Below are 66,965 nucleotides of genomic sequence, written 5' to 3'. Positions count from 1 at the left end.
GTGCTATGAAAATTATAACCAAAATCCTCACCAATAGGATTAGGCCAGTTATGAGCAAAATTGTTTCTAAGAACTAACATGCTTTCATAGAAGGGAGGTTCATTTTTGACTCGACCATTATTTGTAATGAAATTATTCATTCCTTTAAAGCTCGGAAAGGTGTTAAAGGTTGGACGGCTCTCAAACTTGATTTTCATAAAGCTTATGATAGGGTTAGTTGGCCTTTTATTGCTAAAATACTAAAATGTGTTGGTTTTGCAGATAAGGTAGTGAATTGGGTTATGACTTGCATAAGTTCTGTTGCTTTCCAAGTTCTTATTAACGGTGCTCCAAGTAAAGTTTTCACTCCAAAGAATGGGATACACCAAGGAGACCCAGTGTCCCTTTTTATTTTCATTCTTTGTCGTGAAGCTTTATCTTGACTCGAAACATTTGCAGGGTTTTACGGTTGCTAAAGGAGCCCCTATGATAACTCATTCTTTATATGTTGATGACAACATTATTTTCTTAAAAGCCAATTACAAGAATGCTTGCAATCTCAGGATGATCTTAGACAAGTTTAGCCGATAGTCTGGTCAGGTTATAAGTGATGCTAAGTCAACCTTACTGACTTCTAGCAACTTGGGAAGGAGCTTCACTATGAGAATGGCTAGAGCGCTTAAATTTCAGGTTGCTTATACGCCAGGTAAGTACTTAGGGATCCCATTACAATGGGGTAGGGTTTCTGAAAAGACCTTTCATGATTTGTTAGAAAAACTAAGCAATAGAATGGTTGGATGGAAATCTAGGTCACTGAACATAACTGGTAGGTCAGTTCTCATAAAGTCTGTGCTTGATCCTGTTTCGAACTATGTTATGTCTATGCTTAAACTTCCTAAAGGTCTTGTTAGTAAGATTGACAGATTTAGGAGGAATTTTCTGTGGGGTGGAGATAAGGACTCTAGGAAAATGCATAATGTTAACTGGCTTACAGTTTGTAGTTCCATTGTTCAAGGTGGTTTAGGTCTAAGAGATCTGGGTCTTAATAATTTAGCTTTACTCGCTAAAATGGCTTGGAGGATCAGTGAAGATCCTAGCTCTGATGTGGCTAATCTTTTGAAGGCTAAGTACTTCAGATATGGTGACTTTTGGTCAAGTAAGACTAAGAGTGGTTGTTCTTCCAGTTGGAGAAGTTTAGTTCAAGTAAAAGAAGTTATTAAAAGTATCTTAAGATGGTGTATTGGTGATGACAGTCATGTGGATTTCTGGAATGATCCTTGGATCAGTGAACTCCCATTGTCCGCTATCACCAATATGGAGGGTGATAATATTACTTCTCTTAATGTTAAAGATGTTATCAATCTGAATACAAGACAATGGGATCTGTCAGCTGTGGATAGTATTGTCTCTGAGGAGGTTAAAAGGAGAATATATTTTGTTCCAATTCCCTCCAGTGGTGATAGGTGTGATAAAAGGGTGTGGGCCTATGGGAAGGATGGAAACGTAAGTGTTAAAGAGGCTTACAAATATCTTCTTTCTGGGAGGGTTGGTACTGAGAATACCAATGCTGACTGGAAGTTTTTGTGGAGTATTAATTACCCACAGAAAATCAAATTCTTTTTGTGGAAATTAGGCCACAATAAATTTAATCTTAATGAGTCTCTTTACAGGAAAGTTATTGCTTCTAGTCCTGGTTGTTCCTTCTGTAATTGTGATTTCGAAACTGTTTATCATTTTTTTTCAATTGCCCTTTAGTTTCCCCTATTTGGAAGAAGTTATATGATATGACAGGGTTAAGGTTTGATTTGGATGTCAGGTACCTCCGTATTTAAAATTCTTGTTGTATTTAAATGGATAATGTTGGCAGTATTAGTTGGTGCTATATTATCCCTTTTGAAAAGGCGAGGGTACCCAAATATACCTCAAGCTAAAAAATTTCCTATCTATAAGTCCTTTCTCCGAAAGTGATTGTCTATGGACAGAATCGAGACAATACAACTAATCGGTTCATACTTCGTGTGATTGTTTATGGATACGAGATCGAGACAATACAACAACGAAGTATGTTTACATGATATAAAGGTTTGGACTTAACCAAACACAATAGGATTGCTTATCAAGTAAATAGGAATTAACGTTTGTGTAATTTACTTTAATTATAATAAGACAATTATAATGCGGAAAATTAAAAAAGGAAATGACAAAACAATATTTTGTTAATGAGGAAACCGCAAATACAGAAAAACCCCGACACCTAGTCCAGAATTGAATACTCTCAAAATTAAGCCGCTACACAAAATTACACCTAACTTCGTGTAGTTGAGACCAAGTAACTAACGCTATAGTTCACCTAGTTCCGTCTGTATTCCCATGCCTACGACTTGTGAATAAGTCACGTACTTGGAAAAACCCCTTTGGTTCGTACTTCAAACAGTAAAGGAACAAGAAATCTATTTGGTATCAACTCTATTCAACCAAGTGATATGAGTCAGACAAAGGCTCTTCCGTTTATCTCAACATAAACTCCTTTGTCGGGTCTAGATCTATCTTATGTTCAATCACTCAAAGGTAATCGGTTAAGATTAAGCCAACAACACTTTTAATCCGAAGAATCGTGTTGATGCCGACCTACTCAATTAATCAATCAAATCTACCACAAGGATAAACCGATTATTAATTGGATCCTCTTTTCCCAAACAAGTATTGTGCACACCAAAGATTATAAAACCCAAGTCAGATCTTCAATATCTTCTTTGTCTTCAAATATTCTTAAATCTTCAATAAAAACCTGCACACAATCACTTGAATCTCTTGTGATCAATCACGCACAGAACGGCGTATGTTAACAATAGATTATCACAAGATCGTCTTTAGAACTAACAACAGTCTAAAGATCCCTGTCGAAACTCTGAACTAATTTGAGTGAATCTTATATCAGAAGAGAAGATTCTCAAGAATAAACAAACTAGGTGCAATCAGATTTCAACCACCGTTAGTCAATCAAATCAATCGAAAACAAAGATAAACCGCAATTATCTAGTTTCCCACCAACGAGTCGTGCTAGAACTTCTCAATCCCAAAGAAGACTTTAAAACGAGCGGCCGTAAAAGATTTCACCTAATTAGATTACTCTCCTCTCCGATAGGCGGCTACACCAGTAACAAAGACAAAAGAGGAAGTCTGTTGTTACGAAGGATTAGTTTGCTAGAAAGGAAACCTTCGTGTATTTATAGACAAGGAAGTTTGGACACCAAGGAATTTCCAAAACCGAAAATATTCTCAAGATATTCATAAATGCACAGATTCGGTTTTCATAATTCCTGGAAATGCTCTGTCCAAAAATAACAATCGAAATCTCTCGGAAAATCTAATTAGTAAATGCACATTACTAATTCCATAATTTCCCTACAAAGTTAAATTAATAACCTTAATTAAAAGATTCTTAACTTACTTATGTTTCGATCATGGGATTCTCTTCCCTTAGCCTTTATGTAATATCTTTGAACAATTATAGAAATAAACATTCACAACACGTGTTCAAAGTTTGTCGATATCTTTACTTTGTAAGTTCTCTTTCACACAACCTTGAAACCGATTTTCCACACTTCCAAACAAGTTTAGAATTGGTTCATCTGATTTTCAAGAACTATGTGATTGATCAAACCAACATTCAATCACGATCATGGGTTTACGGTTCTACCAAAACAAGTTTCGGTTTTACCTCCATGTGAGTACTACGCATAGTCACACTAGCTTTCCAAAGATTCGGTTGACTAGGTACTAGGATCGGTTCCCCACATATATATGATATTTAACTTATATGTGTTGCACATGTCCATAGGATCGGTTCCCCTTTATGCTATAAACCTTGTTGCACCCCATACAAGGATCAGTTCCCTATTGGTGTACAACACCCCTTAGGATCGGTTCCCTTTCCCTCTAGGATCGGTTCCCTTTCCCTTTAGGATCGGTTCCTTTTCCCTTACAAGGATCGGTTCCCTTTCCCATAGTAGGATCGGTTCCCTTTCCTAAAGGCAAACACAATCCGATCATACCACAGGTGATTACTTAAGACTGGTTTTACTAATAAAAGTTATACTAATACAAAAGTCAGGACTTTGTGAATAGTTCTACCAATAACACAACAAGTTGTGAGAGGTTATACTCTATCACACATATTGGTTGTTCATAGGATATGCAATGAATAAAAAAACCAATAACTCCTGGCAATTTCCTTTTCGGTCCACAAACAAGTTTATGAACTTACTTCCTTAGAACACATGTAAACATTGTTCCCTAGGATGAAATCCTCACCTCATACCCATACATAATCACAGTAGCATTCAAATGATTATGGTGATGTATTGTCTACAAAGTTTAATGGTTAAGCAATAAACCTTGTATTGTATTCCTTAATAATATGTCTATCTAGAGTTCAAATATGCTTTGCAGTTATGTTTTCAATATGCACGACTTGAAAGATACGTTAGGGAATGAAACTGTTCAAGTCAAATATCACTAATCTCAAGTGGAAGGATGATTGTTGTCGTTGTAGATCCTTGATTCTTCATATCTTCAAGACTTCTCAATACTTGTAATGTCTCATATCCTAATGCTTTCAAGCTAACCTATACGAAGTTTAACTCTAGTACATAATCAAGCGACTCTTAACATGAGTTTTGATTCACTAAAATATGACAACCAAACTTGACATACCAACGCTTGGTGGGTTCAACCAAGCAATGCCCTAACAATCCCCCTCTTTGTCAATTTTAGTGACAAAACTCTTACATCATATGGATAAACAAATTACAAGAATTCATTACACTCCGCTTGATTCCCGATTCAACAACATAGTAAAACTGCTTACATTCAATCCTTGAAAATGTTGTTGTTGACATTATAATAACAAAGCCAATACTCCCCCTAAGGAAGATAGGTAGATATTCAATCCGCACGTCTTTGTTATCCCAATCAATATGACATGTTACTCCCCCCTTAGTCTGTGCTTTCACTCTTTCGTTTAAATAAAACATTCAAGCACCAATATTCTTTTCCTTAGTGACACCGATTAATATAAAATCAATGCCAGTATCACTTGGTTACTCCATATATTTCTCCCCCTTTTTGTCCCAAAAATGACAAAGAAACGAAAAAATAAAGGACAACACGAAAAGAATCTTACATATCTCAGATAGACTTGCAAACCTGTAGAGTTAGGCGCGAGGGTTCCACGCATCACGTTCTGATAGCCGAAACTACAAGTAGTCTTATTTTGATATGTTACCAAGGAAACAATTTCCCCCCAAAAAAATTTCCCATTTAGTTTAGCAAACCAAAAACAACTAATCACATTAGTCCCTTTACTAAACCGATTGTTCAAAAACAACCGCTTAATTCGATAAGACCAAAATAAAGATAAACTCCATTTTTCTCATCAGGTTCTAATTATCCATAAACTTAGACCTTTCAATTTCAAACAAACCAAATACTATGTTAGTTAACTAGCATTTCTTTGTTTAAGCATTCGATTAGACTTGAATAACCAAAACCTCACTTCGATAAGACAAAGTAAGATCAGAATTAACTTAGTTTCTTATCCGGAATCGAATTGGACTAAACAAATCATCCGTACACATATTATTTCGTTAAGCCATAAATAATTCATACAAACCAAAATAAATCAACTTGCATAATTATATACCTCAACCGGAGCAATTGAAATAACATAGACATTAAAAGCACCGCAATTGCACCATAATTTTGTAAGCCTAAACCATTGATACTATACAAAAGTAAGATACCAAAGGTTTTTCTTAACCGGAACCAATTGAATCACACACACATCAATTATACCGAAATTTTGTAAGCCTAAACCACTGAAACTATACGAAAGCAAGATAACAACAGTTTTTCTTAACCGGAACCAATTGAATCACACACACACATCAATTGTACCGAAATTTTGTAAGCCTAAACGATTGATACCACACAATAAAGCAAGATAACAATAGTTTTTCTTAACAGGAACCAATTGAAACACACATCCACACACACATCATGGAATAAATATCAATTGAACCTAAATTTCGTTAAGCAAAAGCAACAAGTATATATAATATAAACTCAGGCTTTTCTTAAACAGGAAAACAGTTAACTAACAAGATTGTTACCTCAAATTTCGCATCCACTTCTCCAATATGATAACATCTTCGTCCAGGGAGAATTGATATCGAAATATCACCACGTTGTCATCCTTATGCGTAAACAAAAGAATAACAACACACCTCAACCTTTACCAGAGAAAGGTTGAAAACCGGTTTTAACTATTGCAAGCAAAAGTTGAAAACCGTCGAAACACATATGCTTTTATGCTAAACCAAAACCGATTCAACATATTGTGACTTTTTCACATATTGTTTCCAGTAGAACCCCTCATAATCCTTTGCTAAAGCCTACCTACTAGGGCTAGAAAGTAATCCCGCTAAATCAAAAAGTCACCCAAACCATGAGGGTTCACAATATATGAGATCGAATATTAAGGTAGTAAAACCGAAAACATACATCTCACAAACATACATAGCAATAAGATAAAAGCAATTAAGCACAGGCTATGTAAACTGAAAACTATCACAAGAAAAATTACTAATCAAATAATTTTATTCATAATAGTTTTATTCATAATAGACCAATACAATCAATGAAAGAAATAAAAAACTGATGTCTGTTAACCTAGATTAAGTAATTATACTCATTCATCCTTGTTATCTTCTGTTTCCATGATTTCATCAAGGTTTTCTTCAAACATTGCAAGATTGTTGGAGTGAAAACTAATCATTTGAAGATCACGAAAATCTCTGTAAGATGCCCAGCAAACAGTGTGGAAAATACTTTCCTTTCGAGAAACAGAGGATAACTCCTTCAAAAGTTCCTTCCTTCGAATTAGTTCAAGAACTCCTTCTCATAAACTTGTTGCCCTTACTTCAGTATGAGAGGGCATGATTTGAAAAGAGCATAAATCAGAGCAGATTTCAAATCTTCCTTTGTTAGAGGAGTCCAAGACACTTTCCACTTCCTTGATACAATATTCTCCCACAAATTCGTTGTAATACCTCTTATTCTCAGTGAAGAGAATTATATGAATTTTTCTAGTTAGTAGAACATGAAATCTACAGGAATATATCAAATCAGATATAACATTTTTTAAATCATTCATTGTTCAAGATCCATGAAGATTTCGAAATAGAATAGGGTCATTTAAAAGATCTTACCCTTTATTAAAAAGGAAACCTTTATATATATACAAAGATTTTTCGGAAATCTTCCTCAAAAGGAAACAATCATGGATACCCATTTTATAAACATATTCCTATAACACAAGAGAGTTCGGGTAAATTATTCACATGCTATAGTGCATTATTTTTGACAGGTCTTTCTCTTCCATTTCTTGAGATATGATATGTCGTCATAATCTAAAAAGGGTTTAGAGACAGATTCTTTTAAAGAATGAGAGACAAATCTTCTCTGTTTAGCCTTATTTTTCTTATGCTCCCTTTTAAGTGATTTTGGTATATGCTGGGTAGACCAAAGATCAGAATGATAGTCCTTTACTCTGTTTGATAAGAGATGAGGATCAAGATTTATTTTTCCCAATTATCTTGAGACAAATTGAAGAGAACTTTGCATTTTACGAATCTTGCAGGATATCTGAAAATGATTTTTACTTCCACAAGAATAACAACATCTAGTATTATGGGAGTTGTAATGTTTGTAGTTACCTGTTTGTGCAAGATCGTTGGAATTTCCTTTATATTTTTTTTTTACTTTCCTTAGCTTTGATTTATTTTCTTCTTAATCACTCTCCTTCTTCTGTAGTGACTGATCATCAACTGGTTGTTTTTTCCTGCAAATTTATGAACATCTGTCTTGAGTATTTTCTTTTGGAGACACTTCTGTTTGAGTACACGCAGATTTGACAAACTTAGTTTCTTTGTTAGAAACAATAGTATTATTCCCTTCAAATCCTAAACCTCATGTGTCTCCATGATTTCTTCCGGACTCCAATAAAGAAGATAAGTTATTTGAACTTGCATTCATTTTTCTCAACATTGAAATTTCCTCTTTTAGTGAAATGTTTTCATTGAGAGAAATGCTGAGAGATTCCTCTAAACAACTTATATTGAGAAGAAGTTCTTCTTCCTTTTCCTTAAAGTACTCTTGTTGAGAGTTCCATTTTATTTTAGAGTCATCAATCTCTTTCTTCAAAAGACAGATATTTTCTTGAGATCTTTCCAGATCTTTTTCACAAGTCTCTACATGATGATGTTCATCAATCACCTTTTTCTCGTAGTTACAGGCTTGTTGTGTGAATTCTTCTTTTAGTGATTCATACTATTTATAGAGATTTTCAAACTTCAGTGTTCAATCTCGTTCTCTTTCAAGAGTTGAGAGAAGTTCATTTGAGCAGAAAAGAAATTGATTACTCAATTCTTTTAGTTCATAAGTATTCACACTTGATCTTTCATCAGAGATCTCAATAATAGAGCTCAGAAATGCCTCACTAGAGGACTCATCATTTGAACAATCTAAGATTGAGAGACACTCTCCTTTAGAGCACACATCTTGTGATACTTAATTAAGCCTTTCTTTAGTTTTCGCTCTCTCTTAACTTTGCCTTGGCCCATTTTTTATAGGTTGGATCGCACCAAACACAGATTGTTAGATCTTTTTGTGTTTGACTGCTCTGATACCAATTGAAAAGGCGAGGGTACCCAAGTATACCTCAAGTTAAAACTTTTCCTACCTATAAGTCCTTTCTTCGAAAGTGATTTTCTATGGACAAAGTCGAGACAATACAACTAATCGGTTCATACTTCATGTGATCGTTTATGGATACGAGATCGAGACAATACAACAACGAAGTATGTTTACTTAATATAAAGGTTCAGACTTAACCAAATACAATAGGATTGCTTATCAAGTAAATAGGAATTAACGTTTGTGTAATTTACTTTAATTATATTAAAACAATTATAATGCGGAAAATAAAAGTAAATGACAAAGCAAGATTTTGTTAACGAGAAAACCACAAATACAGAAAAACCCCAGGACCTAGTCCAGAATTGAATACTCTCAAAATTAAGCCGCTACACAAAATTACACCTAACTTCGTGTAGTTGAGACCAAGTAACTAACGCTATAGTTCACCTAGTTCCATATGTATTCCCACACCTACGACTTGTGAATAAGTCACGTACTTGGAAAACTCCCTTTGGTTCGTACTTCAAACAGTAAAGGAACAAGAAATCTATTTGGTATCAACTCTATTCAACCAAGTGATATGAGTCAGACAAAGGCTCTTCCGTTATCTCAACATAAACTCCTTTGTCGGGTCTAGATCTATCTTATGTTCAATCACCCAAAGGTAATCGGTTAATATTAAGCCAACAACACTTTTAATCCGAAGAATCGTGTTGATGCCGACCTACTCAATTAATCAATCAAATCTACCACAAGGATAAACCGATTATTAATTGGATCCTCTTTTCCCAAACAAGTATTGTGCACACCAAAGATTATAAAACCCAATTCAGATTTTCAATATCTCCTTTGTCTTCAAATCTTCTTAAATCTTCAATAAACACCTGCACACAATCACTTGAATCTCTTGTGATCAATCACGCACAGAACGACGTCTGTTAACAATGGATTATCACAAGATCGTCTTTAGAACTAACAACGGTCTAAAGATCCCTGTCGAAACTCTGAACTAATTTGAGTGAATCTTATATCAAAAGAGAAGATTCTCAAGAATAAACAAACTAGGTGAAATCAGATTTCAACCACCGTTAGTCAATCAAATCAATCGAAAACAAAGATAAACCGCAATTATCTAGTTTCCCACCAACGAGTCGTGCTAGAACTTCTCAATCCCAAAGAATACTTTAAAACGAGCGGCCGTAAGAGATTTCACCTAATTATATTACTCTCTTCTCCGATAGGCGGCTACACCAGTAACAAAGACAAAAGAGGAAGTCTGTTGTTACGAATGATTAGTTTGCTAGAAAGGCAAACTTCGTGTATTTATAGACAAGGAAGTTTGGACACCAAGGAATTTCCAAAACCTAAAATACTCTCAAGATATTCATAAATGCATAAATTCAGTTTTCATAATTCCTGGAAATGCTCTGTCCAAAAATAACAATCGAAATCTCTCAGAAAATGTAATTAGTAAATGCACATTACTAATTCCATAATTTCCCTACAAAGTTAAATTAATAACCTTAATTAAAAGATTCTTAACTTACTTATGTTTCGATCATGGGATTCTCTTCCCTTAGCCTTTAAGGAATATCTTTGAACAATTATAGAAATAAACATTCACAATACGTGTTTAAAGTTTGTCGACATCTTTACTTTGTAAGTTCTCTTTCACACTTACAACCTTGAAACCTATTTTCCACACTTCCAAACAAGTTTATAATTGGTTCATCTGACTTTCAAGAACTATGTGATTGATCAAACCAACATTCAATCACAATCATGGGTTTACGGTTCTACCAAAACAAGTTTCGGTTTTACCTCCATGTGAGTACTACGCATAGTCACACTAGCTTTCCAAAGATTCGGTTGACTAGGTACTAGGATCGGTTCCCCACATATATATGGTATTTAACTTATGTGTGTTGCACATGTCCATAGGATCGGTTCCCCTTTCTGTTATAAACCTTGTTGCACCCCATACAAAGATCGGTTCCCTATTGATGTACTGCACCCCTTAGGATCGGTTCCCTTTCCCTTAAAAGGATTGGTTCCCTTTACCTTACTAGGTACGGTTCCCTTTCCCCAAGGCAGAAACAATCCAATCATACCACAGGTGATTACTTAAGACTGGTTTTACTAACAAAAGTTATATTAATACAAAAGTCAGGACTTTGTGAATAGTTCTACCAAGAACACAACAAGTTGTGAGAGGTTATACTCTATCACACATATTGGTTGTTCATAGGATATGCAATGAATAACAAGACCAATAACTCCTGGAAATTTCCTTTTCGGTCCACAAACAAGTTTATGAACTTACTTCCTTAGAACACATGTAAACATTGTTCCCTAGGATGAAATACTCACCTCATACCCATACATAATCACAATATCATTCAAATGATTATGGCGATGTCTTATCTACAAAGTTTAATGGTTAATCAATAAACCTCGTATTGTATTCCTTAATACCATGTCTATGTAGAGTTCAAATATGCTTCGCAGTTATGTTTTCAATACGAACGACTTGAAAGATACGTTAGGGAATGAAACAGTTCAAGTCAAATATCACAGACCTCAAGTAGAAGGATGATTGTTGTCGTTGCAGCTCCTTGCTTCTTCACATCTTCAAGACTTCGCAATACTTGTAATGTCTCATATCCTAATGCTTTCAAGCTAACCTATACAAAGTTTAACTCTAGTACATAATCAAGCGACTCTTAACATGAGTTTTGATTCACTAAAATATGACAACCAAACTTGACATACCAACGCTTAGTGGGTTCAACCGAGCAATTCTCTGACACCTTTTGTGTTATGGAGCATTTGGAATAGTAGAAACATGTTGAATCATGATAATGAAAGTTTTGTTGCTCTTAGAACTTTAGCCATGGATATTAGGAAATCCATAGAGTATTATTTCACTATCATACATAAAGAATAGAGATCTAAATGTTGGCGTGAAATTTTAGTCAAGTGGAAGTTTCCTAAACCAGGTTATCATAAGTTGAATACAGATGGAGCCTCTACTAACTCTCTACATGCAGGAATTGGTGGGGTGTTTAGGGATAATGCTGGGAATTTTGTGGCAGGCTATGCAAAATATATTTTTCAGAATGGGAGCAATGTTGCTGAAATCTGTTCGGCAAGAGAAGGTTTGCAGCTCGCTGTCCAGCTGGGAATACAGAAACTTGAAGTTAAGTGTGACTCTGCTTATACCATTCAGTTGTGCAAGGGAGAAATTGATCCACCGTGGTACCTCAAAGGACTTTTCCAAGACATTACAGATATAAGGGAGAAATTTGAAGATCTTGTTTTTGTTCATCAATATAGAGAATCAAATTTTGTCGCTGACACTTTGTCGAAAAAGGCTTCAGAAAGATTTTTAGAGGAGCAGTGGATTAGTAATCCACCTGATATAATAAGCAATAATCTTGTTGCTGACATTCAGGGTGTGTCTTACCCGCGAATGGTCAGAGTTGTTTAGTTGTTTTTGTTTCAGACACTTTAGGAAAAAAAAAATGGTCACAAACGATAAATTCGTTTCATCGGAAATAAAGGGTATAAGTGTTAGTAACAAAGTCTTGTTACCCCTGTTATGATCTCATAAAAATCTGTTTTTTCCGATAATTTGGATTTCCCAAAAATTTTCATGACCAACTTTATGAAATTCTGAAGAAAAAAAAATGCATATTGGTGAAGCATCTATTTATTTTTGGATCAATAAAATTCACATAAATTGGGAGTATGTGTTGTACATTAATTTGATCATACGATCTTATTAATTAATGACCAAAAGTTCATTTCTCCAAATGCAATGTTGATGATGAATTTCTTTTGAATCACTAAATCTCCTCTAATATTCAATCTCCACCATTCCTTATGAGGTGTAGAATAAATTTTTCCTGGTTGGTCCTTAAAGTGATTGTAAAAAGCATAAACCAGTCTCTATCAACGGTTCCCGGAGTAACCTAATACTGATACTGAGTAAAATCTTATCATGAGAATGTGTCCATGAACACACACGTGTATTAATATTTCGTCAACCCTGAAGATGACGAAATTGGAAATTTATTGTAATTTTTTTTATTATATTATATTTCTTTTCTTTTATCTTTGTATATTTCTTTTCTTTTATCTTTTGATTTTTTTTTAATAACTAGTCTTGTAATTAATGGATTCCAAAAGCAATCCATGAGATGTTATTGACTCCAAAAGTAGTCTAACATGCAAATTATAATTTTTCGTAGCAATCCAAATTATTGTGGGTTCCAGCAGTAATCCATAAATATAGACTCCTTAAGCGGTCTATGAAATTTTTTGGATTTCAAGAGTATCCATAAATTCTGGATTCCCAAAGTGGCGCATAATTACTAAATGCTTTTGTTAATGGTTTTATTATTTTTCTCTCGTCGATCTATACTAAAGGATATGGTTCCAGAAGTAATCTATCCAGTATTGATACAAATGATAAATATATCCGTCTCAAAAACAACGGAAAAACAAACACAAAATATAACCTTGTTAGGGTTTTTGGGAAATGTTAAAATATCATTTCGGTTTCGAAAAATATGATAGACGACTCTGGAAGAGCGTGTATCTTTCTGGTGGTGTAAAAGTTACTACTATTGAAGCCTTATATTATTCCAGATTCCTGAAAAATCTGTGGAATTTTGAAAATATTCGGTGTAACTACCACTAAGCATTTTATGGAGCATTTATTACTACGTTTATTTTGTGCCAGTAGCACGTTGTAAAGAAGCTTAAAGCTCTCTTTTATGTAATGCGCCATAGAGAATTCGAACGATCGATTCTCATATTAGGATTAACCTGAAGTTTAATGGCCTTGGACTATTCATACTTAGGCATGGTCGGCTTGGACACCAAAGTTCTACCAAGATGAGTAGATGATACAAATTACTCATGGATATCATATACAGAACCTGAAGTTTCTGTCGTAGAATAATGTAAATTTTTGTTGTTTGTTTCTTTAGAATTTTTGGTTATAAAATCATCATTAACAAAAGCATCGTGATGTTGAATTACCGATATTCTTGCAAAAGGCTCATGGTGCCGTTTATAAGGCTCATTTATCCTCAAAGGTTCATGAAATTTCCAAGAATGAGATGATAATGCCACCAGCCATTGGCACGACAATCTGTCACCAGAAGTTGGCGCTAGTAAGGTTGATTACCTTTGAGGTTCTCATACTCTAATCACGAGGAGAAAATTTCATCACATATTACCATGATTTTTTTTTTTTTTTGGAAAAATATATGTTTAATTTAGTGGTGAAATATCCAATCTCAAACTCATGGACCAATACGATATTTATTTATTGGTTGAGTTGATGCACTTTTGTGCTTGCAAGATTTGAAAAAAATCATTTCTTCAACTATCATTGCAAAGCAGATGGAGACACAAGTTGACTATGGTGTAAAAGACATAATCATAGTACTTGTAAAAGTGTTAAAATACTTTAGGAACACAACATAATTGGAATTGAGTTGTGTCAATGGTAGTTTTTCAATAAAATACCAAATTGCTTCTCACAAAAGATAATTTAGAGTTTAAACTCAAAATATATGTCACATTCTTTGCTACAAGAGAATAATTTTTACATCATTAAACGTTTCCAACATAATGATTGATTAAACCCAATTAAGAGGAATTGCTCGTTCAAGTTTTGGTAGACGTACTAATATAAGAGCTTATAACTATTGTATATAATAAATAATGATCAGGGTGTACACTGATAAAGTATAAAGTATACACTGTCAACTTTTAATGACATATATGAGCATGGGTGATTTAAAGAACAATCTGAAGAAAAAAAAAGTTTTTCGGATGACCTACTTGGATCCAAGGTCACTCTCCCACAAAAGACTTCACATGAATACAACTTGATATGATGAAACTTCCCGCCGTCAGGGGGAGGAAAGCAGTCGTTATAAGAACGTCGTGAATTGGTTTCATCATAATTCTTGCACCAATTCGATATAAGGTGGAGAAGTTATTCATGTCACTATGATATCCTTGAAGCATTTTATTCTTACAAGAAGAATAATCAAATATCATAGGTTGTTGCAAGTATTTTGGCATTAGTTAATGTGCCTGCAGGGTATGCCATGACTTAGCAATAATTGAGTCATCTACAACTCATCTGAATTGTTGATGAATAAAATAAATATATTCCTTGATAAAGGAATCCAATCACGCTGAATAAAAATAGTGCTCCTGGAGAGGCTATTGATAATGTTCTCAATTAGACTATCTAACTACAATCTTTAATTACCGACCCAAATATATCTCCTAAAAAGGAATTCATCCTTAAGTGGACAAGTGGTATCGATATTAAAGAATGATTTTTATATGCATACATAATCGTAGTTATTGTCGAACATATATTCAGAGTAGCTACTGAAATCATCAAATAGTGATTATAGACAAAATCCTTTTTCGCAGAGAAACTACTGTGAAGTATCGAAAATATGTACGGTTGGCTAATATGGGTGAAATGAATCCATATTTGGTTGTCCTCTCACTAATAAACATTTTTGGACATAAATACAAATTGTGAACCCGAAAGGTTACATGTTTGATGTTTAATTAGTTTACATAAAGTGTGACGAGAGGAACAAGGACGCTAATTGCATAGCGTATAACTTTATATGTTATACTTGAAATTGTTTGATAGTGAATTTGTTTGCCAAACTTAAATAGCACTAACATGGAGGCACTGTATATGTTGGTTTTTGTGGTACCTCTAACATTTGATCATTGCTTTGATGGTTTATCCAAAGTTTCGTAAGTAATGAACTACATATAATTAGTTTCCATTTGCCAAGCTTGTTAGACGATACAAAATCCTTTTTGCAGCAGCAACAATTATCATCTATTATTGTTTGAAAGAAATTTATGAAAAATAAAAGATATATCAGATCTTAGAAATCAACCGTTGGGAATTGGACAAAGACAATTCATCTTTATATTTGAAATTAAGTTATGGAAACATAAAGCTGGTCTCCATTACCAACAAAAAAAATTCTTCAGTTGAAGATGGCTGCTAATTAGCTACTTGTGGTACTGTATCATCAAATCAATCAACTGAGATATCTTCTTTCTGCTGGAGGATATATTGGACTTTACGAGTTGTACTCTTTTTCCTTAGTCAAGGTTTTTGTCCCACTGGATTTTCCTTCTCAAGGTTTTAACGATGCAACATATATATGTCCAACTCCTTTTTCTTAATCTATCTACAATTGTACTCTTTTTCCTTAGTCAAGGTTTTTTCTTCTTCTAGGTTTTTCTTGACAAGGTTTTGATGAGACAACGAACTTGAAGAAATTTACTTAAAGAGATATCCGAAGACATTATTGAAGACATACTTATATCTTATTTTGAACAAAAACGGCCAATAATTCTACTTGAAGATCAACATAATATAACTAGTCTTTATATACTTCTATGGGTGCACATCATCAGGGGGAGAACATCAGTATTGTGTGATGGACATTTATGCGTGTTGTACTATTTTTCCTTCACTTGGTTTTGTCCCAATGGGTTTTCCTAGCAGGATTTTAATGAGGAAATATTTGACGCGTCCAACACCATGATATGATTTGTACTATTTTTCCTCCGTCTAGGTTTTGTCCTTTTTGGGTTTTCCTGGCAAGGTTTTAACGAGGCAATATCATAATAGAGTGGTGTCATCCAAGGGGGAGTGTTGGTGGATTTTCACCACTCTTACACCACTACCTTTTCATCTCCCCTTCCACATATTCACATCCTTCACTTCTTGGTAACTCCCACATTTAGTGTAATAACTTAGGTTTAATACCTTAGTTATGAGAATGCATTCCGTTACTTCCTAATGTTAATGATATATTTATTATCCTCTCTTGTATTAGCCTATAAATTGAGGCTCATTTCTTTGTAATGTATACTAATATATAGCAATGAGAAATTCTCTCTTCTTCTCTCTATATTTATTTTGCGCCATAGTTCATCTTTTGATTTAGTTTACAACACATTTTATATTTTGGCAGCCATATGTGACGGCACAACAAATTCCAAGTCTAGGAAAATATAGTTTATGATATAACGACTGAAAACGTGCTAGCTTAGGAAGCTGCTGTGCCATGTCATGCAGGGTAGCATTGGCCATCGATTTTTAACGAATCATCAAATTCCAAGTCTGGAGTTTATGCTTGTTTGGGAACGTCTAGCAAATTTTGAAAATTTAACGAATAATAACCTAAATTTTTAATTCTCATCTCTTGGATAGTTGAATTCTAAGAAAGTAATGCATAGATATGTGGGTTATAGAGCCACCTCTTGGCCGACCTTCAGAATCTCACGTATGCTAAGTAATTCATTTTCAGTGTTCAAGTGTGGATTTTCAGTCAAATCAGCACAACTAACTGATGACCCGTCAGTTAACGAGTTCGACTCACGCAAGTATGCGCAAATACTGAAGGAATGTACTTCCACTAATGATCCAAATAAAGGGAAGAGTCTGCATTGTAATATTATCAAGAAAATAAATTGCTTAGATTTGTTTGCTTGGAATATTATTTTGAATATGTATGTGAAATCAGAGTTAATGAGTGATGCACATAGACTGTTTGATGTAATGTTCAAAAGAAACACAATTACATATGTTACTTTAATTCAAGGGTATATGCAACCTGTCCAATGTGTTGAGGCATTTCAGCTGTTTATAAGATTGCATAGAGAAGGACATGAACTTAACCCGTTTGTGTTCACTAGTATTTTGAAGTTGTTTGTGAGTATGGAATGTGCAGAACTTTGTTTGCGAGTTCAAGCCTGGGTTTTTAAGCTTGGACATGATAGTAATTAGTTTGTTGGGACTACACAGATTGATGCTTACTCTATATGTGGGAATGTGGATGATGCAAGAGAAGTTTTTGATAAGATACTTAAAAAAGATATGGTTTCTTGGAGCGTTATGATAGCTTGTTATTCTGATAATGGTTACTTTGAGGAAGCTTTGGAACTTTTCTTCTGTATGAGGAGGATGGGGTTGAAGCCGAACAATTTTACTTTTGAGAGTTCCCTCAAGGCTTGTATGGGTTTGGGGTCTGCCAGGATTGGTAAATGTATACATGGATGTGCTTTAAAAAGTCAGTTTGTGCTTGATCCTTACGTTAGTAATGCTTTGCTTGATTTGTACACCAAGTGTGAAAATTTTAGTGATGCCCTAAAAATATCTAAAGAAACACCTCAAAAGGATGTGATTCTTTGGAGTTTCATGATATCAAGATATTCTTAGAGTGGTCAAAGAGAAGAGGCTGTAGATCTCTTTAATCATATGAGGAAAGCTTTTGTGGTTCCATATCAATTCACGCTTGCTAGTGTTTTACAAGCCTGTGCAACGGTGGAGTGTATAAAATTAGGGGAAAAAACCCATTGCCATGTTCTCAAAGTCGGGCTTGATAAATATATCTTTGTGTCAAATGCTATCATGGATGTTTATGCTAAATTTCAATTAATGGTAGATTCAGAGAACATCTTCTTCAATTCTGCGCAGAGAAATGATGTTACATGGAACACAATGATTATTGGGTAGGCACAATGGGGGAACGGGGAAGAGGCGTTGAGACTCTTCTTAAGGATGATAGATTCCCAAGTAAATCCAACCCAAGTTACATATTCAGGTGTTCTTCGAGCTTGTGCAAGCTTGGCAGCATTAAAGCCAGGAACTCAGATTCACGGCTTAATTCGTAAAACTGTTTTTGACAGGGATACAATTGTTGGGAATGGTTTGATAGATATGTATGCAAAGTGTGGTAGTATCAAAGAGGAACGTCTAGTATTTGACACAATGGACAAGTTGGATGCTGTGTCATGGAATTCAATGATGTCAGCATATTTTTTACATGGTTCAGGTGAAGATGCTCTGAAACGTTTTGTGAAAACGAAGGAAAAGAAAGTTCAACCCAACAAGATAACCTTTGTTGGTGTCCTATCAGCATGTAGTAACACGGGGCTAGTGGATAAGGGATGGTATTATTTTAAGTCCATGTATACTGACTATGGCGTCAAACCATGTATTGAGCATTACACATGTATGGTATGGATCTTAGGACGTTCTGGACAACTTAATGAGGCTGTGAAGTTCATTTTACAAGATTCCATTTGAACCTAGCTAGCGTCATGGTGTGGAGAGCTCTTCTTGGTGCTTGTGTCGTTCACAACAATATTGAGCTTGGTAAAGTTACTGCTGAACGTGTGCTTCAGATGGACCCCCACGACGGTGCCACTCACGTATTATTATCAAATATGTATGCAGTTGTTAAGAACCGAGATGGTGTAAAGTCCACCAGGAAAAACATGAAAAGGAAAGGTGTGAAAAAGGAACCTGACCTAAGTTGGATTGAGAGCCAAGGTAAAGTGCACTGCTTCGGAGTAGGAGATACATCACATCCTGATCTGCGGTTGATCAATGGGATATTGGAATGGTTAAATGTAAAGATCAAGAAGGCAGGTTATGTGGCTGACCGAAACATTGTTTTGCTAGACGTAGAAGATGGTGAAAAGGATCGGCTTTTATGGGTACTCAATGAAGACTAGCCCTTGCTTTTGCGCTGGTTATTATTCCGCATGGAAGCGCTATACAGATTATAAAAAATCTTCGAATATGTGCTGATTGTCATGCTATCAAGGGTTGTCCAATGAAAAATTTTCGTGAGAGATATAAACGGCTTTCATCATTTTGAAAATGGGGTTTGCTCTTGCAAAGATTATTGGTGATGTTTGTGCACATGAATTCTAAAGGAAGTACAACTTTTGTTATACAAACTTATAGGGAATAGCCAAACATGTAGTTGGCGGGAAACAGACACAATCAATCTCTTGAACCTGGTCCAAGAACTGCCTTGCGACCCGGATATATCCCGGGGACCCGTAACCCGCTCCGTGTTAATAAGTCATAAAATTTCCTAATATTGTGTAGAATCAATTTTGTTTGAAATTTGCAGACTTCTTTTTCCTTCCAAATTTCAGCAGGCTACAGACGTTTCGTTTCGTGGTATGGTTTCTTCATCTTTAAAACAATTTCGTTTATCAAAGCTTCGGTTTTCTTTGTGTATATACTTCCTCTTTTGTGTATCCTAACTAAAACTTTCTGGTTAACTATAGAGATGTTCATGTATAGTTGTTTGCAGAGGTTATCAATATCACAATCATGATTCGTGAACTAATGTTTGTTGATATTCATTCTAGGTTATAGTTTACCTGACCTATTTTGCATTTTTGTTCGCTGCTCAACCACTGTTTGATAAAACACCTTAAAGAAGTTTCTTGAAATTGATTGTCGTTTAGGATTCTAAAGAGATTTTGATCAGTGGGTTTTGTTTATATGCGGTTTTATATAAATGGGTCCTCATAATAATTGCTTTATTTAGAAGCTCACGAAACTATTTTCTGAGAACAACCAGTAATACGGACATACTCAGCTAAGCTCAACAGCATTAGCACCCCTATTCACATACACACACTGACATACATATAAAGATGATAGGATGGACTTACTGTCTTTAAAAAGATTACAGCCCCACTTGATAGTACCACTAAATTTAGATGTTAGAGCCTTGATGGCAACTTGAATAAACATAGGATTTAGTCCTTGGAATTCCAGATATTTTATTAGACTCTTTAGTATCAGTTGGCAATTAGCATACCCAAATCTTAATCTTGAAGAGTGTAGAGAAAAGAGTTAAATTAAGTGGTGTGGAACCATATGACTCGGTGAATTTAATGATGTTTTCTCATCTCTTGGATAGTTGAATTCTAAGGAAGTAATGATCAGATATGTGGGTTACAGAGCTGCCTCTTGGACGACCTGCAGAATCTCACTTATGCTAAGTAATTCATTTGCAGTGTTCAAGTGTGGATTTTCAGTCCAATCAGCACAACTAACTGATGACCGTGACACTTACATTCACCCGTCAATTAACGAGTTCGATTCTCGTAAGTATGCGCAAATACTGAAGGGATGTACATCCCTCAATGATCCAAATAAAGGGAAGAGTCTGCATTGTAATATCATCAAGAAAGGAAATTGCTTAGATTTGTTTGCTTGGAATATTCTTTTGAATATGTATGTGAAATCGGAGTTAATAAGTGATGCACAGACACTGTTTGATGTAATGTTTGAAAGAAACACGATTACATATGTTACTTTAATTCAAGGGTATATGCAATCTTTCCAATGTGTTGAGGCATTTCAGCTGTTTATAAGATTGCATAGAGAAGGACATGAACTTAACCCGTTTGTGTTCACTAGTATTTTGAAGTTGTTTGTGAGTATGGAATTTGCGGAACTTTGTTTGCGGGTTCATGCTTGTGTTCTTAAGCTCGGACATGATAGTAATCCCTTTGTTGGGACTGCACTGATTGATGCTTATTCTATAAGTGGGAATGTGGATGATGCAAGGGAAGTTTTTGATGGGATACATGAAAAGGATATGGTTTCTTGGAGCGGAATGATAGCTTGTTATTCTGATAATGGTTACTTTGAGGAAGCTTTGGAACTTTTCTGTTGTATGAGGAGGATGGGGTTGAAGCCGAACAATTTTACTTTTGATAGTTCCCTTAAGGCTTGTGTGGGTTTGGGGTCAGCCAGGATCGGTAAATGTATACATGGATGTGCTTTAAAAAGTCAGTTTGAGCTTGATCCTTACGTCAGTACTGCTTTGCTTGATTTGTACACCAAGTGTGAAAATTTTAGTGATGCCCTAAAGATCTTTAAAGAGACACCTCAAAAGGATGTGATACTTTGGAGTTTCATGATATCAAGATATTCTCAGAGTGGTCGAAGCGAAGAGGCTGCAGATCTCTTTAGTCAGATGAGGAAAGCTTTTGTGGTTCCAAATCAATTCACGCTTGCTAGTGTTTTACAAGCTTGTGCAACGATGGAGTGTATAAAATTAGGGGAGCAAACCCATTGCCATGTTCTCAAAGTCGGGCTTATTACAGATATCTTTGTGTCAAATGCTCTCATGGATGTGTATGCTAAATGTCAAAGAATGGTAGATTCAGAGAACATCTTCTTCAATTCTGCACAGAGAAATGATGTTACATGGAACACAATGATTGTTGGGTATGCACAGTGGGGGAATGGGGAAGAGGCATTGAGACTCTTCTTAAGGATGATAGATGCGCAAGTAAAGCCAACCCAAGTTACGTATTCAGGTGTTCTCCGAGCTTGTGCAAGCTTGGCAGCATTAAAGCCAGGAACTCAGATTCACGGCTTGATTCGTAAAACTGTTTTTGACAGGGATACGATTGTTGGGAATGGTTTGATAGATATGTATGCAAAGTGTGGAAGTATTAAAGAGGCCCGTTTAGTATTTGACACAATGGACAAGATGGATGCTGTCTCATGGAATTCAATGATGTCAGCATATTCTTTACATGGTTCAGGTGAAGATGCTCTGAAGCTTTTCGCGAAAATGAAGGAAGAGAAAGTTCAACCCAACAAGATAACCTTTGTTGGTGTCCTATCAGCATGTAGTAACACAGGACTAGTGGATAAGGGATGGCTTTATTTCAAGTCCATGTATACTGACTATGGCATCAAACCATGTATTGAGCATTACACATGTATGGTATGGCTTTTAGGACGTTCTGGCCAACTTAATGAGGCTGTGAAGTTCATTGACGAGATGCCATTTGAACCTAGCGTCATGGTGTGGAGAGCTCTTCTTGGTGCTTGTGTCGTTCACAACAATATTGAGCTTGGTAGAGTTACTGCTGAACGTGTGCTTCAGATGGACCCCCACGACGATGCCACTCACGTATTATTATCAAATATGTATGCAGTTGCTAAGAACTGGGATGGTGTAACATCTACCAGGAAAAACATGAAAAGGAAAGGTGTGAAGAAGGAACCTGGCCTAAGTTGGATTGAGAGCCAAGGTAAAGTGCACTGCTTCGGGGTAGGAGATACATCGCATCCTGATTTGCGGTTGATCAATGGGATATTGGAATGGTTAAATGTAAAGATCAAGAAGGCAGGTTATGTGGCTGACCGAAACATTGTTTTGCTAGATGTAGAAGATGGTGAAAAGGATCGGCTTTTATGGGTACACAGTGAGAGACTAGCCCTTGCTTTTGCGCTGGTTAGTATTCCGCATGGAAGCGCTATACGGATTATAAAAAATCTTCGAATATGTGCTGATTGTCATGCTGCGATCAAGCTTATATCAAGGGTTGTCCAACGGGAAATTGTCGTGAGAGATATAAACCGCTTTCATCATTTTGAGAATGGTGTTTGCTCTTGCAAAGATTATTGGTGATGTTTGTGCACTAGAATCAATTTTGTTTGAAATTTGCAGACTTCTTTTTCCTTCCAAATTTCAGCAGGCTACAGACGTTTCGTTTCGTGGTATGGTTTCTTCATCTTTAAAACAATTTCGTTTATCAAAGCTTCGGTTTTCTTTTTGTATATACTTCCTCTTTTGTGTATCCTAACTAAAACATTCTGGTTAACTATAGAGATGTTCATGTATAGTTGTTTGCAGAGGTTATCAAAATCACAATCATGATTCGTGAACTAATGTTTGTTGATATTCATTCTAGGTTATAGTTTACCTGACCTATTTTACATTTTTGTTCGCTGCTCAACCACTGTTTGATAAAACACCTTAAAGAAGTTTATTGAAATTGATTGTTGTTTAGGATTCTAAAGAGATTTTGATCAGTGGGTTTTGTTTATATGCTGTTTTATAGGATCGACTTACTGTCTTTGAAAAGATTACAGCCCCACTTGATAGTACCACTAAATTTAGATGTTAGAGCCTTGATGGCAACTTGAATAAACATAGGATCTAGTCCTTGTCCAGATATTTTATTAGACTCTTTAGTATCCGTTGGGAATTAGCATACCCAAATCTTAATCTTGAAGAGTGTAGAGAAAAGAGTTGAATTAAGTGGTGTGGAACCATATGACTCGGTGAATTCAATGATGTTTTTTCATTTATTGGTTAAATCTTGTAGGGCATCTCCCAGTTTTAATTTGCAAAGCGTTTTCTGTGTTTATCAGAGTAGAACTGGAGGATTAGTGATTTGGAGGTCAGGTAGTTCAATTGTGCTGTTAGGGGAAGGTCCTACAAGCTTTCTTGTGTGCAATCAACGAAGTAAACATAATCTAGGTACAAATACTGACTTAAAGATATTACTTCTGATGGTGTCCGTAGTGTAGGAGTGAGTGACATGGTTCTTATAATAAATGATCCTGTTACTAATTCGGTGAAAACCACAGAGAATCCATCACAAAAAGAACTTATGGATTTAGGTGAACTGAACTGTCTGTTGGATGAATTCAGTCATTCATATTAAGAGTCAGACATGCATACTTTTCTTCTTTTGCATGTTTTTCTCTTTAATATGAAGAACAATTCTTACAATTCAGTTCTAGAACAATTCTTATATCTTAAGTTCTTAACCAGCTATCCTCTGGGAACTAAACGCAGGCAAAAGGACTTTGCAGTTTATATGTGAACTAAGTAAGGCTGAATTAGGTTTTTGATTACTGATGTACTTATTTAAGAGTTGGTGTCGGGTTCAACATTATCAGGTCCAATATAGTAGTTATCTTGTACTCCCTCCGTCCCACTAATAAGTGACCTAGTTACTTTTAGATTTTGTCCCACCATTAAGTGACCTCTATCACTAAACAAGAAGATATTTCTAAAATTATCCTTTAATTGATTATAAGAAATATGCATAATTTGATAGTCATGTTTATATTCGTTACGTAGGCGTTTTAAAATGCTTTTCAATGGTACGAAGTTTGCGAACATCCGTGGTGTAGTTTGAGAAATAAACCATTTCAAAATTTCACTATTTATTATCCATAAGGGTATAACTGTAAAAAATGCTTAAAAATACTTTTCTCGTTACTTGCCTTAAAAATTGTGCAAACTTGAACTAGGTCACTTAATAGTGGGACGGAGGGAGTACTTTATTGTGATTCTTCATCCATTCTATATGCATGTAGTAGTTGCAGTGTCTGTATTATTTCCTCTCCCATGGTGTTTTTCATAGAAAAATCTCTAAAATCATTGATTTGTTGGTCTTCTTAGCCTATTTAGTTGCATTAGTTTCAAGTGATTAACTAGAAACTTGGAATAGCTTCTTGAGTGATTTAAACTTGTTGAATGATACCGACACTATGATATTCTCTTGCCAATAGCTGCTCTTGCATTAGATTTTAAGTTTACTTCAAGTCATCAAAAATCTGAACAATCAAGTTATGGGCGTTTTGTCTGAAACATTCTTTTCCGTTGGCATAAAATGAACAAATTCATTTAGTCACTATGTACTTTGGTTTGTGTTCAAGAACCCTCTTATTGATTTAAAGCAAAGATCAGTTCACCTTAAGTGGGAATGTATAGTCTATAATCTGTATTAGGTAGCAATGGTCGAATAATTTGTAGTTGACTGAAATTAACCATTAGAAACGTGGTGAATTTGCAGGGTTTAGTTAGGCCATTTCTTCGACGGCCCTCCACCGTGCAAGCGGTCGTCCAGTTTTAAGACTTTGAATAGAGTGTATGCTGATTAAATGGATGTCACCCCGTTCAAGCTAGACATTGATGAGCTAATACATGAATTCTCTGATGTAATAATTTCCACCAAAGGCTCTTCTTCTTAGTCATTATGTTTCCGCTCCTTTTTTTCTCTTTGCATTAACATTTATTTTGTCTCACAGAGAAAATCAACAACTTTGGTTGATATGAAGAAAATATGGCTATCCCGGAAGTTGTCTTTTATTTACGGGGGTAGGCCTAGGAACAACGAGGCCTTTTTCATGCAATCATTATATGCACATTCAATAGGTATGTTCTCATAGTGTAAATCTAATTGAGTACCCAAAAAGTAAAAATAGATTTGGGTCTACATCTCTGAAAATCTATCCTGCTGCTTCTTTCTCCTACTTCTCTCAAAAGTATAAATTTTCTATAATTGACTAGTTAATGTCTATAATGTCTACTGTGATCTTACTATCTTGGCTAGCCTTATGTTCCGGTTTCATAGCCTGTGCAGTGGTAGGGGAAAAAAAAGTTAAGGGCAAGATTCCCGCTTTAATGTCGTGTTTCTAGAAACATTTCTTTCTCTTTCTGATACTATCACAAATATTTTATGCAGGTTACATGTTATCTAAAGATTCATTTTCACAGAGATTGGGCGGCTTTTACTGCAAAATTTATAAATCCTAAAAGATGTTTAAAACATATTAAATTATGTGAATCTAGAAAACACAGTAGCAAACACAAATCAACAGCAGTAAACCCTCTTTATAATCACCCTTACTGACAAAATGCACTGACTGACCTTCTACACCCACTATAATGTTGAAACTGATGATTATCTTTTTGGCTTCTATTTTCGCTGCAAGAGAACCCATCCGGACTTGATACTCCAATTCAATAGCATGTCTTCAAGATTCTGTAAACCTAATATCACCCAAAGGTTCAACAAACTAAGAGTCTAAGGAGACATGTAGTACACACTCAGCTGAGCCTCTTGGAAATAATGATATCTCACGTAGAATTATCTTCTTGAAAATTTTAATCTCTGCTATCTCTAAGTTGTTGTCAATTGTAATTCTTACCCTCTGTAAGGCCTTTACATTCTTCAGAAAGAATCTTACCAAATCCTTCTCGAATTGGAACCACGAAAGCCCGCGAAACTCAATTGACTTGAGGTGTGGCAACAAACACTGAGGAAATAAATATATTGATGAATGACTATTGTAGTACATAGATGGGATTTCATGGTCAAGGACAAGTGATTCCAGATTAGGTGAGATGTGGAGAAAGTTGAGCAATATTCGAACAATCTGACATGGTCGCTTACCCTCATCACGATCTTCGTTATGAAAATTTGTAGTTACTTCCAAATGGGTCAAATTATAAAACAAAGGCAACTTTGTTTTGAAATCATCTTGATAGGAAAGAAACATTAAGGAAGTATCATATATTCGCAAAAGTTTCACACTTGAAAGACTAGCAAAAAGCTTAATTGCAAGATGACTATGTTCAAACCTTTTCTCCCATTCCTCTAAAGATGAAAGGTAAATTTCTGCATCAAGTAATGCTGTGAAATTATGCAGAACAAAATCCTTGGCAAGAGTTGAAACGAAATAGAACGACTGTAAATTTGGTGTATTTATTTGGATATCATAGCTCTGCAAATAACCATCAAGACTCAACCACTTCAAATTAGGACTATGAATACGTAGTTGTTGTATAAACTCATCATTGCACACATTCAAACTCAACTCTTCAAGAATGGGGGAGTTGGATAGCAACTTTGGAATCGAGTACTCATTCTCCAATATGATAGAGAATCGAAGGATCTTGAGGTTTGGAAAATTTACTAATTATGGAAGATTAAGGATAGCGTCATCTATCACCAACATAGTCAGCGACTGGCAAGAAAAAAGGCATGGAGGAATATCAGATGAAGACTTGAGAACAAGCTCTTCAACTTTATGTTATAGTACAATAGAAACCCATCAATAAACCCTAGATGAAATAATATGATAATTAGAAGAGAGGAAGAATTTCTTTATCGGAGGATAATCAACATCCTGCCGAAAAGACAACACTCTATCCACAAATCTCATGAATGCATCGGCCTCAATTTCATAAACACACCTACTCTGCCAATCTAGAAAATCAATAATTGGAGTGGAAGTACATAGATACCTCAACTTTGTAGATAACGTACTTGTGGAAACGATAGATTTGATAGGAAGAAATGAGAAAATGTGATGAATAAGGTGTTCAGGTAACTCATTGATCCAATCCTTTTCTCTTTCTCTTTTAGCTTGACTTCTCAGAAACACCATTTAAATGATCTTCTACTACTACGAAAATAATCTTCTATGTTTGGAAACCTCCTTGCACTCTGCAATTAGTAAACCCTAAAAAGAACGGAAGAAAACGAGAGAACTTAATAATTTCTAGAAATTGAATTGAGATTTTTGAAGTTTAGGATATAAAATTAGCATATAATCAAGAACACAAAAATCAAATTTACCAACCTCAAAATGATCAGAGATATGATTTCAAGTACGAAGAACTAAACCCCTCCCTAAATCGTCATTTCTGGACTGGATTGAGTACGAAAAAGAAATGGTCGGTACTTGGTACTCTAAAAATGAGAAAATGGATTGTTATCTTCGCACTCACATTTTATATTTTAGCAACCATATGTGACAGCACAACAAATTCCAAGTCTAGGAAAATATAGTTTATGATTTAACGGCTGAAAACGTGCTAGCTTAGGAAGCTGTTGTGCCATGTCGTGCGGGGTAGCATTAGCCATGGATTTTTAACGAATCAACAAAGTCTAGAGTTTATGCTTGTTCGGGCATGTCTAGTAAATTTTTAAATTTTTTAGTTCATCTCTTGGATAGTTGAATTTTAAGGAAGTAATGATTAGATATGTGGGTTACAGAGCTACCTCTTGGACGACCTTCAGAATCTCACGTATGCTAAGTAATTCATTTGCAGTGTGCAAGTGTGGATTTTCAGTCTAATCAGTACAACTAACTGATGAACCTGACACTTACATTCACCCGTCAGTTAACGAGTTCGATTCTCGTAAGTGTGCGCAAATACTGAAGGAATGTACTGCCACTAATGATCCAAATAAAGGGAAGAATCTGCATTGTAATATCATCAAGAAAGGAAATTACTTAGATTTTTTTGCTTGGAATATTCTTTTGACTATGTATGTGAAATCAGAGTTAATAAGTGATGCACAAAGACTGTTTGATGTAATGTTTGAAAGAAACACGATTATGTATGTTACTTTAATTCAAGGGTATATGCAATCTTTCCAATGTGTTGAGGCATTTCAGATGTTTATAAGATTGCATAGAGAAGGACATGAACTTAACCCGTTTGTGTTCACTAGTATTTTGAAGTTGTTATTGTGAACTTTGTTTGTGAGTTCAAGCCTGTGTTTTTAAGCTTGGACATGATAGTAATCCGTTTTTGGGACTGCACTGATTGATGCTTACTCTATATGTGAGAATGTGGATCAAGGTATTGAAAACGTGAAGCGGAGCGTGAAGCGTTTTTCATTTTTAAGAAGTGATGTGTATATCGAAGCGTGAAGCGTCGCTTCATGGTTGATGTTTGAAGCGGATGTTTTGTTATAAATAAATTAGTCGTAACTAGTAATTATAATTTATTAGGAAGATAACATCTATATAAATTTTATATAAGTCTAATTATTATCAAAAACAAAGCGTGTCATATCAATTCAACCTTCTCCAAGCGAGTAGGAGGTGGGGTGTTTGATACCCCTTAAAAAATTCATATTTTTCTTTTAAAAGATTTAAAAATCAGGCGGGAAAGGAATTGACTAAGTCAAGAAGCGCACTTCACATAACCGCTTCAGAGCGAAATGACGAAGCGTGAAGCGTACGCTTCATGAAAGATGCGCTTCACATGACCGCTTCAGAGCGAAATGCTAAAATTTGAAGCGAAGCGTACGCTCCGAAGCATGAAGTGTACGCTTTTAAAAACCATGATGTGGATGATGCAAGAGAAGTTTTTGATAAGATACTTGAAAAGGATATGGTTTCTTGGGGCAGAATGATAGCTTGTTATTCTGAAAATGGTTACTTTGAGGAAGCTTTGGAACTTTTCTGTTGTATGAGGAGGATGGGGTTGAAGCCGAACAATTTTACTTTTGATAGTTCCCTTAAGGATTGTGTGGGTTTGGGGTCTGTCAGGATTGGTAAATGTATACATGGATGAGCTTTAAAAAGTCAGTTTGAGCTTGATCCTTATGTTAGTACTGCTTTGCTTTATTTGTACACAAAGTGTGAAAATTTTAGTGATTCCCTAAAGATCTTTAAAGAGACACCTCAAAAGGATGTGATTCTTTGGAGTTTCATGATATCAAGATATTCTCAAAGTGGTCGAAGCGAAGAGGCTGCAGATCTCTTTAATCAGATGATAAAAGCTTCTGTGGTTCCAAATCAATTCACGCTTGCTAGTATTTTACAAGCCTGTGCAACGATGGAGTATATAAAATTAGGGGAGAAAACCCACTGCCATGTTCTCAAAGTCGGGCTTGATACAAATATATTTGTGTCAAATGCTCTCATGAATGTGTATGCTAAATGTCAAAGAATAGTAGATTCAGAGAACATCTTCTTCAATTCTGCGCATAGAAATGATGTTACATGGAACACAATGATTGTTGGGTATGCACAGTGGGGGAACGGGGAAGAGGCGTTGAGACTCTTCTTAAGAATGATAGATGCCCAAGTTAAGCCAACCAAAGTTACATATTCAGTTGTTCTTCGAGCTTGTGCAAGGTTGGCAGCATTAAATCCAGGAACTCAGATTCACGACTTGATTCGTAAAACTGTTTTTGACAGGGATACGGTTGTTGGGAATGGTTTGATAGATATGTATGCAAAGTGTGGTAGTATTAAAGAGGCCCGTTCAGTATTTGACGTAATGGAGAAGTTGGATGCTGTCTCGTGGAATTCAATGATGTCAGCATATTCTTTACATGGTTCAGGTGAAGATGCTCTGAAACTTTTCGCGAAATGAAGGAAGAGAAAGTTCAGCCCAAAAAGATAACCTTTGTTGGTATCCTATCAACATGTAGTAACACATGACTAGTGGATAAGGGATTGCTTTATTTCAAGTCCATGTATATTGACAATGGCATCAAACCATGTATTGAACATTACACATGTATGGTATAACTTTTAGGACGTTCTGGCCAGCTTAATGAGGTTGTGAAGTTCATTGACGAGATTCCATTTGAACCTAGCGTCATGGTGTGGAGAGCTCTTCTTGGTGCTTGTGTCGTTCACAACAATATTGAGCTTGGTAGAGTTACTGCTGAACGTGTGCTTCAGATAGACCCCCACGACGATGCCACTCACGCATTATTATCAAATATGTATGCAGTTGCTAAGAACTGGGATGGTGTAACATCCACCAGGAAAAACATGAAAAGGAAAGGTGTGAAGAATAAACCTGGCCTAAGTTGGATTGAGAGCCAAGGTAAAGTGCATTGCTTCGGGGTAGGAGATACATCGCATCCTGATCTGCGGTTGATCAATGGGATATTGGAATGGTTAAATGTAAAGATCAAGAAGGAAGGTTATGTGGCTGACCGAAACATTGTTTTGCTAGACGTAGAAGATGGTGAAAAGGATCGGCTTTTATGGGTACTCAATGAAGACTAGCCCTTGCTTTTGCGCTGGTTATTATTCCGCATGGAAGCGCTATACAGATTATAAAAAATCTTCGAATATGTGCTGATTGTCATGCTATCAAGGGTTGTCCAATGAAAAATTTTCGTGAGAGATATAAACGGCTTTCATCATTTTGAAAATGGGGTTTGCTCTTGCAAAGATTATTGGTGATGTTTGTGCACATGAATTCTAAAGGAAGTACAACTTTTGTTATACAAACTTATAGGGAATAGCCAAACATGTAGTTGGCGGGAAACAGACACAATCAATCTCTTGAACCTGGTCCAAGAACTGCCTTGCGACCCGGATATATCCCGGGGACCCGTAACCCGCTCCGTGTTAATAAGTCATAAAATTTCCTAATATTGTGTAGAATCAATTTTGTTTGAAATTTGCAGACTTCTTTTTCCTTCCAAATTTCAGCAGGCTACAGACGTTTCGTTTCGTGGTATGGTTTCTTCATCTTTAAAACAATTTCGTTTATCAAAGCTTCGGTTTTCTTTGTGTATATACTTCCTCTTTTGTGTATCCTAACTAAAACTTTCTGGTTAACTATAGAGATGTTCATGTATAGTTGTTTGCAGAGGTTATCAATATCACAATCATGATTCGTGAACTAATGTTTGTTGATATTCATTCTAGGTTATAGTTTACCTGACCTATTTTGCATTTTTGTTCGCTGCTCAACCACTGTTTGATAAAACACCTTAAAGAAGTTTCTTGAAATTGATTGTCGTTTAGGATTCTAAAGAGATTTTGATCAGTGGGTTTTGTTTATATGCGGTTTTATAGAAATGGGTCCTCATAATAATTGCTTTATTTAGAAGCTCACGAAACTATTTTCTGAGAACAACCAGTAATACGGACATACTCAGCTAAGCTCAACAGCATTAGCACCCCTATTCACATACACACACTGACATACATATAAAGATGATAGGATGGACTTACTGTCTTTAAAAAGATTACAGCCCCACTTGATAGTACCACTAAATTTAGATGTTAGAGCCTTGATGGCAACTTGAATAAACATAGGATTTAGTCCTTGGAATTCCAGATATTTTATTAGACTCTTTAGTATCAGTTGGCAATTAGCATACCCAAATCTTAATCTTGAAGAGTGTAGAGAAAAGAGTTGAAACCATATGACTCGGTGAATATAAAGGAATTTAATGATGTTTTTTCATTTATTGGTTAAATCTTCTAGGGCATCTCCCAGTTTTAATTTGCAAAGCATTTTTTGTGTTTATCAGAGTGGAACTGGAGAATTAGTGATTTGGAGGTCAGGTAGTTCAATTGTGCTGTTAGGGGAATGTCCTACAAGTTTTCTTGTGTACAATCAACGAAGTAAACATAATCCAGGTACAAATACTGACTCTAAAGATATTACTTCTGATGGTGTCCGCAGTGTAGGAATGAGTGACACGGTTCTATAATAAATGATCCTGTTACTAATTCGGTGAAAACCACAGAGAATCCATCACAAAAAGAACTTATGGATTTAGGAACTGAACTGTCTGTTGGATGAATTCAGTCATTCTTATTAAGAGTCAGACATGCATACTTTTCTTCTTTTGCATGTTTTTCTCTTTAATTTGAAGAACAATTCTTACAATTCAGTTCTAGACCAATTCTTATATCTTAAGTTCTTAACCAGCTATCATCTGGGAACTAAACGTAGGGAAAAGGACTTTGCAGTTTATATGTGAACTAAGTGAGGCTGATTTAGGTTTTTGATTACTGATGTACTTATTTAAGAGTTGGCGTCGGATTCAACATTTATCAGGTCCAATATAGTAGTTATCTTGTACATTATTGTGCTTCTTCATCCATTCTCTATGCATGTAGTAGTTGCAGTGTCTGTCTTATTTCCTCTCCCATGGTGTTTTTCATAGAAAAATCTCTAAAATCATTGATTTGTTGGTCTTCTTAGCCTAATTAATTGCGTTAGTTTCAAGTGATTAACTAGAAACTTGGAATAGCTTCTCGATTGATTTAAACTTGTTGAATGATACCGACACTATGATATTATCTTGCCAATAGCTGCTCTTGCATTAGATTTTAAGTTAACTTCAAGTCATTAAAAATCTGAACAATCAAGTTATGGGTGTTTTGTCTTGAAACATTCTTTTTCATTGGCATAAAATGAGCAAATTCATTTAGTCACTATGTACTTTGGTGTTCAAGAACCCTCTTATTGATTTAAACTTTAAAGCAAAGAACGGTATATCAGTTCACATTAAGTGGGAATATATATTGTCTATAATCTGTATTACGTAGCAATGATTAAATAATTTGTATTTGACTGAAATTAACCATTAGAAACGTGGTGAATTTGCAGGGTTTAGTTAGGCCATTTCTTCGACGGCCCTCCACTGTGCAAGTGGTCGTCCAGTTTTAAGACTTTGAATAGAGTGTATGCTGATTAAATGGATGTCACCCCGTTCAAGCTAGACATTGATGAGCTAATACATGAATTCTCTGATGTAATAATTTCCACCAAAGACTCTTCTTCTTAGTCATTATGTTTCCGCTCCTTTTTTTCTCTTTGCATTAACATTTATTTTGTCTCACAGAGAAAATCAACAACTTTGGTTGATATGAAGAAAATATGGCTATCCCGGAAGTTGTCATTTATTTACGAGGGTAGGCCTAGGAACAACGAGGCCTTTTTCATGCAATCATTATATGCACATTCAATAGGTATGTTCTCATAGTGTAAATCTAATTGAGTACCTAAAAAGTAAAAAAAGATTTGGGTCTACATCTCTGAAAATCTATCCTGCTGCTTCTTTCTCCTACTTCTCTCAAAAGTATAAAATTTCTATAATTGACTAGTTAATGTCTATAATGTCTACTGTGATCTTACTATCTTGGCTAGCATTATGTTCCAGTTTCATAGCCTGTGCAGTGGTAGCGGAAAAAAAAGTTAAGGGCAAGATTCCTGCTTGAATGTCGTGTTTCTAGAAACATTTCTTTCTCTTTCTGATACTATCACAAATATTTTATGCAGGTTACATGTTATCTAAAGATTCATTTTCACAGAGATTGGGTGGCTTTTACTGTCTATATTGCCTTTGTGAAACCCAGCCATTCAAGCCTCCTTTTAGGATATACTTGTCTCTTGGTATGATGCCTCCTCTAATTATATTGGCCATTATCTTTTGCTGATGAATGTAATATCTTGTAGTAAATATCTCATGGATTTTCCCTTCTAGTAGTTTGTAACATGCATCAGAAAGCTGTACTCCTTATCTCCATAATATGAATGAAAATTGGAACAGAATACTCTTTATGGCAAAAATTGGAACAGAATATTCTCTATGGTGGCATCATATTGACTTGGTCACAAATAGTTCTCAGACCATATGATCGCTCATATTATTTGGGGGCAACCATCTAAATGGTTTATTTATTCCCAAGTGCTGATAACCTTAATTTCTTTCAGAAAAAATCTTTGGGAGAAAATTGTTCATATGATGCCATAGATTTTGAGAAGGTAGTTGTTAACATGTATGTGTACTGTGGCTAGAAGTTTTTTTTTTTTTTGGACTTGGTTATTGAAAAATGTGCTCAAACATGTTATGCTTAGTTCCATGTCAGCAAGATACAAGAATCTGAACAACGTAAGCACTCGAAGAAGCAGCTAATCTTCATTATATGAATCCCCTGCTCCATTTTGCATAGAGTTACTGTAGCTCTGCATTAGATGTTCAGACCTTGATAACATGCATAAGTTGAAAAGATTGTGTACTAGCTTCTTGCTACTTTGTATAGGCCCACATCGGCTTCTGTATGGAAAGTAGCGATTTAGACGAAGATCAAGAGACACTAGTGCCTATGGAGCCAGGTTAACTGGGTCTAATTAGCTGATTTTGTTATTAGGGTGCCATTTAGTAGATATATGGACTCTTGATTCAGTTAAAGTTGATTAACATGTATCTGGAAGTGTAAAATGAGTAGGGAAATGTGTTAATGATTGACTTATTTTTCTGCTTTGGTGTTTCCTATAGGAGAATTGCAGAGCCTCAAATGCCTTGTGGTTGAAGCAAAAAAACAGGAAATTTTGGTTGTACCTGCTTTGGTAAAAAAGATGCTGGACAAGAATACGTTTCTGTTTGGTTTTGTTGACATAAACGAGAGTTCAGTAAATGATAGGCTTAATGCAATCAATGATCTTCAGAATACCCGCATGCAAGTTGCATGTAAAACGTATGTCTTCCTATGAATGATTCTGAAAATTTTGTGCTACTCATTTTTGACTCTCTTACATTCTTACCATCTCTATTTCTCTCCGATCTATCAGGTTATTGACAAATACACAAATTGAAAGGTTTCTGCACATGGATTTGGTAAGCATTCTGTGTTCTGTGAACACAATGATGCAGAAACAGATTTTCCTTTGAGATTCCAAATTGCTTTGTAAATTCTAGATTTTTGCATTTCTTCCAGGACCTAGTTGAATGACCACTCTCAATGTGTCTTTTTTGTCCTTTCAGGGTATGGAACTTGACCAGAAGGTGCTGAAGAAAATGTCATCAGAATATTCTGCTGCTAAAGAACTGGCCATCAAGGGTACCTTTTTATGATCTTTGCTTTTTAGACTTTCTTATTACTTTCTTATTACTTTATTAGATACCCATATCAGAATATTCTCCGATCAGCTTCCTTTTTATGATCTGTAACAATGCCATTTCTTTCATTTCTTTGTCTACCTTCTTTTAATCCTGTGGAGAGCTTTGGAAATGATGTGAATATCTTTTAAATAATTGAAATATACAAGTTCTTGCAAAGCTGTTGCATATTTGTACCTAATTTTTAATCCTTTTCCATTGATTTCTGAAGAGGCTGAAAAGACGGTGGATATTGAAAACATAAAGCACATAACAGAAAATAGGAAGCTGATCGGAGATGTAGTGGAGAAAATGGCGGAAAGCTGGAACGCCCAGAAGGAAGTTTTCTACGAACAGACTGGAATCAACCGCACTGGAAATGAAGGAGAAAGGCAAGTCGTGTTACAGGGTGAACTGGACAAGTGCTTGAATGAAGAAGGTCAAGATACTGATGAGGATATCGATAAAGAGTTCAGACACCTTCTTGGTTAGAAGTTAGCTTCCTCGTATAGACCGTGAGATTTTTATTCGACCTACTAATAAACAATTATGAGCTTCTTTTTCTTCTGTCCTTTTTTCCTTATTTTTTTTGTGTTCTTCCTGTAATTAAGTTCTCGATCGAGTATAAATGTATTATGGATTTGATGATTACACTTTTTTTCCATGTTTTTCTTTAGATAACTAAATAGACGTACACAGAACTTAATATAAATATTAACCTAAATCTATTCTCCTTCCCAACATCCCTACACTGTAAACAGTCTCAGTGAGCTAGGCAGATCAAATACGAAACATGAAAATAAAATGTCTACCAAGCATGCCAATGTAAGTGTTCCCTATCTTACTTCATATGTTCATTTAAATATTGTACTCTGTGTTTAACAAGTGTATTACTCTATCTCAGGTTGATAGGGAATGGAGAAAGAGTGAAGGTGCTTGAAATGAGTTGAACGATGCAAGAGGTAGGTTTATTTTTGTTTTATTTCGTCTGAACGCTTAAAATTTGAGTACCCTTTATAGTTTGCTTCTCAGAAGATCGACCTTAGACCCAATATAGTGAAACAGCTCAGTTACCCAGGTTACTCTGCTTTTCCATATTATGGGGATCCAATGAGATATCTTGATTCCTTCAAATATCTGATATTTAGGCATTTTTTTGTTGATGTTTGATGTTTTCCATGGTGGGACCAAAGCTTTCAAATCTTTGGTTGCATCTGTGAAGGAAGTAAGTCACTAGCATGTTTGAAGGTCTTTTCCTTGATGGCATTAGATACATTAGCATCAATTTTAGTGTTACATGCTGGTAAATAACACAATGCCGGTGTCAAGCTCTTTTTCCTTGATGGCATCGTTTATGATGCTTCCCGTTTCGGGTGCCACTGTTTACCTCGTCGCAGTATGCCATCAGTCTTTGTTATTAATTTTCTGTTCTTCTGCTGCTTTTGTTTCACAAACTTGGACTGTGCAGTATGCATTTACCATATTGAGCATTGTTTAGTTATTTTCAGGAGGTATTGAATATCTCAAGATTACCGCCCTTGCGCATCTGTATGCGACTTCGATTTCACCCCCTGCCCCACAATAATTTTTATCTTCAATAAGGGTTATTCTCGGGAAAGATGGTTCAAGGACAGCTTGTTTTATTTTTCTTTACTTTCGTTTGCATCAATAAAGATGGATTAAAAAAACTCATCTGTGTTATGATATTGATATTGCTTCAGTGGGTTTTAGATTATTTGTCTGCAGTGGCTCAGAGCTTGTAGATATTCGTGACAACAACAACTTCTTCCGATCATATGGGATTTGACTCAAACCGCTTGATGTTCTATGAGACAACAGCTCTCGTATAATGCCCCCAGTCGAGCAAATTTGTTATCTGTTTTCAATAAGATAGCACATTGTAATCTTGTTACTTACATCAATTGTTGCTCTTACAGGTTGCTGGTTTTTGCCAGTTGCTTTTCCAGCAAAACCTCTGCTGTCTCTGCCTGGGCAGGTATGTACATATCTGCTTCTGACACCAGGAAGGCCTGTTAAAAGCTCTGGAGGTGATATCTCTGTCTATTATGAAATAACTTATCACCTCTAGTCACCGTAATTTTTCCTTTTCCATGACATGGTAGCCTTAGTGGGAAAACATAGGACTTGGGGAGTACATTTTTTGTTCACTTATCTTATTTTTAGAAATACAAGTATTTGATGGTATAGGAATATTAACACAGTATTATATGGTTGGAATCTCGGTTAGCCTACCGGTGTTTGATGACAAGTGTAAATTCATTTGGCAGGTCATCAGACAAGTTGGTTAAAAGAACTTTCCTGGTGTGCCCAATAGGCAGGATGACGGCAGACCAAAGCTTGAGGGAGAAAGAGATATGTCATTCACGAAGCAGAGAGCACTAAAGCCTCAGGAAGGAAGGCAGGGAGGAAAACTTGACTACCGGGTATACTCGGATCAGGAAATGTAACGTCTTGTATCCAACAATATTGGAACACCAATCTCTCTCTCTAAATCTGTAAAAGAGATGGAAAAAGCGGCAAATTACAATGATTTTTCTCGATGAAAATTATCCCTCTGAAAATTTGTCCAAGAAATCTGAAGACGGAAAATTACTTCCTAATCATAGCGGTATAGCCTGGTATTTCAGTTGGGGATTCCCGTGGATGATTGAAGCACACTGAAAGATAAGGTGTGGCCCAAGTCCACCTTGAATTAGTTCCACAACGCTGTCTGTCAGTGGAGAGAATAGCTTCCGTGTGTAGGTTTCACTTCACTGCGCAGCTTGACTAATTCCTGCCATTGTAACTATGAAGAACCCCGATCAAATTAAGCCAGGGCCTATTAGTTTTAGGCGCATGTGGCTCATAATTTGCTTGATTTATTAGACAATATATCCACTGTACTATATCGTCGCCATTTATGGACAATGTCATTATTCACCTTTTGCATCAATAAGGGGATATAATCATCGTACATTGCTTGCTTGTTTATCAACGAAAATGAATAATGATGAACAAATTTAGCAAATACAAATGTTGGTTCTATGTATATACTCTACAAAAAGAAGTAAACATTACTAGTATAATGTTAAAACAGTATTAACGATCATTAGAAGAAGATTTATTTTGTTTGTTAGTGGATATATGACGGAACTATAATGATCATAAGTTTTTCTTTTAAAATCATATTATTCCTTTAAGTATATCGCATGCAGTATAACAGACGCATGACTATTCAAATTGCAAATAATCGGCACATATGGAAAACTTAATCTACTGACTTCACAGTTAAGGCTAGGATTGTGGGATATAAACTATTCATTTTGTGGGATATACAAATTCACATCAGTTCTTTAATCCCCACATATATATGAGAGGACTACTAGAACAGCCAGGTTGGCCATAGTTAATCACCTCATGCAACACATGATCGATCATGGAAAACACTGGGATAGGATTTCCTCGAATTGCCAGCCCATCTTAGTCCATTTTCCAGTTCACTCATAAGGAAATATATATGCACTAATTAATCCCCTAGTAGTATTTTTATGCACTGAGGCACTATGGCTATATGAGTTTCTGGAATATAGGTAGGTATGCACATCCAGTATGCATAGCTCAAGAGCCCAAGTTCGTGAATAGCTTTTAGGTACGAATACCCGGTACGTGTACCTTGGTTTCCTGAATTCACGAACTGGTTTGTAGGTACGTGTATCCTCGCAAACCTACCCAATGCCAATTATCAGATGCTCATGAACTATTTCAGAAATACGTTTGGCATTGTTACAATTCTCATGGACACCTCTAAGACATCTTTGATCACCGAAATACCTTGTGTATGTGCATCGTGATTTGAGTCTACTCTCTCTTCCATCGTTGTCGTCACTAATCAAGATAGGAAGAGGAGTACCCCCAGAATCTACTTCGGCTTACAACAGTCTCTTGCATTTTCCCGCCAATTGTGGAAACGTTTTTCCTTAGAAAAATCAGGAGCCCTTTAAGTCTGTTATTTCTACCAATTGGCCTTTCAGTCTCTCCACTGCAACCAACCAACCAACGATGTCCAAAAATCATTTTCAATATAAAGGATAAGAATGTGTAAATGTCTGAGATTTGAAAAGGCTTCCCTTGCCTTCACAACAATGAATATGTCTGTATCTGCATCCTTGGATGATCTGATTTGCAATACAGACAAGATAGCTCCAAACGCAGGAGCCCAGGGAACAACCCCAGTACCACTGTCACCAGTGACATAATTATCTACTACTATTCTAACTACTGAATCAGAGAAGTCAGCGAAATATATGAAACAAAGGAATGTACTTCAACCCCACCAGGGAAACACCAGTCACTGTCTCCAACAACTCATATGGTCCAGAATCAGCTTCCTACTCAGATTTTCCCATAAGACCAACTCTTGTTCTTAGATTTGGCAGCATTCTTTGAATTTTGCGACTCTAAAACCCAACCAGACCCAAAACTCAGGAACAAGCACTTATATAAGTTAAATCAGTCCACAATCCTTCTAATTGTAATACTCCTTCTTCGGCAGAAAAACTGTATTACCACACTTTCAATAAGGATGACAAAGTTTGAAAACTTCTGACCAAAAATCAGGCTAGCATCAACTCCTCAAGCGCAATCTTGCGATAGACCCAAAGCATACATGGGATTTGAAAGTGACAATTGAGGATCTAAAAAAAAATTATGACCAAAGAAATTTAAGTAAAAACACATTATTGATGCTAAAATAGCATGGAGAAGGAAGACATCTAGCAAAAAAGAGATTCCCATATGGAAATGAAGAGCATGGGCAAGATCATTGACAGACTGTAGCAAAGATAATAGGACTTAACAATAGGCAAAAATAGGAAGATTCAAAGGGATCAAATGAGTAGAGTAATGCATTGGAACAAATTTTGCTGGAAACATGGGAACACCCAATATATTCTGGAACATGGGAACAAATTATGGGTCTCAGTTTGGTCATACTCACATAAATTTACATTCGTCCAGGGAGCGCAGATTTTCCTTTTTACAACATTCAAGGATTATTTTAGCACATGTTTAAGAACACTCAACCCTTTCTAAGCAAATTGTATGTGGGGAAATCAAATTTTTCTTCTATGCTGACCAATACCATGACTTGGACCATACACATTTCATATAAATAAGAACAACATCAAATATCATAATCACGAAACACTTGTGTGTATAGCCTCTACTTGTAATATTGCAATTTACAAAGATAACCCAAGAAGCCCACAGATTCCTAACACTCGCTCTTTGTAAGAAACTTGACCTGCCTATGAATTCACACATTTTCAAAAGCAATGGACGGCTTAATTTTGAAGTCTAGGAACAAAAAGATAAACTGCAAAATTTATAAATCCTAAAAGATGTTTAAAACATATTAAATTATGTGAATCTAGAAAACACAGTAGCAAACACAAATCAACAGCAGTAAACCCTCTTTATAATCACCCTTACTGACAAAATGCACTGACTGACCTTCTACACCCACTATAATGTTGAAACTGATGATTATCTTTTTGGCTTCTATTTTCGCTGCAAGAGAACCCATCCGGACTTGATACTCCAATTCAATAGCATGTCTTCAAGATTCTGTAAACCTAATATCACCCAAAGGTTCAACAAACTAAGAGTCTAAGGAGACATGTAGTACACACTCAGCTGAGCCTCTTGGAAATAATGATATCTCACGTAGAATTATCTTCTTGAAAATTTTAATCTCTGCTATCTCTAAGTTGTTGTCAATTGTAATTCTTACCCTCTGTAAGGCCTTTACATTCTTCAGAAAGAATCTTACCAAATCCTTCTCGAATTGGAACCACGAAAGCCCGCGAAACTCAATTGACTTGAGGTGTGGCAACAAACACTGAGGAAATAAATATATTGATGAATGACTATTGTAGTACATAGATGGGATTTCATGGTCAAGGACAAGTGATTCCAGATTAGGTGAGATGTGGAGAAAGTTGAGCAATATTCGAACAATCTGACATGGTCGCTTACCCTCATCACGATCTTCGTTATGAAAATTTGTAGTTACTTCCAAATGGGTCAAATTATAAAACAAAGGCAACTTTGTTTTGAAATCATCTTGATAGGAAAGAAACATTAAGGAAGTATCATATATTCGCAAAAGTTTCACACTTGAAAGACTAGCAAAAAGCTTAATTGCAAGATGACTATGTTCAAACCTTTTCTCCCATTCCTCTAAAGATGAAAGGTAAATTTCTGCATCAAGTAATGCTGTGAAATTATGCAGAACAAAATCCTTGGCAAGAGTTGAAACGAAATAGAACGACTGTAAATTTGGTGTATTTATTTGGATATCATAGCTCTGCAAATAACCATCAAGACTCAACCACTTCAAATTAGGACTATGAATACGTAGTTGTTGTATAAACTCATCATTGCACACATTCAAACTCAACTCTTCAAGAATGGGGGAGTTGGATAGCAACTTTGGAATCGAGTACTCATTCTCCAATATGATAGAGAATCGAAGGATCTTGAGGTTTGGAAAATTTACTAATTATGGAAGATTAAGGATAGCGTCATCTATCACCAACATAGTCAGCGACTGGCAAGAAAAAAGGCATGGAGGAATATCAGATAAAGACTTGAGAATAAGCTCTTCAACTTTATGTTATAGTACAATAGAAACCCATCAATAAACCCTAGATGAAATAATATGATAATTAGAAGAGAGGAAGAATTTCTTTATCGGAGGATAATCAACATCTTGCCGAAAAGACAACACTATATCCACAAATCTCATGAATGCATCAGCCTCAATTTCATAAACACACCTACTCTGCCAATCTAGAAAATCAATAATTTGAGTGGAAGTACATAGATACCTCAACTTTGTAGATAGCGTTCTTGTGGAAATGATAGATTTGATAGGAAGAAATGAGAAAATGTGATGAATAAGGTGTTCAGGTAACTCACTGATACGATCCTTTTTCTCTTTCTCTTCTAGCTTGACTTCTCAGAAACACCATTTAAATGATCTTCTACTACTACGAATATGATCTTCTATGTTTGGAAACCTTCTTGCACTCTGCAATTAGTAAATCCTAAAAAGAACGAAAGAAAAAGAGAGAATTTAATAATTTCTAGAAATTGAATTGAGATTTTTGAAGTTTAGGATATAAAATTAACATATAATCAAGAACAAAAAAATCAGATTTAACAACCTCAAAATGATCAGAGATATGATTTCAAGTACGAAGAACTAAACCCCTCCCTAAATCGTCATTTCTGGACTGGATTGAGTACGAAAAAGAAATGGTCAGTACTTGGTACTCTAAAAATGAGAAAATGGTTTGTAATCTTTGCACTCACATTTTATATTTTAGCAGCCATATGTGACAGCACAACAAATTCCAAGTCTAGGAAAATATAGTTTATGATCTAATGGCTGAAAACGTGCTAGCTTAGGAAGCTGCTGCGCCATGTCGTGCGGGGTAGCATTAGCCATGGATTTTTAACCAATCAGGAAAGTCTGGAGTTTCTGTTTGTTCGGGCACGTCTAGAAAATTTTTGAAATTTTAGTTCATCTCTTGGATAGTTGAATTTTAAGGAAGTAATGATCAAATATGTGGGTTACAGAGCTGCCTCTTGGACGACCTTCATAATCTCACGTATGATAAATAATTCATTTGTAGTGTTCAAGTGTGGATTTTCAGTCAAATCAGCACAACTAACTGATGACCCTGACACTTACATTGACCCGTCAGTTAACGAGTTCGATTCTCGCACGTATGCGCAAATACTGAAGGAATGTACTGCCACTAATGATCCAAATAAAGGGAAGAATCTGCATTGTAATATCATCAAGAAAGGAAATTACTTAGATTATTTTGCTTGGAATATTCTTTTGACTATGTATGTGAAATCAGAGTTAATAAGTGATGCACAAAGACTGTTTGATGTAATGTTTGAAAGAAACACGATCACGTATGTTACTTTAATTCAAGGGTATATGCAATCTGTCCAATATGTTGAGGCATTTGAGATGTTTATAAGATTGCATAGATAAGGACATGAACTTAACCCGTTTGTGTTTACTAGTATTTTGAAGTTGTTTGTGAGTATGGAATTCGTGGAACTTTGTTTGCGAGTTCATGCTTGTGTTTTTAAGCTTGGACATGACAGTAATCCGTTTGTTGGGACTGCATTGATTGATACTTATTCTATAAGTTGGAGTGTGGATGATGCAAGAGAAGGTTTTGATGGGTTACTTGAAAAGGATATGGTTTCTTGGAGTGGGATGATAGCTTGTTATTCTGATAATGGTTACTTTGAGGAAGCTTTGGAGATTTTCTGCTGTCTGAGGAGGATGGGATTGAAGCCAAACAATTTTACTTTTGATAGTTCCCTTAAGGCTTGTGTGGGTTTGGGGTCTCCCAGGATTGGTAAATGTATACATGGATGTGCTTTAAAAAGTCATTTTGAGCGTGATCCTTACGTTATTACTGCTTTGCTTGATTTTTACACCAAGTGTGAAAATTTTTGTGATGCCCTGAAGGTCTTTGAAAAGACACCTCAAAAGGGTGTGATTCTTTGGAGTTTCATGATATCAAGATATTCTCAGAGTGGTTGAAGCGAAAAGGCTGCAGATCTCTTTAATCAGATGAGTAAAGCTTTTGTGGCTCCAAATCAATTCACGCTTGCTAGTGATTTACAAGATTTTGCAACGATTGAGTGTATAATATTAGGGGAGCAAACCCATTGCCATGTTATCAAAGTCGTGATTGATACAGATATCTTTGTGTCAAATGCTCTCATGGATGTGTATGCTAAATGTCAAAGAATGGTAGATTTAGAGAACATCTTCTTCAATTCTGTGCAGAGAAATGATGTTACATGGAACACAATGATTGTTGGGTATGCACAGTGGGGGAAAGGGGAAGAGGCATTGAGACTCTTCTTAAGGATGATAGATGCCCAAGTTAAGCCAACCCAAGTTACATATTCAGGTATTCTTCGAGCTTGTGCAAGCTTGGAAGCATTAAAGCCAGGAACTCAGATTCACGGCTTAATTCGTAAAACTGTTTTTGACAGGGATAAGATTTGTTGGGAATGGTTTGATAGATATGTATGCAAAGTGTGGTAGTATCAAAGAGGCCCGTTTAGTATTTGACACAATGGATAAGTTGGATGTTGTCTCATGGAATTCAATGATGTCAGCGTATTCTTTACATGGTTCAGGTGAAGATGCTCTGAAACTTTTCGGGAAAATGAAGGAAAAGAAAGTTCGACCCAACAAGATAACCTTTATTGGTGTCATATCAGCATGTAGTAACACGGGACTAGTGGATGAGGGATGGTCATATTTTAATTCCATATATACTGACTATGGCATCAAACCATGTATTGAGCATAATACAGAAATTGAACAACTCTTTAACTAGTTCCATTTGAGTCATTTGAACTAGTTATGTTTAAGATGATTAAGGTTGATATGAGAGTAATCATATGGCTAAACTCGGTTAACTATTTGTGAACCAACATGGTGTACACATTTGGGTACGGTTACATAAACCTAAATGAGGGTACATTTCATTTGTGTGTAACAAGCTAAGTTCGATCTAATGGTTGAAAGATATTAGCTTGGTTGAATCAGGTTTTTCATCTAACAGTGAATATTGAATGATTTTTTACCAAGGTAACTTCGATTGCAAACCCTGATTCGAAAATTATATAAAGGATAACTCTAGAAACTGGGAAACCTAATCCCCACACCTGATGTGTGTTACTAGATGCATAACTAGAGTCTATTCTCCTTTAACCTTAAGTTTCTTATCGATACCCTGTAGGTTAACAACTTGAAGACTTCATTGGGGTTGTGAAGCCAGACCTAACTATTCTCTTTTTAGTGGCGTGATATGATCTTGCTGTTTCTATCGTGATTGAGCGTAATCGTAAGATTGGTGTTAGAGCATTGCTCGGTCGAACTGGCATGCGTTGATATCTCAAGCATGTTTGTCAATATTAGTGATCAAAAATATATGTCTTGATTTCTAGTTTACTTATGACTAAGTCTCGGTCTAGGATAGTTAAGTATAGTTGATCTCCAGACTCCATGGCGATTATCTTATGAAGACGAAGAACTACTCAAGGAACCAGTGGAACTTCATCCGACCAAAAAGTATGTGGAGACTTGAACTCATCAGTCACTCAAAAGTCTATCTAACCTATCTCCTACTCTTGAGACAAAATTCGTATAAGTATGATAGTTTTCATACATACACATTTGCTATTTCGAGCCGAGCTTACTCGCCTATCTTTTTCTCGAAATATGTGTTGGTAAGATTTTGCTTTAACCATTTTCATCTTTACCCGTGACGAAATTCATGATGACGTTTCAATCTTGAAAATAGCTTTGATGACGATAGTCGTGAATAACGATTGTTATAACATTATAAAAGAATGTTTCAATGATTTAAATATAGAGTTGAGATTACGTAACCAACTATGGATATAAGCATATATAGTGTGTTCGCACATTAGTGTATAAATCCATGTGCCGGAAACCAAGTGCGTGTGTTAGAGCATTGCTTGGTTGAACCCACCAAGCATTGGTATGTCAAGTTTGGTTGCCATATTTTAGTGAATCAAAACTCATGTTAAGAGTCGCTTGATTATGTACTAGAGTCAACTTCGTATAGGTTAGATTAAAAGTATCAGGATATGAGACATTAAAAGTATTGCAAAGTCTTGAAGATGTGAATAAACAAGATTTACAACGACAACAATCATCCTTCCACTTGAGGTTAATGATATTTGACTTGAACTGTTTCATTCCCTAACGTATCTTTCAAGTCGTGCATATTGAAAACATAACTGCGAAGCATATTTGAACTCTAGATAGACATAGTATTAAGGAATACAATACGAGGTTTATTTCTTAACCATTAAACTTTGTAGATAAGACATCGCCATAATCAATTGAATGCTATTTTGATTATGTATGGGTATGAGGTGTGGATTTCATCCTAGGGAACAATGTTTACATGTGTTCTAAGGAAGTAAGTTCATAAACTTGTTTGTGGACCGAAAAGGAAATATCCAGGTGTTATTGGTTTTGTTATTCATTGCATATCTTATGAAAAACCAATATGTGTGATAGAGTATAACCGCTCACAACTTGTTGTGTTCTTTGTAGAACTATTCACAAAGGCCTGACTTATGTATTGGTATAACTTTTATTAGTAAAACCGATCTTAAGTAATCACCTGTGGTATGATCGGGTTTGTGTGTCTGAACAATTTTGGGAGAGGGGAACCGATCCTAGTAAGGGGTGAAGTACATCACAAGGGTAACCGATCCTTGTATGGGGTGCAACAAGGTTTATAGCCGAAAGGGGAATCGATCCTATGGACATGCGCAACACGTTTTTTGGCAAAGGGGAACCGATCCTATGGACATATGCAACACATATAAGTTAGATACCATATATATGTGGGGAACCGATCCTAGTACCTAGTCAACCGAATTTTTGAAAAGCTAGTGTGACTATGCACAATACTTAAATGGAGGTAGAACCGAAACTTGTTTTGGTAAAACCGTTACACCCATGATTGTGATTAAATGTTGGTTTGATCAATCACAAAGTAAAGTTGTCGACACACTTTGAACACGTGCTGTGAATGTTTATTTCTTTAATTGTTCAAAGATATTCCTTAACGGCTAAGGGAAGAGAATCCCAGGATCGAAACATAAGTAAGTTAAGAATCTTTTAATTAAGGTTATTAATTTTATTTTGTAGGGAAATTACAGAATTAGTAATGTGCATTTACTAATTTGATTTTCCGGGAGATTTCGATCATTATTTTTGGACAGAGCATTTCCAGGAATTATGGAAACCGAATTTGAGCTTTAATTATTATCTTGAGAATATTTTCGGTTTTGGAAATTCCTTGGTGTCCAAACTTCCTTGTCTATAAATACTTGAAGTTTGCGTTTCTAGAAAACAAATCCTTCGTAGCAACAGATTTACTCTTTTGTTGTTGTTACTGGTGTAGCCGCTTATTCAGAGAGGAGAGTAACCTAATTAGGCGAAATCTCTTACGACCGCTCAGTTTAAAGTCTTCTTTGGGATTGAGAAGCTCTAGCACGACCCATTGGTGGGAAACTAGATAATTGCGGTTTATCTTTGTTTTTGATTGATTTGATTGACTGACGGTGGTTGAAAACTGATTGCACCTAGTTTGTTTATTCTTGAGAATCTTCTCTTATGATATAAGATTCACTCAAACTAGTTCAGAGTTTCGACAGGGATCTTTAGACTGTTGTTAGTTCTAAAGACGATCTTGTGATAATCCATTGTTAACAGACTTCATTCTGTGCATGATTGATCACAAGAGATTCAAGTGATTGTGTGCAGGTTTTTATTGAAGATATAAGAAGATTTGAAGACAAAGAAAATATTGAAGATATGACTTGGGTTTTATAATCTTTGGTGTGCAAAATACTTGTTTTGGTATAAGAGGATCCAATTAATAATCGGTTTATCCTTGTGGTAGATTTGATTGATTAATTAAGTAGATCGACATCAACACGATTCTTCGGATTAAAGGTGTTGTTGGCTTAATCTTAAACGATTACCTTTTGGGTGATTGAACATAAGATAGATCTAAGGACCTGACGAAGGAGTTTATGTTAATATAAACGGAAGATCCTTTGTACGACTCATATCACTTGGTTGAATAGAGTTTATACCAAACAGATTTGTTGTTCCTTTACTGTTCGGAATACGAACCAAAGGAATTGTTCCAAGTACGTGACTTATTCATAAGTCGGAGGCGTGGGAATACAGACGGAACTAGGTGAACTATAGGGTTAGTTACTTGGTCTCAACTATACGAAGTTAGGCGTAATTTTGTGTAGCGGCTTAATCATGAGAGTATTCAATTCTGGTCTAGATCCCGGGGTTTTTCTGCATTTGCGGTTTCCTTGTAAACAAAATCTTGCTGTGTCATTTACTTTTATTTTCTGCATTATAATTGTTTTATTATAATTAAAGTAAATTACATAAACGTTAATTCATATTTACTTGATAAACAATCCTATTGTGTTTGGTTAAGTTCGAACCTTTGTATCAAGTAAACATACTTCGTTGTTGTATTGTCTCGATCTCGTATCCATAGACAATCACACGAAGTGTGAACCGATTAGTTGTACTGTTTCGACTCAGTCCATAGACAATCACTTTCGGAGAAAGGACGAAAAGTTCTAGCTTGAGGTATATTTGGGTACACTCGTCTTTTTAGCGTGCATATGTGTGCATGCGGTATTGGTCAAGGAGACAGGTTGGGTACGTGTAGCCGTACGTGTACCCATGGAAGTTTTCAACCGAAAATTTCTGCCGAGTTTGTAAAATCGAATCCGGTAGCTATGGTACACGTACCCGTACGCGTACCCAAGCTGGTTATATCTCTCAAATCGGTAGTTCATGAACTTAAACAATAAATCAATAAGGAATGTAATCTTTGCAAACCGTGGCTATATTGTTCATGAATTGATTCAAGTGAGTCAAACCGATTTTGTTTCAATTGTGTCTATGCATAAAGACCTAAGCAATTGAACAACTCTTCAACTAGTTCTTATGAGTCATTTGAACTAGTTATGAGAAAGATGAATACGACTAATATGAAAGTGCTCATATGGCTAACCATTGGTTAACTATTTGTGAACCAACCAAATGTACATGTTTAGGTACCGTTACTCAAACCTAAATGAAATACATTTCATTTGTGTGTGACAAGCTAAGTTTCGATCTAACGGTTGAAAGATATTAGCTTGGTTGAATCAGGTTTTTCATCTAACGGTGAATATTGGATGCTTTGTTACCAAGGTAACAAAGATTGCAAACCCTGATTTCAAAACTATATAAAGGAGACATCTAGCAAATGGAAAAACTAATCCCCACACCTCCTGTGTGATACTAGTTGGTTTTGCTAGAGTCGATTCTCCTTTAACCTTAGGTTTCTTCTCGAGACCCTGTAGGTTAACGACTTAAAGACTTCATTGGGATTGTGAAGCCATACGAAACTACTTCTCTGGTAGTTGAGTGATCTTATCTTGCCATTTTCTATCGCACGAGTTCAATTTAATAATTGACTTGAGATTTTATCTCCGATAGGGAAAGATAAAAAGAAATCACAAACATCTTTGCTCATCGTTTGTGATTCCGCAATATCTAGTTTCGCTACCATACGAATTGGATTATTGTGAGGTGATTGATAATTCTCGGACGTTCTTCGGGAATATAAGTCCGGATTATCTATTAGTTCCTGTTCACCTTGATTTTATCAAAAGACGGAACAAAACTAATAGGTTTATCTATGGGAGATATATTTATCTATTATCGTATACTTTTTTGTGTGATACATATTTGTTTATTAAATTCTTCGACTTTGGATAGTAGCAACTCTTGGTTGTGGGTGATATTAGCTAAGGGAATCAAGTGCGTAGTATCCTGCTGGGATCAGAGACGTAAGGAGCGCAACTGTACCTTGAATCAGTGTGATATTGATTAGGGTTCAACTACAGTCCAGACCGAAGTTAGTTTGTAGTAGGCTAGTGTGTGTAGCGGTTTAATACAGTGTGGTGTTCAATCTGGACTAGGTCCCGAGGTTTTTCTGCATTTTCGGTTTCCTCGTTAACAAAATTTCTGGTGTCTGTGTTATTTCTATTCCATGTTATATTTTGTTATATAATTGAAATATCACAGGTTGTACGTTGTATCGATCAATTGTGAAATCCAACCTTTGGTCGTTGATTGGGAATTAATTATCCTTGGATATTGGTCTTTGGTACCATCCAAGTTTATATCTCTTGTATTTGATAAAGACTCACAATTTTCTGTTTGTTTGAGTATAGATCAAATAGAGAGATAGAGATATTAACTCCTCAATATACTTTTTATTAAGATTGAGTCTGAATGTCTAGTTGATTCTCTTAAAAGTATATTAGATTTAGTCCATACAGATGGCTAATCAAAATATTGGGTGAGGTTGTTAGACCCCCGCATTTTCAATTGGTATCAGAGCAGGCAAACACCCTAAACCTTAGAAGTTTGTGTTTGTCCGATCCTCAAAAGTCTATCCCAATGGGAAATATTTTTGGGAAGCTTGCTCTTGGCATCTATAACGCACACCAGAGTTCGTTAAAGATTATTCAGAGATTATTCTACATAACTACGGTCTCTCATGATAATCTCATACCATCTAGAATATCGGAAAATCAGGAAAAAATTAAATACTTTTCTGAAAGGAATTGAAAAAGGAAACATGATCAACGCTCAAAGGTATGGACTCTCACAAGAATTACTCTTAATATCTTTGAGGAATACTATCATAAAGGATCAATTGACAAGGATCTGTTTAAAGCGTTTGAAAATGTTTTAAAGTTCTTAGAAAAGCTTAATTCCATGGAGAGACTGAAACGTTCTGATAAAAGTTTTGTACCAGTCAAATCATGTTTAAATGATGTACAAACTGTTTCCACCGCCAATTCACTGGAAATTAATAAAAACCTTTCCTTTGGGATTGGTAAAGGAACCATTTATTAGAAAAAGTCATTTCCTTGTCATAAGAAAAGGATCCCAAAGGATTCTGAGTTTTATCATTTTGATTATACTCCTGATTCTGGACACAAATGTCAACCAAAGAATTTGCATGAGAAATTTTTTGCATTCTACACCACCTGATTTCAGAATTGGCTTCACCCCATTTGTATATAAATTGAAATGGGGCAAGTAACAGGCTGACTTTGTTCATGTATTCTTTTTCTTTTGTGATAAAAGCTTTTCAAAAAGATGTTGCAGGTATTCCTTCTTAAATACTGGTTTTCCCAGTATGTGTACCTCTAAAAATCCTACCTTCCTTTTTGGGTCGCGGTTCATGTACGGGTCCAAGCCCATCTGTGGGTATAAAAGAAGTACGGGTACGCATACCCTTCTTCCTCCCTCATTAGTCAGCGTATGTGAACTGTTAGGGTTCATGTATTTTCACCATTAAAGCTTTTTGGAGATCTTTTTGTAGGGATTCCTCAACAAACAAGTCAAGTAAGAAATCTCTTTTCCACTTCTTTATTTCCTTCTAGAATCATGAAGAATGTTAAAGGTTCAAAAGGGTTTTCAAATAACCTAGGTTCTTCATCCTCTTCAATGAATCTTCCTATTGAACAAAATTCTATTAGGATTAGATTTGTGAATGAATCATGTGGCAAGGTTTTTGAAAATATTTCTACTATTGGGTTTATTCTAGAAAATAAATTGTATGATGTTAGTGGGTATAAGGAGGATTTATCTTGCTTTGAAAAATTCAAGCTTGGAAACATCTTTGATGGCCTTGGTGAAGGTTTTGATACTCTTACTAGAATCTTTTATGCCAACATTCATGATGTTTTTCTTGGGGACATGGAATTCAAGACCATGTTCAATAGAGAAAGGATTCTAGTTAATAGAGAGTTGATTTCGAAGATTAATAAAATCCCTTTGGGTAATTTTTTCCTTCCTAGACCAAGCGATGAAAGACCTTCACATGAAACCATTTCAAATGTTCTTTGTGGTAAAAGTGTTGTGTGGAATGAAGGAAAATTTATTACTAATCAACTAGATTTTCGTCTAAAGTCTTTCGGGAAATTGGGTATTTCTAACCTTTGTCCTTCCACGGTTCAGAATTCTCGTTGGAGTCGTGAGTTTGCGGAATTAGTCTATTACCTTGTGATGGAAACCAAAGGTCTTGACATCTGTGGATTCATTATTTTTCAAATGTTAGACATGATGTCCGTTGACAAGAAGTTAGGCTTCCCATGCTTAATTGAGCGTATTTGTCGCAACTTCTCCATTGAGCCGATTAGGAACTCCATTAGAACCCCCAAGCTTGTTCGACCGTGTACCTTCCGTCGAATGAGGGAATATGAATGCAATAGGCGAAGGTGTAACACAATTGATGGCTCGAGTGATTCTTCTACGAAGCTTCTTCGCCAAATTTACAAAGGTGTTTGTAAGTTGAATACCAAAGTAAATTGTGTTCAAGAAAAATTACTTGTGATTGCTACCAAGTACACCGATTGTAAATAAGACATGGAAAAAGTTCGTTCCACCTTCATGGTTTCCGAAGATGAAGATGATGAGTAACTTCTTGTGCTTCTTTATATTGGTGATTAATGTGTTTTTTTTTGTCTAGGAAACTTCTTATAATAATTTTTATTATTGTTTTTAAAAAAAAGGATAACTAGGGTTTGGAATAGCCATTATTGTGAGCACACATAGCTATGTCCAACGTTTACATCTTGCAATGTTTTTAGATTTATTTATTTATTTAAATTCTAAAGTTGATTTGGAAGATGATGTTTACAGTATTAATCTTTATGATTTTATATATGGCAATGTGTTATGGGATATGTGTGTTTGCGTCTGTGAACTAATATTATCCCATACAATGTCAAAACTTATCTCTTTTATATGTCGATATGCAAATATTGATACAAGATCGATGAACTTTTTACAAACAAAAGTTAAGCCTATTATGTCATTCATTGATGGAAGATAGGTTAAAATCTTTTGTTTACAAAGATTATGTGTATTATATTTCGTTATTGAAAATGCGAGGGTACCCAAATATACCTCAAGCTAAAACTTTTCCTACCTATAAGTCCTTTCTCCGAAAGTGATTGTCTATGGACTGAGTCGAGACAATATAACTAATCGGTTCACACTTCGTGTGATCGTCTATGGATACGAGATCGAGACAATACAACGACGAAGTATGTTTACTTGATACAAAGGTTCAGACTTAACCAAACACAATAGGATTCCTTATCAAGTAAATAGGAACTAACGTTTATGTAATTTACTTTAATTATAATAAAACAATTATAATGCGGAAAATAAAAGTAAATGACACAACAAGATTTTGTTAACGAGGAAACCGCAAATGCAAAAAATCCCCCGGACCTTGTCCAGAATTAAATACTCTCAGGATTAAGACGCTACACAAAATTACACCTAACTTCGTATAGTTGAGACCAAGTAACTAACCCTATAGTTCACCTAGTTCTGTTTGTATTCTCACGCCTCCAACTTATAAATAAGTCACGTACTTGGAACAATTCCTTTGGTTCGTTCCAAACATTAAAGGAACAACAAATATGTTTGGTATCAACTCTATTCAACCAAGTGATATGAGTCGGACAAAGGCTCTTCCGTTTATCTTAACATAAACTCCTTCGTTAGGTCCTTAGATCTATCTTATGTTCAATCACCGAAGTAATCATTTAATATTAAGCCAACAACACCTTTAATCCGAAGAATCGTGTTGATGCCGATCTACTCAATTAATCAATCCAATCTACCACAAGGATAAACCGATTATTAATTGGATCCTCTTTTACCGAAACAAGTATTGTGCACACTAAAGATTATAAAACCCAAGTCAGATCTTCAATATCTTTTTTGTCTTCCAATCTTCTTAAATCTTCAATAAAAACCTGCACACAATCACTTGAATCTCCTGTGATCAATCACGCACAGAACGGAGTCTGTTAACAATGGATTATCACAAGATCGTCTTTAGAAATAACAACAGTCTAAAGATCCCCGTCGAAACTCTGAACTAGTTTGAGTGAATCTTATATCAGAAGAGAAGATTCTCAAGAATAAACAAACTAGGTGCAATCAAATTTCAACCACCGTTAGTCAATCAAATCAATCGAAAACAAAAGATAAACCGGAATGATCTAGTTTCCCACCAACGGTACACGCTAGAGCTTCTCAATCCCAAAGAAGACTTTAAATTGAGCGGCCGTAAGAGATTTCGCCTAATTAGGTTACTCTACTCTCCGAATAGGCAGCTACACCAGTAACAACAACAAAAGAGGAAGTCTGTTGTTACGAAGGATTAGTTTGCTAGAAAGAAAAACTTCAAGTATTTATAGAAAAGGATGTTTGGACACCGAGGAATTTCCAAAACCGAAAATATTCTCAAGATAATAATTAAATCTCAAATTCGGTTTCTATAATTCCTGGAAATGCTCTGTACAAAAATAACGATCGAAATCTCTCGAAAAATCTATTTAGTAAATGCACATTACTAATTCTGTAATTTCCCTACAAAATGAAATTAATAACCTCAATTAAAAGATTCTTAACTTACTTATGTTTCGATCCTGGGATTCTCTTCCCTTATCCGTTAAGGAATATCTTTGAACAATTAAAGAAATAAACATTCACAGCACGTGTTCAAAGTTTGTCGACATCTTTACTTTGTAAGTTTTCTTTCACACTTACAACCTTGAAACCGATTTACCACACTTCCAAACAAGTTTAGAATTGTTTCATCTGACTTTCAAGAACTATGTGATTGAGCAAACAAACATTCAATCACAATCACGGGTGTAACGGTTCTACCAAAACAAGTTTCAGTTCTACCTCCATGTGAGTACTGTGCATAGTCACACTAGCTTTCCAAAATTCGGTTGACTAGGTACTAGGATCGGTTCCCCACATATATATGGTATCTAACTTATATGTGCTTCACATTTCCATAGGATCGCTTCCCTTTTGCCTAAAAACGTGTTGCACATGTCCATAGGATCGGTTCCCCTTTCTGCTATAAACCTTGCTGCACCCCATACAAGGATCGGTTCCCTTTGTGATGTACTGCACCTCTTACTAGGATCGGTTCCCGTCTCCCAAAATTGGCCAGGCACACAAACCCAATCATACCAGAGGAGATTACTTAAGATCGGTTTTACTGATAAAAGTTATACCGATACATAAGTCAGGCCTTTGTGAACAGTTCTAACAAGAACACAACAAGTTGTGAGCGGTTATACTCTATCACACATATTGGTTGTTCATTAGATATGCAATGAATAACAAAACCAATAACACCTGGCGATTTCCTTTTAAGTCCACAAACAAGTTTATTAACTTACTTCCTTAGAACACATGTAAACATTATTCCCTATGATGAAATCCTCACATCATACCCATACATAATCAAAATAACATTAAATGATTATGGCGATGTCTTATCTACAAAGTTTAATGGTTAAGAAATAAACCTCGTATTGTATTCCTTAATACTATGTCTATCTAGAGTTCAAATATGCTTCGCAGTTATGTTTTCAATATGCACGACTTGAAAGATACGTTAGGGAATGAAACAGTTCAAGTCAAATATCACTAACCTCAAGTGAAAGGATGATTTTTGTCGTTGTAGCTCCTTGCTTCTTCACATCTTCAAGATTTCGCAATACTTTTAAGCTAACTTATACGAAGTTGAATCTAGTACATAATCAAGCGACTCTTAACATGAGTTTTGATTCACTAAAATATGACAACCAAACTTGACATACCAACGCTTGGTGGGTTCAACCGAGCAATGCTCTAACCGTTATACAAATAGTGATAAAATAGAATGAATCTTTGTATATGCCGCAATATTGATCTTCCCTGATCCATATTTTATGTATATACTGTGTGGCTCCATAAGTCTTCTTGTTTGAGAATTTCCAACTAAACTAATCATAGATTCGTTTGTGGTTATTTTGGTTGTGTATTCCAATTGAATTAATCATGGGTTCTCTTGTGATTAGTTTAATTGAGAATTTTGGATACAGAATCATTTTTGTGGTATTTAGCGTCCAAAGAAATCCTTCTTTTCTCGTAAAAGTAAGGTCATTCTTGTTGTTCTTTCGGGAATGACATCAAATGGGGGAGAGTTCTTTTGAACTTGCGCTTAATTTCCATATCTTTGTGGGGAGTGCGGCTGTGGAATATTTTAGGAGTTATCTTGTATCTTTATAAACTCCTTGATGAATGCATTTAGCTTCGGATTTATGATTGCATCTAAACAAAGTTGATATGTACTTTTCTTTGGTATTGAAGCATCTCCGTGGAAATTTCATTAGGATCCCGTTTTCGTACCTTTGCCAATTTTATTTACAAAAAGGGGGAGAATTAATATGTAGTTCACACTACAAATACATATGGTTTTAGGATCATTATGTAAGGGGGAGTGGTTTTCGTGTTGAGACGAAAGTATTGATTAAGGGGGAGTGATACATATCACCATAGTATTGTTGTCGAAGTTGTGATATACGAATTTTGATACCGTGTAATAATACTATGAAAATGTATGACAATGATTGAGAGCTTTTGTTTTCTCATTGTTATGGCTACGGATCTTCAACAACTATGATCCTGAACTGAACATCTAGGGAATCATGGGAGTACTTGGAAAAGACGAAATTTTCAAGTAATGTTGAAGCACCAAGGAGATCAAGCATGTGGACGAGAATCTACAAAGTTTTATCTATTTTGTAATCCATATGTATTGATAGTTTTATCACTAAAATTGACAAAGGGGGAGATTGTTAGAGCATTTCTCGGTTGAAATCGCATGCGTTGCTATCTCAAGCATTTTTATCATTATTAGTGATCAAAAGTATATGTCTTGATTTCTAGTTTGCTTATGACTAAGTCTCGGTCTAGGATAGTTAAGTGTAGTTGAGCTCCAGACTCCATGGTGATTATCTTACAAAGGCGAAGAACTACTCAAGGAACCAGTGAAACTTCATCCGACAAAAAGGTATGTGGAGACTTGAACTCATCTGTAACTTAAAAGTCTATCTACTTTATCTCCTACTCTTGATACAAAAGTCGTATAAGTATGATAGTTTTCATACATGCACATTTGCTATTTCGAGCCGAGTTTACTCGCCTATCTTTTTCTCGAAATATGTGTTGGTAATATTTTGCTTTAACCATTTTCATCTTTACCCGTGACGAAAGTCATGATGATGTTTCAATCTTGAAAATAGATTTGATGATAATAGTCGTGAATAACGATTGTTATAACATTATAGAAGAATGTTTCAATGATTGAAATGTAGAGTTGAGATTACGTAATCAACTGTGGATATAAGCATATATAGTGTGTTCTCATATTAGTGTGTAAATCCATGTGCCGGAAACCAATTGCATGCATATGTGTGCATGCGGTATTGGTGGAGGAGACAGGTTGGGTACACGTACCAGCGGAAGTTTTCGAACCGAAAATTTCTGCTGAGTTTGTAAGTTTGCAAGTTGTTAAACCAGTCACCTTAGGTAAGCGTACCCGTACGTGTACCCACAGAAGTTTTCAACCGAAAATTTCTGCTGAGTTTTTAAACTCAAATCCAGTAGCTACAGTACACGTACCCGTACGCGTACTCAAGCTGGTTATATCTCTCAAATCGGCAGTTCATGAACTTAAACAATAAATCAATAAGGAATGCAATATTTTCAAACCGTGGATATATTGTTCATTAATTGATTCAAGTGAATCAAACCGATTTTATTTCAATTGTGTCTATGCATAAAGACCTAAGCAATTGAACAACTCTTCAACTAGTTCTTATGAGTCATTTGAACTAGTTATGAGAAAGATTAATACTGTTAATATGAAAGTGTTCATATGGATAACCATTGGTTAACTATTTGTGAACCAACCAAATGTAAACGTTTAGGTACGGTTACTCAAACCTGAATAAAATACATTTCGTTTGTGTGTGACAAGCTAAGTTTCGATCTAACGGTTGAAAGATATTAGCTTGGTTGAATCAATTTTTTCATCTAATGGTGAATATTGAATGCTTTGTTACCAAGGTAACTTAGATTGCAAACCCTGATTTGAAAACTATATAAAGGAGACATCTAGCAACTGGAAAAACTAATTCCCACACCTCCTGTGTGATACTAGTTGGTTTTGCTAGAGTCGATTCTCCTTTAACCTTAGGTTTCTTCTCGAGACCCTGTAGGTTAATGATAAGTGCATAATTCATATGATTTTAGTATCCATTCCATACTTGTTTTAGCTATTATTCTTGCATATTTTTGTATTATTACTCTTGTTTTCTCTTGTTTGTATCAATTAGGTGAATTATCCAAAAAGGAGCTACAAAGTTCTAAAGAGATCTAAGAAGAGAAGTATTCCAAGTATCCAAGCGCCCAAGTCAAAGAGAAGTGGAAGAAGTGCGACGAAAAGGAGAAAAACGCTCAAAATCAAGAGAAGTGACAAAGACCGATCTTAACTCATTCAAATCAAGGATTTCTCATCACCATCTTGAAGAGAATTGAAATAGGAAAAGAATGCAAAAATAATGAGGTCATTCCAAGTTTGGACAAAGAAGTTGTGGCAAACACGAGTTTTTATCGAATACCGAAGACAGTAAAGTATGCAAACGGGTACGCATACCTAAGTTCCGAAAAATTCTGCTGGAATTTGAGGTACGCGTACTTAACAAGTATGAAAACGTGTATGCACACCTTGGAAGGCCTAAGGGCATGTTTGGGGTCGTTATTTCGGGTCGGGTTCTTGAACCAAACTAAATACGTGAAGACCAAGCAATGTAAACCTATAAAAAGGTATTAGGTTATGTAAAATATATCTTGAATCTCATATCACAAGTTCTACATCGAAACCTAGGGTTTACCCCTTTAAGGGGAAACCACCATTATTCATCTTCTTTGTAATATGAGTAGCTAAATCCTTTGTTGATTAAGGATGAATTCAATGTTCTAAGCGTGAAGCTTTATTAATAATACAAATATATTGAGAGTTTTTATCATCATCGTTTGTCTTTACCATACCTAGAGTTTATGAGTGATTGATAGATTGATTTGGGATGCATACTAGATTAGTCTATTAATTGTTCTATTGCTAGTAGAAGTTATGAGATAAGTAATCGTCGATTAACTCTTTACACAAGTAGAAAACGTGAGACCTTATAGAGGGATTCTGTGGAGCAATCGTGAGTGAAGACAACACCAGTAAGTAAACCTTGATCTAAGAGTTTAACTACTGGGATAAACCTAAATTCACAAAGCTTAAGGAGTTCGATTGGATTACACCTTGAGTGATCTACTACTTGGTGGTTCGTTGGATAGAATCTGGTAGTCGAGAACTTCCGTATCCAGTGATTGAAGGAGTTTTGGGAATAACACTGATCTAGCTGTTATTCTACGGTTGATGATGAATGGTTTTCACGAACAATAGATAAGTATTCTAATCATGTTTACCCTTGGTAACGGCGAAGGATTCCTTAATCATCGCTTTCTTTATTATTGTCTTTCTATTTATCTTATAACAAAAAACCCCCCTTTGTTATTTACTTTATCTTTCTATTTCAAATAACCTATCAATTACACAGCTCTCTGTGGGAACGATCTCTTAGTAACGCTATATTACTAGTTAATTAGTGGGAAATATCTTTAATAATTTGTTGAGCCTACGACAGCCCATATAGTTAACGATTTAAAGACTTCATTGGGATTGTGAAGCCAGATGAAACTACTTCTCTTGTAGTTGAGCGGTCTGATCTTGCCATTTTCTATCGTATGAGCTCAACTGAATAATTGACTTGAGATTATATCTCCGATAGGGCAAGAGAAAAAGAAATCACAAACATCTTCGTCTCATCGTTTGTGATTCCACAATATATAGTTTTGCTACCATACGATTTAGATTATTGTGAGGTGATTGATAATTCTAGGCTATTCTTCGGGAATATAAGTCTGGGTTATCGATTAGTTCTTGTTCACCTTGATTTTATCAAAAGACGGAACAAAACTCATAAGTTTATCTGTGGGAGTCAGATTTATCTATTATCGTAGACTTTTATATGTGCTACAGATTTGTTTATTAAAGTCTTCGCCTTTGGGTCGTAGCAACTCTTGGTAGTGGGTGAGATCAGCTAAGGTAATCAAGTGCATAGTATCCTGTTGGGATCAGAGACGTAAGGAGCGCAACCGTACCTTGAATGAGTGTGATATTTATTAGGGTTCATCTACAGTCCAGACTGAAGTTAGTTTGTAGTAGGCTAGTGTCTGTAGCGGCTTAATACAATATGGTGTTCAATCTGGACTAAGTCCTGGTTTTTTTTTGAATTTTTGGTTTCCTCGTAACAAAATTTCTGGTGTCTGTGTTATTTCTATTCCGCATTATATTTTGTTATATAATTGAAATATCACAGGTTGTGTGGTGTATCGATCAATTGTGAAATCCAACCTTTGGTTGTTGATTGGAAATTGAATTGATCCTTGGATATTGGTCTTTGATACCATCCAAGTTTATATATCTTGTATTTGATAAAGACTCACAGATATCTATTTGTTTGAGTATAGATCAAATCGAGAGATAGAGATATTAACTCCTTGATATACTTTTTATTAAGATTGAGTCTTACTGTCTAGTTGATTCTCTTAAAAGTATATTAGAGTTAGTCCATGCAGATTGTTAATCGAAATATTGGGTGAGGTTGTTAGACCCCCGCATTTTCAATTGGCTTGAGATTTATATCTCTGATAGGCAAGATAAAAAAGTAGTCACAAATACCTTCGTCTCATCGTTTGTGATTCCACAATAACTTGTTTCTCTAGTCTATTAAGTTTATTCTAAGGTGATTGATGATACTAGGCTGTTCTTCGGGAATATAAGTCCGGTTTATCAATTGGTTCATGTTCACCTTGATTTATCAAAAAATGGAACAAAAAGGGTATTTCTTTGGAGACAAATTTATTCAATCCTATAGACTTTTCTGTGTGAAAACAGATTTGTTTATCAAGTCTTTGACTTTGGGTCGTAGCAACTCTTAGTGGTGAGTGAGATCAGCTAAGGAAATCAAGTGTGTAGTATCCTGCTGGTGTTAGAGCATAGCTCGGTTGAACCCTCCAAGCGTTGGTATGTCAAGTTTGGTTGTCATATTTTAGTGAACCAAAACTCATTTAAAGAGTCGCTTGATTATGTACTAGAGTCAACTTCATATAGGTAAGCTTGAAAGTATTAGGATATGAGACATTATAAGTATTACGAAAACTTGAAGAAGTGAAGAAGCAAGGAGATACAACGACAACATCATCCTTCCACTTGAGGTTAGTGATGTTTGACTTGAACTGTTTCATTCCCTAATGTATCTTTCAAGTCGTGCATATTGAAAACATAACTGCGAAGCATGAATGAATATACTCTAGTTAGACGTAGTATTAAGGAATACAATACGAAGTATAACGCTTATCTTTTGAACTTCGTATAGAAGACATCGACATAATCGTTTGAATGCTATTGTGATTATGTATGGGTATGATGTGAAGATTTGATCCTAGGAAACAATGTTTTACATTCGTTTAAAGGAAGTAAATTCATGAACTTGTTTTATGAATCAAAAGGGAAATCGCTAGGCTTATTGGTATTGTGATTCATTGCATATATTTTGAAATACCAATATGTGTGATTATTATAACCGCTCATGACTTGCTTATGTTCTTGGTAAAACTATTCACAAGGCCTGACTTTTGTATTGGTATGAATTTTATTAGTGAAACCGATCTTAAGTAATCACCTGAGATGGTATGATCGATTTAGTGTTATTGGTATGACCGACTCTGGGTAAAGGGGAACCGATCCTAGTAAGAGGTGCAACCTATCACAAAGGGGGAATCGATCCTTGTATGAGGTGCAGAAAGTTTTTAGTAGATGGGGGAACCGATCTTATGGACATGTGCAACACGTTTTTAGGCAAAGGGTAACCAATCCTATGGACATGTGCAACAAGTACAAGTTAGATTTTTTTTTTTTACTCGGTCAATAAAATTAAAAATAAACGAAAACTATACAGGGACTAGATTAAACTAGAGTTAGCCGTGTGGCCACCACTAGTCCAACCTACTTGAAACGCAAATAAACCTCTCCAGGCCACTCCAAAAATAGAAGAAAGCCTGGCCTACCCTCATAGAACTCAAAAATGTCTTCAGCCAACAAACATATATATGTGGGAACCGATCCTAATACCTAGTCAACCGAATTTTTGGAAAGCTAGTGTGACTAAATCCAGTACTCACATGGAGGTAGAACCAAAACTTGTTTTGGTAGAACCGTGAAACCCATGTTTGGTGATTGAGTGTTCTTGATCAATCACGTAATTCTTAGAAGATTTATGAACCAATTCTAAACTTGTTTGGAAGTGTGGCAATCGATTCCAATATAGTAAATGATTTACTAAGTCAAGATGTCGACATACTTTGAACATGTGCAGTAACGCTTATCTTTAATTGTTCAAAGATATTCCTTAATAGCTAAAGGAAAAAATCCCGGATCGAAAAAAATAAATTGAGAATCTTTTATTTAAGGTTTTTAATTTTATTTTTGGAAAATGAAAATCAATAATGTGCATTTACTAGTTGGAGATTTTCGGTCAATGTTTGGACAAATCGTTTCCAGGAATTATGGAAACCGAATTTGGAATTATATTGCATATCTTGAGAATATTTTCGGTTTTAGAAATTCCTTGGTGTCCAAACTTCCTTGACTAGCTATAAATATCAAAGTTTGCATTTCGAACAAACTAATCCTCAGAGCCATCAAAACTACCTAGTTGTGTTGTTACTGGTGGAGCCGCCTATTCGGAGAGGAAAGTAACCTAATTAGGCGAAATCTCTTACGACCGCTCGGTTTAAAGACTTCTTTGGGACTGAGAAACTCTATTAGTACCGTTGGTGAGAAACTAGATAATTGCAGTTTATTATTAGTTTTCGATTGATTTGATTGACTAACGGTGGTTGAAATTTGATTGCACCTAGTTTGTTTATGCTTGAGAATCTTCTCTTCTGATATAAGATTCACTCAAACTAGATCGAAGTTTCGACGGGGATCTTTAGACTGTTTGTAGATCTAAAGACGTCTTGTGATAATCCATTGTTAACAAACTCCGTTCTGTGCGTGATTTATCACAAGAGATTCAAGTTGATTGTGTGCATGTGTTCATTGAAGATCTAACAAGATTTGAAGATGATAATCTTTGGTGTGCACGACACTTATTTCGGTTAAAGAAGATCCAACTATAATTGGTTTATCCTTGTGGTAGATTGGATTGATTAGTTGTGTAGATCGACATCAATACGTTTCTTTGTGATTCAAAGTATTGATTGAAAAATCTTAATCAATTACTTTGGTAGTTGTTGTTAGATATATCTAAGGACCTGACAAATGAGTTTATTGGGATAAACGGAAGAGCCTTTTTTCGAACTCACATCACTTGGTTGAAAAGATTTTCTACCAAACATATTTGTTGTTCCTATACTGTTTAGAATACGAACCAAAGGAATTGTTCCAAGTGCGTGACTTATTACAGGTCGGAGGCATGGGAATACAGATGGAACTAGGTGAACTATAGGTTTAGTTGCTTGGTCTCAACTATACGAAGTTGGTTTGATTTTTTATAGCGGCTTAATCCTGAGAGTATTCAATTCTAGACTAGGTCCCGGGGTTTTTCTGCATTTGCGATTTCCTCGTTAACAAAATCTTGCTGTGTCATTTACTTTTATTTTCCGCAATTATAATTGTTGTTATTATAATTTAAAGTAAATTACATAAACGTTAATTCCTATTTATTTGATACAAATCTTATTGTGTTTGGTTAAGTCCGAACCTCTTATCAAGTAAACATACTTCGTCGTTGTATTGTCTCGATCTCATATCCATAGACGATCACACGAAGTGTGAACTGAGTAATTGTATTATCTCGACTCAGTCCATAGACAATCACTTTCGGAGAAAGGACTTATAGGTGGAAAAGTTTTAGATTGAGGTATATTTGGGTACCCTCGTCTTTTCAGCTGGGATCAGAGACGTAAGGAGTGCAACTATACCTTGAATCAGTGTGAGATTGATTAGGTTTCAACTACAGTCCAGTCCGAAGTTAATTTGTAGTAGGCTAGTGTCTGTAGCGACTTAATACAGTGTGGTGTTCAAACTGGACTAGGTCCCGAGGTTTTTCTACATTTACAGTTTCCTCATTAAAGAAATTCTGGTGTCTGTGTTATTTCTTTTCCTCATTATATTTTGTTATATAATTGAGATATTACAGGTTGTGCGTTAAGATCAATCAATTAGAATATCCAACCTTTGGTTGTTGATTCACATTGATTGACACTTGCACATTGGTCTTTGGTACCGTTCAAGTTGTTTCACATGATAATCAGGCTCGCGGATTTCTATCTGTTTGATTTGCTGATTACATTGTGAAACAAAGATATTCAAACTCTTTGATATACTTTATTCTAGATTGAGTCTGACTGTCTAGTTGATTCTCTAGAAAGTGTATTTGAGTAAGTCCTCTCAGATTTCCAAACAAATTGTTGGGTGTGGTTGTTAGACCCCCGCATTTTCAGGAACCGGTCCTGGTAATTGACGTAACCTATCCTGGTAACTGATGTAACCGGTCCCAGTAACCATATTAAGGTATAACCGATCCTTGTGTTTGGTAGAACCGTAAACCCATGATTAGTGAATTGATATTTGATTAATCACATAGTTCTTGGAATTCAGATGAACTAATTCTAACTTTTTTGGAAGTGTGGTATAATCGGTTCCAAGATTGTAAATATGAAAAAGGATTTACAAAAAAATAAGATGTCGACATACTTTGAACATGTTCAGTAACTCTTATCTTTTATTGTTCAAAGATATTCCTTAATAACTCAAGGAGATCCCGGACCGAAATAAATTGAGAATCTTTTAATTAAGGTTGTTAATTTTATATGCTTTTAATTACCAACAACTAAATGTATATCTATGGAAAATAAAAATTGGTAATGTGCATTTACTAATTGGAGATTTTCTAGTGAGATTTCGGTAATATTGGACAGAGCATTTCCAGGAATTATGAAAACTGATTTGGGACATTTATTGCATATCTTAAGAATATTTCGGTTTTGGAAATTCCTTGGTGTCTAAACATCCTTGGTCTATAAGTACCCAAGTTTGCATTTCGAGCAAATTATCCTAAGAGCCAGCAAAACTACCTTGTTGTGTTGTTACTGGTGGATCCGTCTATTCAAAGAGAAAAGTATCCTAATTAGGCGAAATCTCTTACGACCGGTCGTTTAAAGACTTCTTTGGGATCAAGAAGCTCTACGAGTACCGTTGGTTATACACAAAACACAAACTCGATCGTACCATCTCAGGTGATTACTTAAGATTGGTTTCACTAATAAAAGTCATACCAATACATAAGTCAGGCCTTTGTGAATAGTTTTACCAAGAACACAAACAAGTCATGAGCGGTTATACTACTCACACATGTTGTTTGTTCAAAATATATGAAATGAATAAAAATACCAATAACGCCTAGCGATTTCCTTTTCTATTCACAAAACAAGTTCATGAATTTACTTCCTTAAAACACATGTAAAACATTGTTTTCTAGGATGAAATCCTCACCTCATAAACATACATAATCACAACAACATTTAAACGATTATGTCGATGTATTATCTACAAAGTTTAATGGTTAAACAATAAACCTCTTATTGTATTCCTTAATATTATGTCCATCTAGAGTGTTCATGCTTCGTAGTTTTGTTTTCAATATGCATGACTTGAAAGATACGTTAGGGAATGAAATAGTTCAAGTCAAATATTACTAACCTCAATTGGAAGGATGATGTTGTCGTTGTAGCTCCTTGCTTCTTCACTTCTTCAAGTCTTCGCAATACTTGTAATGTCTCATATCCTAATACTTTCAAGCTAACCTATGCGAACATAATTAAGCTACTCATAAAATGAGTTTTCGTTCACTAAAATATGACAACCAAACTTGACATACCAACGCTTGGTAGGTTCAACTGAGCTATGCTCTAAAAAGTACCTTAATTAGGCGAAATCTCTTACGACCGCTCGTTTAAAGACTTCTTTGGGATCAAGAAGCTCTACGAGTACCGTTGGTGGGAAACTAGATAATTGCAGTATTATTAGTTTTCGATTTGATCTGATTGACTAACGGTTTTTGAACTTTGATTGCACCTAGTTTGTTTATTCTTGAGAATCTTCTCTTCTGATATAAGATTCACTCAAACTAGATCGAAGTGTCGACATGATCTTTAGATCTGTTTATAGATCCAAAGAAGTCTTGTGATAATCCATTGTTAACAGACTCTGTTCTGTGCGTGATTGATCATAAGAGATTCAAGTTGTGGTGTGCAGTTGTTTATTGAAGATTAAAGAAGATTTGAAGACAAAGAAGATTTCTTATAGGTTTCATATCTTTGGTGCGCATAAAACTTGATCGGTTGGGATCCAACTAGTTGCATCAATCGGCATCACTATATAATATCTTGGTAGATTCTATATTTGATTACAAAATCTAAACTCTGCTACTTTGGTAGTTGTTGGATAGATTGATCTAAACCCGACAAAGGAGTTTATTGGATTAAACAGAAGAGCCTTTGTCTAACTTATATCACTGAG

The 66,965-nt window shown here is 35.6% G+C and overlaps 2 protein-coding genes and 3 pseudogenes across 5 annotated transcripts; all 5 read left to right on the top strand.

Moving 5' to 3' along the window:
• The first annotated feature begins 17,377 nt into the window (after window positions 1-17,377).
• LOC113274304 lies at window positions 17,378-19,518 on the top strand (annotated as a pseudogene).
• A 203-nt stretch (window positions 19,519-19,721) lies between these two features.
• LOC113362794 (putative pentatricopeptide repeat-containing protein At5g13230, mitochondrial) lies at window positions 19,722-26,223 on the top strand. 3 transcript variants are annotated; one of them, XR_003365844.1, is made up of 5 exons: window positions 19,722-19,795; window positions 20,647-23,155; window positions 25,249-25,393; window positions 25,484-25,610; window positions 25,921-26,223. XR_003365844.1 is itself a non-coding variant. In XM_026605289.1 (2 exons), the coding sequence occupies exon 2, from the start codon at window positions 20,568-20,570 to the stop codon at window positions 23,064-23,066; it is 2,499 nt and encodes an 832-aa protein (XP_026461074.1). In that variant the 5' UTR covers window positions 19,743-19,795; window positions 20,550-20,567; the 3' UTR covers window positions 23,067-23,235. The 3 variants fall into 3 exon arrangements, 1 of the variants encoding a protein (XP_026461074.1); XR_003365843.1 differs by having other exon boundaries at window positions 19,743-19,795; window positions 20,550-23,155; XM_026605289.1 differs by lacking the exons at window positions 25,249-25,393; window positions 25,484-25,610; window positions 25,921-26,223 and having other exon boundaries at window positions 19,743-19,795; window positions 20,550-23,235.
• A 2,341-nt stretch (window positions 26,224-28,564) lies between these two features.
• On the top strand, window positions 28,565-31,186 carry LOC113274303 (annotated as a pseudogene).
• Window positions 31,187-31,402: 216 nt separating this feature from the next.
• On the top strand, window positions 31,403-36,354 carry LOC113362793. 2 transcript variants are annotated; one of them, XM_026605287.1, is made up of 9 exons: window positions 31,403-31,463; window positions 32,269-32,377; window positions 33,357-33,501; window positions 33,592-33,718; window positions 34,029-34,142; window positions 35,029-35,227; window positions 35,322-35,367; window positions 35,515-35,590; window positions 35,861-36,354. In XM_026605287.1, exons 3-9 carry the CDS (start codon window positions 33,445-33,447, stop codon window positions 36,118-36,120), a joined length of 879 nt encoding a protein of 292 aa, XP_026461072.1. In that variant the 5' UTR covers window positions 31,403-31,463; window positions 32,269-32,377; window positions 33,357-33,444; the 3' UTR covers window positions 36,121-36,354. The 2 variants fall into 2 exon arrangements, with proteins under 2 accessions (XP_026461072.1, XP_026461073.1); XM_026605288.1 differs by lacking the exon at window positions 32,269-32,377 and having other exon boundaries at window positions 31,405-31,463.
• Window positions 36,355-43,249: 6,895 nt separating this feature from the next.
• On the top strand, window positions 43,250-45,077 carry LOC113273186 (annotated as a pseudogene).
• Window positions 45,078-66,965: the final 21,888 nt, after the last annotated feature.

This window comes from Papaver somniferum, chromosome 4 (assembly GCF_003573695.1).
Source record: "Papaver somniferum cultivar HN1 chromosome 4, ASM357369v1, whole genome shotgun sequence".
In the NCBI taxonomy this organism is placed as follows: Eukaryota; Viridiplantae; Streptophyta; class Magnoliopsida; order Ranunculales; family Papaveraceae; genus Papaver; species Papaver somniferum.
The sequence above is the reverse complement of the archived record's forward strand: the minus strand, read 5'-3'. Positions and strand labels throughout refer to the sequence as shown.

Coding starts and splice junctions, on each gene's coding strand:
- LOC113362794 (XM_026605289.1), top strand. CDS start 20,568: ATGATCAGATATGTGGGTTACAGAGCTGCCTCTTGGACGACCTGCAGA.
- LOC113362793 (XM_026605287.1), top strand. CDS start 33,445: ATGGATGTCACCCCGTTCAAGCTAGACATTGATGAGCTAATACATGAA. Junction 33,719..34,028: donor ATTATATGCACATTCAATAG/GTATGTTCTCAT, acceptor TATTTTATGCAG/GTTACATGTTATCTAAAGAT. Junction 35,228..35,321: donor ATGCAAGTTGCATGTAAAAC/GTATGTCTTCCT, acceptor CCGATCTATCAG/GTTATTGACAAATACACAAA.